The 72,089-nt window shown below is 43.9% G+C and overlaps 1 protein-coding gene across 3 annotated transcripts; it reads right to left on the reverse strand.

Moving 5' to 3' along the window:
• Positions 1–5,522: 5,522 nt before the first annotated feature.
• LOC141082767 (glycophorin-C-like) lies at positions 5,523–51,962 on the reverse strand. 3 transcript variants are annotated; one of them, XM_073566686.1, is made up of 4 exons: positions 51,865–51,962; positions 48,546–48,675; positions 7,672–7,716; positions 5,523–6,242 (listed from the first exon to the last, which is right to left on the reverse strand). In XM_073566686.1, exons 2-4 carry the CDS (start codon positions 48,580–48,582, stop codon positions 6,043–6,045), a joined length of 282 nt encoding a protein of 93 aa, XP_073422787.1. In that variant the 5' UTR covers positions 48,583–48,675; positions 51,865–51,962; the 3' UTR covers positions 5,523–6,042. The 3 variants fall into 3 exon arrangements, with proteins under 3 accessions (XP_073422787.1, XP_073422786.1, XP_073422784.1); XM_073566685.1 differs by lacking the exon at positions 51,865–51,962 and adding an exon at positions 51,101–51,251; XM_073566683.1 differs by lacking the exon at positions 51,865–51,962 and adding an exon at positions 49,661–49,931.
• Between the last annotated feature and the right edge of the window lie 20,127 nt (positions 51,963–72,089).

The following is a 72,089-nucleotide window of genomic DNA, read 5'->3' on the forward strand; positions in this document are numbered from 1 at the left end:
TCTTTCACTTCTCCTCTCTTGTCTCTTTACTCAGACTCTGTCTCTCTCAGTTCCAGACACTGACTGACTGACCCCTCCTCCAGGCCAGAACTGATAGAGAAGCTCCCCTGAAACCGGGTTTAGAGCTCCCCCTTCTGGTCTCGATTCAGGAAAAGTGTTGGATGTACAGTAAGTGTTATCTGGTCAGGGAACCCCTCCTTGCTTCCAGGCATGTCATCACCCCCCTGTGAGGGAGGCAATCTCACTGTGGCAACCGCACTCCTGGGGTGCCATATTTGCATAGAAATACATGCAGCCGCATATCTCCAGTCCCGAGTGCCAGCGGCAGTGCCTGGTATTGATGTGAAAGACTCGCGCAAGATTCTGGCTTCACACTCGCAAGTTTGACTCCAGAATTATTGCAACATTACAGCCATGTGTTTACTTGCTGACAGGTTCTCTGTTAAGCCGGGGTCAGATTTGGAGAAACTTGCATGAGTCTCGTGTCTCAATACCCGGCACTGCCACCAGCACTCGGCACTGGAGCGCACACCTGCGTGTATTTCTATGCAGCCGCAAGCTCTGGTGCCGAGTGCCGGCGGCAGTACCGGGTCTTGAAACGCGAGACTCGTACGAGTTTCTCACAAGTGTGACCGTGACCTTAGGTGCATTCACCCTGGATGACCACAGCCATTAAAGGGGGTTTTCACCCCAAAGGAGACTTTAGATAACTAGTAAAGATGCCAGCCCATAATCTGCAATGTTTACTGGTAATGACACAGCGCTGGTGTGTGCACACAATAAGTATTTGTTATAGACATTTCTGCACCAAAATGTGTCTCTTGGCAGGAAAATCTCTGTGATTTTTTATGAGATTTTTTTCACGTTTTTTTAGAATGAATGAAAAATGCTGCTAAAATGACAAAAGAATAGCGTTACGAACATGAAACTGCAAGGAAAAATACGCTGCTTTTCCATGAGATTTAACCCCTTTCTGCCATCTGACGTACTAGCCCGTCCATGTGTCCTGGGACTTAATACGCATGGATGGGACAGTACATCATAGCGATATGCTGACACCCAGCATTATGTGACAGGGGCGGTCACGGACCGCCCCCGGCACATTAACCCCCGACACACAGCGATCAAACATGATCTCAGTGTACCGGGGGCAAAGGGAAGAATCACGCAGGAAGGGGGGCTTCCTGCGTGTTTCCCTGGACTCTCGGAACAGCGCGATGTGATTGCGCTTTTCCGAGGGCCTCCTTCTCTGCAGGCCACCGGATCCAATATGGCCACGGAGGCTTTCGGGGTCTTGCAGGAAGGCGGCTTCCTCAGTGCCTGAGAAATCCTCCAGCAGTGCCTGCAGATCGCTGATCTGACACACAGCTGTGCAAGGTGTCAGATCAGCAATCTGACACTTCATTATATTGTCCCACACTGATACAGTAAAAAAAAAAAAAATCATATGTAAAAATAATTTTAAAAAAAATCCTAAATAAATTAAAAAAAAAATAAATCTTTTTTTTGGTACCAAAAAAACAATAAAAATACACATATTTACTATCGCCGCGTCCGTAACGACCCGCCCTATAAAACTGTCCCACTAGTTAACCCCTTTAGTGAACCACTAAAAAAAAAAAAAGGGCAATAACACGCGATCAAAAAGACGCATATAAATAAGCATGGTACCACTGAAAACGTCATCTTGTCCCGCAAAAACCGAGCTGCCATACAGCGTCATCAGCAAAAAAATAAAAAAGTTGTAGCTCACAGAATAAAGCGATGCAAAAATAGTATTTTATTGTATAAAAGCTCCAAAACATAAAAAAATTATATACAGTGGGGCAAAAAAGTATTTAGTCAGTCAGCAATAGTGCACGTTCCACCACTTAAAAAGATGAGAGGCGTCTGTAATTTACATCATAGGTAGACCTCAACTATGGGAGACAAACTGAGAAAAAAAATCCAGAAAATCACATTGTCTGTTTTTTTTTCATTTTATTTGCATATTATGGTGGAAAATAAGTATTTGGTCAGAAACAAAATTTCATCTCAATACGTTGTGATATATACTTTGTTGGCAATGACAGAGGTCAAACGTTTTCTGTAAGTCTTCACAAGGTTGCCACACACTGTTGTTGGTATGTTGGCCCATTCCTCCATGCAGATCTCCTCTAGAGCAGTGATGTTTTTGGCTTTTCGCTTGGCAACACGGACTTTCAACTCCCTCCAAAGGTTTTCTATAGGGTTGAGATCTGGAGACTGGCTAGGCCACTCCAGGACCTTGAAATGCTTCTTACGAAGCCACTCCTTCGTTGCCCTGGCGGTGTGCTTTGGATCATTGTCATGTTGAAAGACCTAGCCACATTTCATATTCAATGCCCTTGCTGATGGAAGGAGGTTTGCACTCAAAATCTCACGATACATGGCCCCATTCATTCTTTCATGTACCCGGATCAGTCGTCCTGGCCCCTTTGCAGAGAAACAGCCCCAAAGCATGATGTTTCCACCACCATGCTTTACAGTAGGTATGGTGTTTGATGGAGGCAACTCAGTATTCTTTTTCCTCCAAACACGACAAGTTGTGTTTCTACCAAACAGTTCCAGTTTGGTTTCATCAGACCATAGGACATTCTCCCAAAACTCCTCTGGATCATCCAAATGCTCTCTAGCAAACTTCAGACAGGCCCGGACATGTACAGGCTTAAGCAGTGGGACACGTCTGGCACTGCAGGATCTGAGTCCATGGTGGCGTAGTGTGTTACTTATGGTAGGCCTTGTTACATTGATCCCAGCTCTCTGCAGTTCATTCACTAGGTCCCCCCGCGTGGTTCTGGGATTTTTGCTCACCGTTCTTGTGATCATTCTGACCCCACGGGGTGGGATTTTGCATGGAGCACCAGATCGAGGGAGATTATCAGTGGTTTTGTATGTCTTCCATTTTCTAATTATTGCTCCCACAGTTGATTTCTTCACTCCAAGCTGGTTGGCTATTGCAGATTCAGTCTTCCCAGCCTGGTGCAGGGCTACAATTTTGTTTCTGGTGTCCTTTGACAGCTCTTTGGTCTTCACCATAGTGGAGTTTGGAGTCAGACTGTTTGAGGGTGTGCACAGGTGTCTTTTTATACTGATAACAAGTTTAAACAGGTGCCATTACTACAGGTAATGAGTGGAGGAAAGAGGAGACTCTTAAAGAAGAAGTTACAGGTCTGTGAGAGCCAGAAATCTTGATTGCTTGTTTCTGACCAAATACTTATTTTCCACCATAATATGCAAATAAAATGAAAAAAAACAGACAATGTGATTTTCTGGATTTTTTTTTCTCAGTTTGTCTCCCATAGTTGAGGTCTACCTATGATGTAAATTACAGACGCCTCTCATCTTTTTAAGTGGTGGAACTTGCACTATTGCTGACTGACTAAATACTTTTTTGCCCCACTGTAAATGAGGTATCGGTGTAATCATACTGACCCAAAGAATAAAACCGCTTTATCAATTTTACCACAAGCGCAATGGTGTAAACGCACCCCCTCCAAAAGATATTCATGAAATGCTGTTTTTTGTTCATTATGCATCCCAAAAATCAGAATAAAAAGTGATGAAAAATGTCACGTGCCCGAAAATGGTATCAATAATAACATCAACTCGTCCAACAAGAAATAAAACCTCACATGACTCTGTGGGTCAAAATATAGAAAAATTATAGCTCTCAAAATGTGGTGATGCAAAATCTATTTTTACAATAAAAAGCGTTTTTTAGCATGTGACAGCTGCCAAACATAAAAACCAGCCATAAATAGTAAATGAAACCCCCCATTATCACCGCCTTAGTTAGGGAAAAATAATAAAATTTAAAAAAAAAAGTATTTCTTTCCATTTCCCCGCTAGGGTTAGGGCTAGGGTTGGAGTTAGAATTGGGGGTTTCCACTGTTTAGGCAAATCAGGTGCTCTCCAAATGCAACATGGCATCTGATCTCAATTCCAGCCAATTCTGCATTTAAACAGCGCTTCTTCCCTTCCAAGCTCTGCCATCCACCCAAACAGTGGTTTACCCCCACATATGGGGTATCAGCTTACTCAGAACAAATTGCACAACAACTTTTGCGGTCCAATTTCTCCCGTTACACTTGGGAAAATAAAATATTGGGGGCAAAAATATAATTTTTGTGGAAAAAAATATTTTTTTTTATTTAGGCAGATTAGGCACATCAGGGGCTCTACAAATGCAACATGACACCTGCAGACCATTCCATCAAAGTCTGCATTCCAAAACATCACTACTTCCCTTCCGAGCCCCTAAGTGTGCCAATAAAGTAGTTTTCTCCCACATATGGGATATCAGGGTACTCAGGAAAAATTGGACAATCACATTTGGGGTCCAATTTCTCATGTTATCCTTGGGAAAATAAAAAAATTGGGGACTAAAAGATCATGTTTGTGAAAAAAATAAAAAAAAATATTTTTTTTATTTTCACGCCCGGGCGTTATAAACTTCTGTGAAGCAAAATGGGGTCATTTGTGGGGGGTCTCCACTGTTTAAGCAAATCAGGGGCTCTCCAAATGTGACATGGCGTCCGATCTCATTTCCAGACAATTTTGAAATTGAAAAGTCAAACGGCGCTCCTTCCCTTCTGAGCTCTGCCATGCACCGAAACAGTGGTTGCTCCCCACATATCAGGTATCAGCGTACTCAGGACAAATTGCACAATAACTTTTGTAGTCCAATTTCTCCTGTTACCCTTGGTAAAATAAAAAAAATTGAACCTGAAGTAATTTTTTTTGTGGAAAAAAGTTAAATGTTCATTTTTTTTTAAACATTCAAAAAAATCACGTGAAGCATCTGAAGGGTTAATGAACTTCTTGAATGTGGTTTTGAGCACCTTGAGGGGTGCAATTTTTAGAATGGTGTCACTTTTGGGTATTTTCTATCATATAAACCCCTCAAAGTGACTTCAAATATGATGTGGTCCCTAAAAATAAAACGGTGTTTTTAATATGAGAAATCGCTGGTCAACTTTTAACCCTTATAACGTCCTAACAAAAAAAAAAGTTTGGTTCCAAAATTGTGCTGATGTAAAGTAAACATGTGGGAAAAGTTACTTATTAAGTTTTTTGTGTGCCATTGCTCTGTGATTTAAGGGCATAAAAATTCAAAGTTGGAAAATTGCAAACTTTTCAACGTTTTTGCCAAATTTCCATTTTTCCATATGAATGAAATTTTACCACTAGCATGAAGTACAATATGTCAGGAGAAAACAGTGTCAGAATCACTGGGATCCATGGAAGCGTTCCAGAGTTATTACCTCATAAAGGGACAGTGGTCAGAATTGTACAAATTGGCCCGGGAGTTAACGTGCAAACCACCCTTGGGGGTAAAGGGGTTAAGACACCTCATTTACTTTTCTGGTACTGTCAAACAAAGCGTTTTTTGGGGGTCTTGGAGCTCTTTATTGCAAATATGTCTGTCAATCCATTTGAAAGAAATGAACATTTTCCTGTAGGGAAATTTGTATTCTACATTATGTCTGTTAATGATAAAGTGAAGTTTACAGAAATTTTTATTTAAAAAATGTGACACATCCCCGAATCAGCTATAACCCACAAATGCATGAAAATGTCCCATTTACCACGCACTGGGTGGGCCGGTGGACCCTCACATGCCAGGGCTGAGGTTCAGTTCCAGTCCGGCCCTGCAGCCAATCTCATGAAGATGGTGTGTTAGTGCAAGTTTTAGGTACAATGATGATTTTCTCATGTTTATTTTTTCCATTAAGTGGAATTGCTTCAGCTCTGAATGCAGCCAGACGAGGTCATTACTTCTTCATCTCCGGAGGCTCCATGATGAACCTCACGCCTCAGCAGCCACTTTACCTTGTAGGCGAAGATTCTTGGTGTCATATTTTTCAGGCCATAATCCAGACTGTTAGTGATGATTTCCCTGACTTATCCTATAAGTACTTGCCCACACATATACAATTCAGACATTTTGACCTTGCACGTAGGGTAAACCCCCTTCGGGGACCACTGTGGGTGTACGGTCACAATGGTGCTGCAGGGCGCTCAGATGAAATACTCCTTTTTCGATTCGGATACTGCCTCCTGCAATGATGGGTCGTTTTTTAACGCCGTGTCAGGGTTTTCTGCGAATTCCGAGCCTTTATCCTCGTTGGTGATATACGTCCCCTTATGTCGATACAGGTAACGAAGAAGGACTATAACAACTAGAACTAAAACCACGACGACCACAGCTGCCACAATGCCTGAGAAGAAAATAAAGTTACATCACGTTACAAGGGCATCTGGTTTTTTCTATACAATATAGGGACAGGTCCCTGATTCCAGTGATGTGTCATTTACTGAGCTGCTTGCTGCAGTTTTGATTAAAATCTGTTTTCTCTGCTGCAGATCCATCAGTTCTCTAACTGCTGAGCTCCGCATAACTCCACCCACACGACTGATTGGCAGCTTTCTGTGTACACTGCGCATGCACAAAAATGGGCCAATCAGTGGTGGGGGCGGGGTTGGATTACATGTTAGCAGGTTTACTAGTCCTCTAGTGATCATCTCCTGCTGACCAAACAGATTTTATGAAAACGACAGCAATCAGTCCAGAAAGCACTGGAATCAGGGTATCTGCCCCTACATCATGCTGCTCTCAGGTTAGATAACAAAAACCTGGCGACATGTCCTATATTTTTCTCTGTCTCTCTCCCATCTAATCTTGCTCTTTCTTCCTCTGCGTCCTATTCCTGCCTTCCTCTGATCCTGGTTATGTTCCTCATTCAGCTTTCCCTTTTCTCCTTTTCCTGCCTCCTTTCCTATAAGCCACAGAATACAACGTAACGATGTAACAGCGGCATACAAGGATTTTAGGCCACGAGAACAGTGTTGCGCCTAAAATCATCAGGTAGCCCCTTCCTACAAAAAAAGTGGTCAAATTAAGATGTCCTCTTTAGGGAAGGCTCAGACGGCAATATTACTCAAGAGCGCAATGCATGGACTGACCCATGTCTCCAGACCCGACCCTACAGCGTCATAGGAGGCAGTCATCTGGGGTCAGTATACAGGCCGTGAAATGCATCTGTCTGAACCTGCTCTAATAGATGGTTATGTTTAGCAGCATGGTGGTCACATACGATTTCTAACAAACTAATGTCGGTGTAACACGCCAGATTAACCCCCCCGCCCAGAATATACCCGGGGTTAAAGTGGCCCAGGCCAGATTAACCCCCCCGCCCAGAACATACCCGGGTTAAAGTGGCCCAGGCCAGATTATACCCCTCTGGGCCAGAACATACCCGGGGTTAAAGTGGCCCAGGCCAGATTATACCCCTCTGGGCCAGAACATACCCAGGGTTAAAGTGGCCCAGGCCAGATTATACCCCTCTGGGCCAGAACATACCCGGGGTTAAAGTGGCCCAGGCCAGATTATACCCCTCTGGGCCAGAACATACCCAGGGTTAAAGTGGCCCAGGCCAGATTATACCCCTCTGGGCCAGAATATACCCCGGGTATGTACAGGCCTAGGCCACTTTAACCCCGGGTATATTCTGGCCCAGAGGGGTATAATCTGGCCTGGGCCACTTTAACCCCGGGTATGTTCTGGGCGGGGGGGGTTAATCTGGCGTGTTACACCGGACTCCCACTCTGGATCCTTTGCTCATTTTCTACTAGAATCAGATTTCTTACCCCCAATAATGGCAGCATCTGTTCCACTGCTGGATATTTCAGGAGCTGTAAACACATCAGAAAAAAAAAAAAAAAAAAAGTTTATATTTTCGCTGCCTACATTCCTGAATTATTCAAGAAAAACAAATAAAAGAACGTTCTTCATTGAATGGTACAATAAAATGACATCAGGAAACTGCAGCAAATCCTGTCCCTGTCATGTATACACAGTATGGACATCATCAGGCTTCCTGCCGTCACAGATTGGAATCGAAGGATGTAGCGTGTAATTAAGTCTGAGGAAATGGCGGCTGCTCCTGGGAAGTTTGTCCTCCAGGTCACTGGCGGATATCATTACTGCTCTCATCACCCTGAATTTGTGCCGTCCGTCCCTTTTGATCATTGCTTTCCCTTATTTCCGTACACTGCTGCTTGCTTTGTGTATATTCATAACATTCGCAGAGATTGCCATCCCGCTGTCTTACCATAGGGGTGTCCTTTTAACCCTTTCCCAATTTAGCAATTTTGGAATACCTCCCTTTAACGGGTTAAAAGTGAACCTGGCTTCTATTACCCCATCTGATAGAAGCCTAATGTAGGAGTAGAGACTCTGATTCCAGCAACTACTTGTTATAATTTGGGTGCAATCCCTGTTTTCTCTTTTGCAGATCTAGCAGCTCTCTGACTGCTGAGCTGTGCATAACCCCGCCCAACCTACTGATTGGCTGCTTCCTGTGTGCTCTGTGCAGAGCACTGCCAATCAGTGGCGAGGGCGGGGTTATGCAGACTATGGAAGACTACGTGGCAGCAGGTTTACTAGTCCTCAACTGATAATTTCCTGCTGATAAAATTGTGATTTTATCAAAACTTCAGCAAGCAGCCCAGTAAGTGATACATCCCTGAAATCAAGGTCTCTGTCTCTACATTATGCTGGTGACAGATTCCTTGGCTAAAAGCATAGGAGCTGCCATTAACGTGTGTGGCTTTCCATGATTAGTAAGAGTAGATTTGCTCTTTTTCCAGAGTCTCTGTGCCAAAAATAATGATAAAATGCTATTTCTGACTGCACCAAAAATAGCTGCAAAATAAATCATGTGTTCTGACTGCACATGGGTGAATTCTGGCAGCAGGTGGGGGCTGCGGGATCCTGTGTACTACATATGGTCTCAGCAAAATAGTGTCAGCATGGACGAAAAGTGATCACAATATGTCTAGGATTTCACAACACACCGAGGATTTTTACTTCTTTCCATGTTTAAAGCTTTCATTACAAAGAGAAAAATCATTTCAAGTAAAAAAGATTGGAAGGAAAATCAACAAATGGTATTTCTAGTGAATGGGATCTGCATGTGTAAAGTCCACCTCACCCCAGAACATTACAGCAGCTAAGAAGAAGTGCATTCTACAATGATGGTCCATACACACGGATGTCCATCCAACATGAATTTTTCCTATATCGCTGTGTTTTGCAAACTGTGATACCGGCGTCACCAGTGAGGCGCCCCCTAGTTGTTGATAAGGTTCATTAGTGATCTAATACTGTGCCGATTTTTCAATGGCTGCAGTAATAGAAAAGTCGGTAACATAATTGACTCATATTAATTATTCTGGGTTCAAGAAGCAAAAAAATGGAGCAATATTATTAATTTGATCATGAACTTACACAAGTGCTTGTGAGGCCCAGATATCATCTACATCAGTCTAGTGAAAACCCCAGATAAAAACATTTGAGAAGGCCTGGTGTAGTGCACTCATTTGCATCAGTATCACAGAGTTCAACATTTACAGTGGGTACGGAAAGTATTCAGACCGCTTTAATTTTTTCACTCTTTGTTTCATTGCAGCCATTTGGTAAAGTCAAAAAAGTTCATTTTTTTTCTCGTTAATGTACACTCTGCACCCCATCTTGACTCAAAAATAAACAGAAATGTAGACATTTTTGCAAATTAATTCAGACCCTTTGCTCAGACATTCATATTTAAGTCACATGCTGTCCATTTCCTTGTGATGGTTCTTCTCCTTCATTGGAGTCCAGCTGTGTTTAATTAAACTGATAGGACTTGATTTGTAAAGGCTCACACCTGTCTATATAAGACCTCACAGCTCACAGTACATGTCAGACCAAATGAGAATCATGAGGTCCAAGGAAATGGCCAAGGAGCTCAGAGTCAGAATTGTGGCAAGGCACAGATCCGGCCAAGGTTACAAAAGAATTTCTGCAGTACTCAAGGTTCCTAAGAGCACAGTGGCCACCATAATCCTTAAATGGAAGAAGTTTGGGACCACAAGAAGTCTTCCTAGACCTAGCCATCCAGCAAAACTGAGCAATCATGGGAGAAGAGCCTTGGTGAGAGATATAAAGAAGAACCCCAAGATCACTATGGCTGAGCTCCACTCCACAGATGCAGTAGGGAGATGGGATAAAGTTCCACAAAGTCAATTATCAGGCCGGGGGTCACACTTGCAAGTGTGATGTGAGAAACTCATGCATCAATACCTAGCAGTGCCACCAGCACTCGGGACTGGAGTGTGTGGCTGCATGTATTTCTATGCAGCCGCACTCTCCGGTCCCGAGTGCCGGGTATTGATGCGAGAGACTTGCATCACACTCGCAAGTGTGACCTCGGCCTCACTGCAGCCCTCCACCAGTCGTGCCTCTATGGCAGAGTGGTCCAAGCCTGTCCTCAGTGCCAGACATATGAAAGTCCGCATAGAGTTTGCTAAAAAAACACAATAAGGGCTCCCAGACTATGAGGAATAAGATTCTCTGGTCAGGTCTAAGCACACAGCTAAAATAACAAAGGAGTGGCTTCAGAACAACTCTGACCATTCTTGTCTGGCCCAACGGAGCATCTCTGGAGAGACCTGAAAATGACTGTCCCTCAACGTTCACCATCCAACCTGACGGAACTGGAGAGGATCTGCAAGGAAGAATGGCAGAGGATCCCCAAATCCAGGTGTGAAAAACTTGTTACATCATTCACTGTACAAGCTCAAAAGGGTTCTTCTACTGAATACTGAGCAAAGGGTCTGAATACTTATGACCATGTGATATTTCAGATTTTCTTTTTTGTTTAATTTGCAAACATTTCTATATTTTGTGGGGGGTTTTTTAGTCGAGATGGGGTGCAGAATGTACATTAATGAGAAAAAAATGAACTTTTTTGAATTTACCAAATGGCTGCAATGAAGCAAAAGTGAAAAATTTACTTTCCATACCGACTGTATATATAGCTCCTTATACTCATGTCGGTGTTTCAGAAATACTGTATTCTTGCATATAGGGACAGCATTATAGTAGTTATATTATTGTACATATGATCAGTATTATAGTAGTTAAATTCTTGTATGTAGGGGCAGTATTATAGTAGTTATTGTTAGGCGTCGGGTTCCTGCCGCTGCACAGGAGGAATCCCAGGCCTTGCCTTCTGCAGTCTCCCATTTGTCAGAAACACTGCACTGCACTTGCTCACTGAGCCAGTGCGCGTGTCCTGAGTACAAAAACAGTGCTCAAAGATACCTGTGGAGCAGGGCAGCAGAGGTGACGATGCGTGCTTCAGACTATCAGGACCTGAAGCACGTGACTGCTGGGGGCGTGGCCCAAGCTCCACAGAGCTAGGAGCTGCAGGGAAACTCCTAGGAAGGTAACTACGGGACAAGTTACCAAGGGGCATAGACAGGGACGTAAACCAGATCAAGCCGGGGTCAAAGCAAGAGATAGCAGGACAGTGTCAAAGTGATAACCAGAGCGGATAGTCAGGACGTAGCAATAGATCAGAAAACCAGAAAGGGCAATAGACGGTACAAAAGGGGCAAACGGTAACGGAGTAACAATAGCCAAGCCAGGAGGTCAGAACCAGAGAAGACAATAGTACCAAAACGCGAGACAGAGAACAGAGTAAGGGGACAGACCGTTCATACATGGGAATCAAATAAGCAATGCAGTATACACGCACACCAGGGGTCAGTCACACAGCCAGAATAACAGTATAGCTCACAGGGAATCCTAGTCTGGAGTGAGTATAAATACCCCTCCCAGATCCAAAGGGAGGCCAGCAACATTAACCCTGAGAAACCAGGACATTAACCATGTCCTAACCATGACACCATTCCTCTCCGGCTGCAGAGGAGGCTGCTCTGTAGACTCGTTGATCCCAGCGCTCTGCTCAGAGTAGCATTGGTTGCTGCTGCCACCTCAGGTCCAGCTATAGCAATGCATGCCAGTCAGCAGTGAGCAACTCCAGGGACTAAGTCCTTCTTTTGGTCCACTGAGCATGCCTGTGGGACGATCTCTCATTGGAGATCGGAGGTCACATGCTCAGGTCCTGCTCTGATTGGACCATCAGGAAGGTCCCGGAAGGTCATGGCTATAAAAGCCTCACATGGCTGCTCCGCCATGCACTATGATAAAGATTAATTCTCATTGTTATAGTGGTGTGTGTGATGACGGATGTATGAGACTGGTGAGTGACTCATTATGACTCCCCTCCCTCGGTTGTGTATGAGGTAGGGTCGCAGAGTAAGAGTCAGCACTCAGTACTGGTACTGCTTAGCGCCGCAGTGCAGTCAGCTCACTTATCCGTTAGCGCCAGCGGGCGCCAGTCAGCACAGGCATCACAGTACTGCATGTGTGGCAGTATCCGTCTGTACAGAGCCGTGCACAGATTGTGTGCTTTCCAGCACTAAGCTCAGGCTGGTTAGTGGGGACCGCAAGCACAGACGCAGTACATGCTCAGAGCGGTAGATTAATGTTGGCTGCGCCCTGTGATGGTTAACACAGCGTTCCAGGGTGAAATTTCCCTGGCTCCGTAGTAGCAGTTCCGGATGCTAGTGGGTCTAGAGGAGCATTGTTCTCGTGTCTCGGCAGCAGTGTCCTGTGACCACACGCTAGCGCTGCTCTAGCTGTAGCCTGTGAGGTTTAACAGGCTCCGTCATCGGTTCTGCGGACTCTGTGCAGTAACAGAGCCCGCTTCCTATCACACCAGGTCAGTGGTTACCCGCCAGTGTCCAGCGAGCATCTTACTACACGCTGTCCGTTGTTGTATAGCAGCAGTATACCATCTCTGCACAGTGAACCCCGGGTCGCGATCGCACTTACCTATATTTTATATTCAGTGTGATCCGCAACCCTAACAGTTATATTCTTGTACATAGAGGCAGTATTATAGTAGATATATTCTTGTACACAGGAGCAGTATTATAGTAGTCATATTCTTATACATAGGGGCAGTATTATAGTAGATATATTCTTATACACAGGAGCAGTATTATAGTAGTTATATTCTTATACATAGGGGCAGTATTATTGTAGTTATATTCTTGTACATAGGGGCAGTATTATAGTAGTTATATTCTTATACATAGGGGCAGTATTATAGTATTTATATTCTTGTACATAGGAGCAGTATTATAGTAGTTATGTTCTTGTACATAGGGAGCAGTATTATAGCAGTTATATTCTTGTACATAGGAGGCAGTATTATAGTAGTTATATTCTTATACATAGGGGCAGTATTATAGTAGTTATATTCTTGTACATAGGAGGCAGTATTATAGTAGTTATATTCTTATACATAGGGGCAGTATTATAGTAGTTATATTCTTATACATAGTGAGCAGTATTATAGTAGTTATATTCTTGTACATAGTAGCAGTATTATAGTAGTTATATTCTTGTACATAGGAGCAGTATTATAGTAGTTATATTCCTGTACATAGGAGCAGTATTATAGTAGTTATATTCTTGTACATAGAGGCAGTATTATAGTAGTTATATTCTTGTACATAGAGGCAGTATTATAGTAGTTATATTCTTGTACATAGGAGTAGTATTATAGTAGTTATATTCCTGTACATAGGGAGCAGTATTATAGTAGTTATATTCTTGTACATAGGGGCAGTATTATAGTAGTTATATTCTTGTACATAGGGGCAGTATTATAGTAGTTATATTCTTGTACATAGAAGGCAGTATTATAGTAGTTATATTCTTGTACATAGGAGCAGTATTATAGTAGTTATATTCTTGTACATAGGAGGCAGTATTATAGTAGTTATATTCTTGTACATAGTGTGTCACGACACAGCTGTCAGGTGACCCGGGACCAGAGGCTCCTTCCCTGTCCCTGACACTACAGGGCGCCCTAGCTCACCCTACTCCCGGCATACTTCTAAAGATGCTGGGCAGCCACCCTTGCCTTATCTCCTGAGTTAGCCCTCTATCTGTTCTTTTCCCCCACTCAGAAAAGAGGGGCACTACCGAGCACCGCAGTACACCAACCCGACAAAGATGGCAACACAAACAAGGGTTAACAGAAAACACTAGCCATACAAAATATTCACTCACATATAAGAGAGGAATGCACCTGGAGGTGGAGGAAGGGGAATAAACCAAATTAGAGGAGGAAAGGGAATTATCACACTTAAAACCCACACAACAGTCACAAATAACTCCTTCATAACTCCTCATATGAACTCCTCTCTTTCTAAGGCTACTTTCACACTTCAGGTTTTCGGCGTCAGGCGTGATCCGGCGTCGTGCCGGAACGCCGGATCCGGCAAATGTTTCTGAAAACTGGATGTGACGGATCCGGTTTTCTGCCGGATCCGTCTTTTTCTGGACAGACAAAACCGGATCCGTCTCATCCGGTTCATCCGTTTTTCTATCCGTTTTTTCGACGGATTACGCCGGATCCGGTTTTTAAAATTGACCCTTGTGGCCTTCCGAACGGGATTGGCTACTGGAAAACTATATATAGCGTGTTCCTACAGCCCTTCTTTGACAGGTTGTAGAGGAGAAAGTGCAGGTTGGAGAGAAGAGCAAGTTACTGGCGAAGATGGATGTTGTGATTGGAAATATTTTGAAGAATTTGGCGGATTTTACAGCGGAGGCGAATCGTTTGAGGGTGATTGTTCTGGAGAAGGAGAGAGCGAGACAGCAGCGCATCAGGCATCGTAGACGACGTTTGTGGATCCACCCCATCACAGCCAAGAGAATGATGCGTGGGGTCTATTCTACACTATGCATGGACCTTCGACGAAACCCGGATAAATTTTTTGGATATGTTAGGATGAAAATGGAGAATTTTGATTACTTGGTGGAGCGCATTGCACACCTCATAAGAAAAGCGGACACCTATTGCCGCTTCTCTGTTTCACCCGCAGAGCGTCTGATGGTGACTTTAAGGTAAGCCACATTTATTGGATGTGATCGCATCAGAGCACACTTTCACTGCAATCTTGTTGGTGGTAGTTTGTATCTCCAAGTGTTATAGCTCAGTTTTGGTATGTAATGCTGTGATTTAAAACTAATTTATTGTTTTTTAATTCCCCACAGATTTCTTGCAACTGGAGAATCCCTTTCGTCACTGCATTTCCAGTACAGACTCGGGATTTCCACCATATCTGGAATTGTGAAGTACACATGCCGTGCACTGTGGGACTCCTTAGCTGAAGAGTTTTTACCAGAGCCCACAACAGAGAGGTGGATTGAAATTGCTGACAAGTTTCAACAGATATGTCAGTTTCCAAACTGCTTGGGCGCTGTGGACGGGAAACATATCCGCATTGTAAAGCCAGCTGGATCGGGATCTGAATATTTCAATTACAAGAAATATTTTTCAATTGTCCTCATGGCCATCGCTGACGCGGAATACAAATTTATTGCGGTTGATATTGGGGCTTATGGCCGCTCCAATGACTCTCAAGTTTTCAAACTGTCTGCCATGGGGCGTAAACTGTATGGAAACACCTTCCAGTTCCCACCACCTAGACCGCTGCCGCAAACATCTGGTCCACCTATGCCATTTGTCTGTGTAGGGGATGAAGCCTTCCAGCTGTCAGAACACCTTTTGAAACCGTACTCTAGCAGAGGATTGACAAGACCAAAACGCATTTTTAATTACCGCCTCACAAGAGCAAGAAGAATGGTTGAATGTACCTTTGGTATTCTGACAGCCAAATGACGGGTCCTATTGACTGCGATCAACCACAAGACAGAAACTGTTCAAAGCTTGCGTGGTACTCCACAATTTTGTTATCTGCAAGGAACCCATTTCCATTGAGGACACCTCTGAAGAAACCACCTTGCAAGATTACCATGACATTACCACTAGAAGTTCTGTGACGGTTTCAGTAATGAGGGACAATTTTGCACTATACTTTATGTCACCTCAAGGCAGAGTACACTGGCAGGATGACAGAGTGTGAAAGATTTGTGCCCTAACCAAACTTGTGTACCTTCTGTACCAACAGTATATACCTTTGCCAACCAAAGTTGGCTATCTTGTCATGGTCTCTATTTTTAGCTTTAGGCCACAGGTGTGTACCTGGTTGTGTTTTATGCAAAGTATTTCACCTTTTAACAAAAGTTGTGTACATTGTTAGGAAATCACCAACAATAAACACAACTTTTTAGGTGAAATACTTTGCTTCAAACACAACCAGGAACACAACTGTGGCCTAAAGCTAAAATTTACCCACAGTTATATACCTAGTTTTGAATACCATTTCACCTTTTAAATACCCTGTATTTAACCTTTTTCGCCGCAGAAAGAAATGACAGACAACCAGTGTAAAATAATTTAACTTTTATTGAAAAATGTTTTTTTTAGTAAACTTTTTTAAAATTTTAATAAACTTGTTTAATAAAACTTTGAAACTATAAAACTGAAACCATAAAACTGGTCATTTTTATTTAAATACACACATTATAATTCTGTGTAGTGTGTGGTGGAAATACTGCTGTAGGGGCTGCGGGACACTTCGACACTGGGAGTGTGGAGAGAGGACTGGGATCGTGGTGGGGAAGGAACAGTTAGAGGTGAAGGTGTGGAAAAAACTACAGAATGGGTGGACATGTGGGAAGCAGAAGAGGTGGTGGGTGGTGGAGTGGAGGGTTGGGCAGGGACTGTAGGAGCAGATGATGTTGATGGCAAGTTGTATGGGGAAGGAGTTTGGTACGGGGCAGGTTGCTGGAAGTGGGGAGATGTCTGGTACGGGGCAGGTTGCTGGAAGTGGGGAGATGTCTGGTACGGGGCAGGTTGCTGGAAGTGGGGAGATGTCTGGTACGGGGCAGGTTGCTGGAAGTGGGGAGATGTCTGGTACTGGGGAGGTTGCTGGTACTGGGGAGTTTGCAGGTACTGTGGAAGTTGCTGGTACTGGTGAGGTTGCTGGTGCTGGGGAGGTTGCTGGTGCTGGGGAGGTGGATGGTGCTGGGGAGGTGGATGGTGCTGGGGAGGTGGATGGTGCTGGGGAGGTGGATGGTATGTAATAGGAGGGGGAGGATGGAAAGTGGCTGGAGGTGAATGGTATGTAATAGGAGGGGGAGGATGGAAAGTGGCTGGAGGGGGTGTAGATGTAATAGGAGGGGGAGGATGGAAAGTGGCTGGAGGGGGTGTAGATGTAATAGGAGGGGGAGGATGGAAAGTGGCTGGAGGGGGTGCAGGTGGAGGAACTACTGTGGTGGGAGGAGGAGGAGGTTGGGAGGTAACTTGCTGGAGAGCAGCGTGGCATGAATGCATTACATGCATCTGCTGGGCAGGAGAGAGCGTTTCCATGCGCTCCACAACAGACCTGAAAAAGGTGTGGTTTGGCGAAGATCTTGCTTCTGAATGCATGGTTTGCAGAAGTGTCTTCACCTCCAGAATGCTGGAGTTGATCTGCTGATAGCCTGCGGATATTTGCTCTGACAAGACTTTGAGACAGTTCTGGAAAGATGCATTCAGATGCAAGAACTCTGGCGCATAAGTCTTTTCCTGACCCCTCTGCCGCTGCCGCCCAGTACCCGCAGGTGTACTAGAGGTGGCAGGGGCAGAAGGGTGGGGTAAAGGGAAAGCGATCTCCTCACCAGCAGCTTCATGTAATGTAGGCGGCCACGATGCTCCTGTGCTGGTGGATGGGACAGATGGGTCGAATGTGTGGGAAGGCTGGGAAGGTGCAGATGTACCGGGGCGGTCGAAGTGTCCCTCGGTGCCTGTCTCCTCAGGGATCGCCTCAGAAGGGTCCAATCGTGCCGGCTCCCGAGTGCTGCTCACCGTGCTGTGGAATAAAGAGAAAAAAAAACAATTAAAATACTGACATGGTATGGCCCTGGCTGAAAAAATTTTTTACATATAACATTTTTTTTCACATGTGGTGTGTAATATTTACCTTCTGGTGAACATTGTTTCCCAGAGGAACGACAGGGCTTCTGCGTACTTGTACTTGCTCCTGCGTCCTCCAGATCCACTCGGGGCCCGCATCTCTTTATTGAACTCCTTCTTGAAACGATCCCTCACAGACCGCCACCGATTCACAATTCTGTTCCCTGAAACAAGAAAGGAGTGGTTAGTATACAACATCAGTGTTTCCCAAACTCCAGTCCTCATGGTCCCCAGGGGTCATGTTTTCATGATTTCTATAGTAAATAGAAATCCTGAACACATGATCCGTGGGGACCATGAGGACTGGAGTTCGGGAAACACTGGTTTACATCAAGCAACCGGTACTGTATATACTTACGCTCTTTAATCTGGGCCCGAGCTTCGAGGTCCTCCCAGCGGCCCACAAGGAGAGAACAGATTTCCTCCCAGAGTCGTCGGGTAACAATCAGGTCAGCGTGGCGGCGGTCAGCCATATTCCAGAGCGGCTCCCTTTCTCTGACGAGATCGATGAGGCGGTCCACATCAATCCCTCCATCCTCACCGTCAGAGTCGGGAGCACGCTGTGAAGGCTGTTAAATAAAAAGACAAAAATAACATAATTAGCCTCCACAAAAGAAATGAAATAAAAAGTGCAAAAAAACAAAGCAAAAATATTTATACTTACACGCTGGTGACCGCCGCGTTGCTGTCGCCGACGACCCTGGGAGGCACTGCGAGGACCTCTTGGCCGAGCACCAGATTGGGAAGACTAGAGAAGAAAACAAAAAAAGTTATGTCTTTGGATGTAGGCATTTGTTTGCTGTGTGTGGTCTGCAGAACATTGTTTTCTATGTGTTGTGTGTAGTGTGATGTTGTGTTTCTGCGTTTGATGCAAAAAACTTACGAATTGTGAGCCCACTCCAAGTGTCTGTCCACCCCTTCCTTCTTCTTCTGGGAGCTCCTCTTCATCTTGTGATTCCTGTTTTGAAATAAAAGGCAATGAATAGACATATATTACAGAGAAGATGGATTTTGGAAATAAAAACTTACCGTCAAACGCTGACGATGCGAGGGAGGGCTCCCAGAAGATGTGCTGTCCTCTTGCTGGCCAGACTCCATGGCTGTGGGTGGTGTTACAGCTGCTGCCAGTGAAGCCAGTGCTGCTGCTGCTGCTGCTGCATCTCTTGGGCGGCTGTTGAATAAAGAGAAACAAAGGGCCAATGAATATCTTGATATTCAATAGCCCTAGTTTGGAGGAATGGGGGATTTGATAATTACCGTCTCTCATCTGCTGCTGGCCTCCCCTCCTCAGCATGTTCTATTTGCTGCTCCATTTGGGGTGGTGGTGGTGCGGATGGTGCTGCAGTGGTCTCCTGCCTTCTCCTGCGCCTGGTTGCTGTCTTGGGTGGCATGTTGGGTGTGGCTGTGGGTCCCACTGTCTTGCTTTTATATATGTCTTGTGGGCAGAGCTACTGAGCATGCTCAGACCAAAAAACTGGATCCGGCCGACGGATCCGGCTTTCGCCGGATCCGGCGCATTGCGGCGCTCATAGGCTTTCATTGTGTGAAAAAGCCGGACGCGCCGGATCCGGCGTGTCCGGCTTTTTCGACGGAGACAAAAAACGTTACAGTCACCGTTTTTTCCAGACGCCGGATCGCGACACATTGCCGGATCCGGCGAAAACCGGATGAAACGCATGGCCATCCGGCGCGATCCGTCGCAAATGCAAGTCAATGGGGGGGAAAACGGATCCGGCATTGCATTTCGCCGGATCCGGTTTCTGTCAAAAGCGCCGGATCGCGCCTGACGGCGAAAACCTGATGTGTGAAAGAGGCCTAAGCCATGCAACAAATGCTAGCTCTGTCATGGATTTGAATCAGGAGCCAGATTATAAAGTTAACTAGAGTAGCTAACTGAGCTCACCTGCGAGCTCAGGGTTTTCCAACATGGTCGATTAACCCCTGTTCTGCCAAAAGGAATAAACACTATTAAAATGAAGGAGAAGAGCTTATTCTCAGCGCAGGAGTAGGAGCAATCAGACGCTGCAGTCTTCTGTCTCCTCTCTGTTGCAGAAACCCCATGACAGTGGTGTAGTATTATAGTAGTTACCGTATATTTTTGTACATAGGGGCAGTATTATAGTAGTTATATTCTTGTACATGGGGACAGTATTATCGTAGTTATATTCTTGTACATAAGGAGCAGTATTATAGTAGTTATATTCTTGTACATAGGGGCAGTATTATAGTAGTTATATTCTTATACATAGGGGCAGTATTATAGCAGTTATAATCTTGTACATGGGGACAGTATTATCGTAGTTATATTCTTGTACATAGGGAGCAGTATTATAGTAGTTATATTCTTGTACATAGGAGCAGTATTATAGTAGTTATATTCTTGTACATAGGGGCAGTATTATAGTAGTTATATTCTTGTACATAGGGGCAGTATTATAGTAGTTATATTCTTGTACATAGGGGCAGTATTATGGTAGTTATATTCTTGTACATAGGGGCAGTATTATGGTAGTTATATTCCTGTACATAGGAGCAGTATTATAGAAGTTATATTCTTGTACATAGGAGCAGTATTATAGTAGTTATATTCTTTTACATAGGAGCAGTATTATAGTAGTTATATTCTTGTACATAGGGGCAGTATTATAGTAGTTATATTCTTGTACATAGGGGCAGTATTATGGTAGTTATATTCCTGTACATAGGAGCAGTATTATAGTAGTTATATTCTTGTACATAGGGGCAGTATTATGGTAGTTATATTCTTGTACATAGGGGCAGTATTATAGTAGTTATATTCTTGAACATAGGGGCAGTATTATGGTAGTTATATTCTTGTACATAGGAGCAGTATTATAGTAGTTATATTCTTGTACATAGGGAGCAGTATTATAGTAGTTATATTCTTGCACATAGGGAGCAGTATTATAGTAGTTATATTCTTGTACATAGGGAGCAGTATTATAGTAGTTATATTCTTGTACATAGGGGCAATATTATAGTAGTTATATTCTTGTACATAGGGGCAGTATTTTAATTCTTGTACATAGGGACAGTATTATAGTAGTTATATTCTTGTATATAGGGGCAGTATTATAGTAGTTATATTCTTGTACATGGGGACAGTATTATCGTAGTTATATTCTTGTACAAAGGGGCAGTATTATAGTAGTTATATTCTTGTACATGGGGACAGTATTATCGTATTTATATTCCTGTACATAGGGGCAGTATTATAGTAGTTATATTCTTGTACATGGGGACAGTATTATCGTAGTTATGTTCATAGGGAGCTGTATTATAGTAGTTATATTCTTGTAGAGGACAGTACAGTAGTAACTTAGCATAGTTGCACTGTTCGTGTAAGCCTGGCAGGTAATCATGGTCCCACAGGGTATAACTGTGGCAAGGCCAGTGCATGAGGAGGCCCACTAATACTAGAGCCTATTTCAGCTGAAATGTTAGTGTCACAGAGACCCACCTTATCCCTACACTGCAATACACACTGCTGAACAAAGGCCAGCAGTTGATTTCGGTAGGCGATGCATTGCAGTAACGTCATACATTGCCCATAGCACGCACACCGATGTCAGCGGCTGGCCTTTGCGCCAGTTATCGAAGATAACGCCGTGTATCATGTGAGAAGTAGGAGAGGAGTAGAAGTTTTTTTATGCGATACAAAAAAGAGTCAGGAAACTGGACATACATACCAGAATGGGGGGGGGGCATATCTGTCAGTAAGGAACCCTGGATGCCAGGATGGGGGCATATAAATAAGGGAGGGGGTATATACAGCAGCATGGTTGGACATATATACCAGGAAAAAGGCCAAAATGGGGAACGTACAGTATATACCAGGAAGGGGGTCATATATACCAAGAAGGGGCCTATGATGGGGGGACAGTAGTACAGGATAGGGGACTTTACTACATAATGGGGGGGGGAACGTATGTCCTTATAGAAATTAGAAGGCTACAAGGGTCCATGCATCTGACTCTGTTTGCCAGATCCCACACCTTTACACTTTAACCCTTGTTCAGGAATTTGAACTTACACAAGGACAGCTGGACAGGGGTCACGAAGTCAGCAGCTGACCTAAGGAGCAAGCTGGCAACCAGAAAAGTCATCACGCAGCGTCAATAATAAGAGGTTACACAGGGAAGAAAACCAAAAAAGCAAGTAGGTGGTCAAAATAAAAGCCATTCCTTGGCTCCTTTTTCCTCTCTTTCTTCCTTTCCCATCTCTCCTGTCTCCCCTCTGCTCCTGTACAGAGCTGATAAGCAGCTCAGCTCCTCAGCATTTATAAGAAGCTGCTGGAAATAAAGTCAAGCCAGAAAGATAAGAGACCTGTTTCTGAGCCATTAAAAGCTCTGCTGCATTGTACACTCTGGAAGGGGGCTATGTCATTAGGAAAGAAAGCTCATTAAGTGAGGAAGGAAGCTAAAACTTCAAACTTAACCCCCTCTGTGCAAGAACAGATGCCTTCCACATCTCTATCTGCATAGAAATAAGGGAAAATAACTCATTGTGGTTGCTACAGCTAATGCACTAAGGGCAGCTCTGGAGCACAAACTTCTGCTCCAAGAATTTTAAATATTGTGCAATGTAGGATAACAGGATGGCTGATGAGGGCAGGGAAGTTTAAGGATTCTGCAGAAGTGTCTCTTTATAATCCAGTTATACAATTTACCATTCCAGTCTCTTGAACTGTTCGGTCGAGTATTCCGTCACTTTCTTTCCAGTCTCTCATTTTCTTTATATTACGATTTCAGTTAATAAGCGGAAGCTTTAGAAGACCAGACCCAGAAAGTCAGTGGGGAAAACGTCTTTTACAGAGGCCGAGGGTGAGATGTTATATTGTCTTGTCTGTTCGTTGCCTTCCTCCTCTGGGCACGGTGCCCTCCAGGTCTCAGCCAGCTTTAATTGAATTTAGACTATTAATTTTATGAACTAATAGAAAAAAGACCCCTGGGATGTTTTATGCATTCAGCACAAAATGTTCATAAGAATAGAAAATTAGCCTTTTCTAAGTCAGTTGCAGTTATCAGGAATGGGTGATGGCATCTGGCAAATTAATAGACAATTGCAAGAGATGTGACATTACCAGGCAGCTGTGCGGTCAAGATTATATCTGGATCCCTGTAATCCAATCTTGTCATGCGGATTTCTGATTATATTTTGCTACATATTCAACAACTTATCATAATAAAAAAAGAAACACATAATACAATATGAACATTACAATGATAACAAACAAAGGGGCAGAGCAATAGCAGACCAGACTTTGTGTACTAATGTGATTCTGCTTAAAATAATCCTGCCTTATGATCAGGAATATAACTGCTATAATACTGCCCCCTATGTACAAGAATATAACTGCTGTACTGCTGCCCCCTATGTACAAGAATATAACTACCATAATACTGCTCACTATGTACAAGAATATAACTATTATAATACTGCCTCCTATGTACAAGAATATAACTACTATAATATTGCCTCCTATGTACAAGAATATAACTACCATAATACTGCTCACTATGTACAAGAATATAACTATTATAATACTGCCTCCTATGTACAAGAATATAACTACTATAATATTGCCTCCTATGTACAAGAATATAACTACTATAATACTGCCCCTATGTACAAGAATATACCTGCTATAATACTGCTCCCTATGTACAAGAATATAACTACTATAATACTGCCCCCTATGTACAGCAATATAACTACTATAATACTGCCCCTATGTACAAGAATATAACTACTATAATACTGCCTCTATGTACAAGAATATAACTACTATAATACTGCTCCCTATGTACAAGAATATAACTACTATAATACTGCCCCTATGTACAAGTATATAACTACTATAATACTGCTCCTATGTACAAGATATAACTACTATAATACTGCCCCTATGTACAAGAATATAACTACTATAATACTGCTCCTATGTACAAGATATAACTACTATAATACTGCCCCTATGTACAAGAATATAACTACTATAATACTGCCCCTATGTACAAGATATAACTACTACAATACGGCCCCTATGTACAAGAATATAACTACTATAATACTGCTCCTATGTACAAGATATAACTACTACAATACGGCCCCTATGTACAAGACTATAACTACTATAATACTGCCCCCATGTACAATAATACAACTGCTGTAATACTGCCCCTATGTACAAGAATATAACTACTATAATACTTCTCCTATGTACAAGAATATAACTACTATAATACTGCTCCACTCCTATGTACAAGAATATAAATACTACAGTTGTGGCCAAAAGTATTGACACCCCTGCAATTCTATCAGATAATACTCAGATTCTTCCTGAAAATGATTGCAAACACAAATTCTTTGGTATTATTATCTTCATTTAATTTGTCTTAAATGAAAAAACACAAAAAGAATTGTCCTAAAGCCAAATTGGATATAATTCCACACCAAACATAAAAAAGAGGGTGGACAAAAGTATTGGCACTGTTCGAAAAATCATGTGATGCTTCTCTAATTTGTGTAATTAACACCACCTGTAACTTACCTGTGGCACCTAACAGGTGTTGGCAATAACTAAATGACACTTACAGCCAGTTGACATGGATTAAAGTTGACTCAACCTCTGTCCTGTGTCCTTGTGTGTACCACATTGAGCATGGAGAAAATAAAGAAGACCAGAGAACTGTCTGAGGACTTGAGAAACCAAATTGTGCGGAAGCATGAGCAATCTCAAAGCTACAAGTCCATCTCCAAAGACCTGAATGTTCCTGTGTATACCGTGCGCAGTGTCATCAAGAAGTTTAAAGCCCATGGCACTGTGGCTAACCTCCCTAGATGTGAACGGAAAAGAAAAATTGACAAGAGATTTCAACGCAAGATTGTGCGGATGTTGGATAAAGAACCTCGACTAACATCCAAACAAGTTCAAGCTGCCCTGCAGTCCGAGGGTACAACAGTGTCAACTATCCGTTGGCATCTGAATGAAAAGGGACTGTATGGTAGGAGACCCAGAAAGACCCCACTTCTTACCCTGAGACATAAAAAAGCCAGGCTGGAGTTTGCCAAAACTTACCTGAAAAAGCCTAAAACGTTTTGGAAGAATGTTCTCTGGTCAGATGAGACAAAAGTAGAGCTTTTTGGGCAAAGGCATCAACATAGAGTTTACAGGAGAAAAAAAGAGGCATTCAAAGAAAAGAACACGGACCCTACAGTCAGACATGGTGGAGGTTCCCTGATGTTTTGGGGTTGCTTTGCTGCCTCTGGCACTGGAATGCTTGACCGTGTGCATGGCATTATGAAGTCAGAAGACTACCAACAAATTTTGCAGCATAATGTAGGGCCCAGTGTGAGAAAGCTGGGTCTCCCTCAGAGGTCATGGGTCTTCCAGCAGGACAATGACCCAAAACACACTTCAAAAAGCACTAGAAAATGGTTTGAGAGTAAGCACTGGAGTCTTCTAAGGTGGCCAGCAATGAGTCCAGACCTGAATCCCATAGAACACCTGTGGAGAGATCTAAAAATGGCAGTTTGGAGAAGGCACCCTTCAAATATCAGGGACCTGGAGCAGTTTGCCAAAGAAGAATGGTCTAAAATTCCAGCAGAGCATTGTAAGAAACTCATTGATGGTTACCGGAAGCGGTTGGTCGCAGTTATTTTGGCTAACGGTTGTGCAACCAAGTATTAGGCTGAGAGTGCTAATACTTTTGTCTGGCCCATTTTTGGAGTTTTGTGTGAAATGATCAATGTTTTGCTTTTTGCTTCAATCTCTTTTGTGTTTTTTCATTTAAGACAAATTAAATGAAGATAATACTGCTAAAGAATTTGTGTTTGCAATCATTTTCAGGAAGAAACTAAGTATTATCTGACAGAATTGCAGGGGTGTCAATACTTTTGGCCACAGCTGTATAATACTGCCCCTATGTACAAGAATATAACTACTATAATACTGCCCACTATGTCCAAGAATATAACTACTATAATACTGTCCATACGTATAATAACATAACTCCTGTAATACTGCCCCCTATGTACAAGAATATAATTATTATAATACTTCCCCCTATGTACAAGAATATAACTGCTATAATACTGCCCCTATGTACAAGAATATAACTGCTATGATACTATCCCTATGTACAAGAATATAACTGCTATAATACTGCCCCTATGTACAAGGATATAACTGCTATAATACTGCCCCTATGTACAAGAATATAGCTGCTATAATACTGCCTCCTATGTACAAGACTATATTATAGTTTTGTCCCCTATGTATAAGAATATAACTACTATAATACTTCCCCCTATATACAGGAATATACCTACTATAATACTGCTCCCTAAGTACAAGAATATATCTACTATAATACTGCCTCCTATGTACAAGGATATATCTACTATAATATTGCCTCAATGTTCAATAACATATCTACTATAATACTGCCCCTATGTACAAGAATGTAACTACTTTAAAGTCAGGGTAACATGTGGGTAGATTCTCTTGTGTGAGCTGACTATCTTCTGTGAGTCAGCAGACATCTAACTGCACTCAAATGTTTAAAAAACACAGAAAAAGGCAGAGATTCTTACCTGCCCAGGCTTCCAAACAAATGCAATAATACCGATGAGACAATCACTCTCAACCTAGAAATCCATGGAGGGGGTTAATTGTTTGGTATGTTAGTGCACAACAGATAATCTGTATGCGGCGTTATTCACATACAGATGATGCAGAGCATCTGGCTTAGGCTAGTTTCACACTAGCGTTACAGGGCGCAGCACACGGCAGCCGCTAAGCTCCGGCCGCGCCCCCTCTGGTCAGCTCGTCCTCTGATCGCATGACGCTGCATGCGATCAGCGTACCCTATATTTAGCGTTGGGTATGCTGGTCGTGCGCTGGCACACTTTTGCCGGGGCATCCGCCCTTTTGGTGCTGCGCCGAGCGCACAAAAATGCAACACAGGGTGTTTGGCGCACGTCGGCGCAGCGCCAAAAGGGCAGATGCGCCGGCAAAAGTGTGCCAGCGCACGACCAGCATACCCAACACTAAATATAGGGTATGCTGATCGCATGCAGCGTCATGCGATCAGAGGAGGAGCTGACAGGTGGGGGTGCGGCTGGGGGCGGAGCTTAGCGGCGGCCGTGCGCTGCGCCCTGTAACGCTACTGTGAAACTAACCTTACAGCTTATTAGTGACACATTCTGTGTGAACAGAGGCCACAGTTTACAGATTATTACCTTTTGTGAACTAATATACCAAACAACCACCCCCTCCATGGATTGGTAGGTTGAGAGTGATTGTCTCATCGGTATTACTGCACCTGTATTTTTGCCATCTTTAAATCGGGTCCACTGCATTTGTTTGGAGGCCTGGGTAGGTAAGCATCTCTGCCTTTTTTTTCTGTGATTTTTAAAAATTTGGGGCGGATTTCAAAGTCCTCTTTTTGGGTCGGTTTGCACTTGTAAGAAGATGAACCAGGACAACGTCAGCGGTTCCCTGTACACTTTGGGGCCGGAACTATCGGGACTGTCACCATTGTTGCCGGGGGATGATTTTTCTGGGTGGGGAGGACCTTTGCACTGGACAGCAGGAGGCATGAGGGCCATAAAAGGAGCTGAGCGCGAGAAAGAGGGCGACTGGAGAACAAGGAGAAGGTTGACTCCCTCTCCACTGCTCCGACTGCTAACATCCTTGAGTTCCTTGCGGATTGACATACCATCAGAGTGCGACCTCACTGAGCTGCCCCTGGATGTTCCCGTACCATTCAGACTAGAGATGAGCGACTTTGCCTTTATTCGGGTCGAGTCGGGTTTCACGAAACCCGACTTTCGCAAAAGTCGGGTAGAATGAAATTGGCCGATTATTGTGAAAAGTCGAAGTCCGACTGAAACATGAAACCCGATGTAAGTCAATGGGGAAGAAAAGTCGGCAGTGAGTGGAGGACAGGAAACACACCTACAGTGCCCATTTTAATGCCAAAAACATCAATTCTTATTCCTTAAGCTTGTCAACCTTAATTTCCTTTATAATAATAGTTAGGCATTGAAAACTGGGGGTTATTTGGCTAAAGTTGTGGGGGGGTAGTGCTGGCTCCAGATTTTTGCGGGCCCAGGGCCAAAGAGTGTCACTGGGCTCCTTTAACACATGACACAATTCATGATCCTTTGATACGGCAGAGAAATAGCTGTACAGTACAATGAAAAATACTTCAATTCTTACATCACATGACTGATATCCATTTTAAATTCTCCAATAGCTCCAAAAATGGACAGTATATTCCTCCATACAGTATTATGGCCACCGCATAGTGCGCCATACAGAGTAATGAGGCCCATATATTTCTCCATACAGAATCATTTGTCCCTTATAATGTTCCATACAGTATATGATGACCTCCACATAATTCTACAGTACATGTTGGTCCCCTTGGATGAAGCTCCAGTGTCTTATGGGCCCAAATAATGCTCTATATATAATAGGCCCCATTTCTAATGCTCCAGTGTATAATGGGCCCTGTAAATGCTGCTCCAGTGACTGATGTCCACCTTTGGAATGCTCCAGTGTATGGTGGGCCCCAGATATCATTCTCCAGAGTATCGTGCTCCCCAAAAATTGCTCCCAACCTTTAAAACAATTAAATAAGTCTCCTCGCTAGGGAATCCCTCTACTCTGGACTCCTTGTCATCCCCATCTTCCATCTCTCTGCACTTGGACTGTTTAGGCAGAGGGCGTACAGACGTGATGTCATCGCGCTCTTTGACCAGAATGTCACTGTCAGGAAAAGTGTTTGGTTTCTGGGGGCAGTATGGTTGCAAAGCTGAACCTTAAAGGAATGTCCAGAAGGGCACCACCAGGAGTGGAGCCTGCAGCTTAATTGGACTCAACACGGGCAACCTCAACCACGCCATCCACAAAAAAGCTGCACAGATTGCAAGCTTAATTCCATTAACGAACGAAACTCAGGCATGCCCCCGTGGTCAGCGTCCAGCTTACTAGAGGGATACGTGGGGCTCTGGCATGCGAGATCGACCAATAACAGGTCTGTCATGCCCTTACATGTTCGGGGCTGCACGCGTGCTACAATGAAAGGACCAGCGTGTATCGCTTACAGGTGCGGATATCACGCTGAACCCCGTTAGTGATGGGGATCTGGGATTACAATTCTTCTCCGCGAACTAGCATTTCCCAGTAAGTGCAGGTCAACGGTAATTCCGGAATTAGGCCTAAACGGCATTCGAGAAAGAATGTGAAAAAATTAAGTGTCCAACCCACAGGTGCTGTAGCTTGCTTAACAGCTGGGCTCCTCTGCAGAGTAGCACACAGTTCTTACATAAATAGGCGGCATAGCTTGGTTCACGGGTGGCCAACTCTGCTGAGTAGCATACACAGTTACTAGGCCCAAAGTATTAAAGTGGTGTAAATGCAGTCAAAAACTGGTTCTTTCATAAACAGGCGGCATAGCTCGGTTCATGGGTGGGCTCCTCTTCTGAGTAGCAGACACAGTTACTAGGCCGAAAAGGATTTTCAGGACAATATGCGGTAAAAAATTATTAGAAACACACAAGGTATAGCTCTTTCACAGTTGTACTACACCGCTGGCTACCAGACACCACTACTATGCCCTAAAACTGTCTATTATCATTGAAAACCATTATCAATGTGAAAAAGAGATACGATTTTGTTTAATGAAACAATCTCGAAAACTCGAACAGCTGAATTTTAATCAAAGTGTTGTAGTTCGACGAACTGATCTAACACCGCCCAAAACAGCTAGAATTTGAACTTGGCCAGCAGTTCCACTCAAACACCACTCATCTGTAATCAGGAGGCAGACTCAGACGGTCTCAGGCACAGTATGGATTCGACAAGATTGCAGAAAGTTGAGAAAGGGTACAGTATCACCGGATAACAGGTATATATAGCATAGTTTAAACATTTAAAATCTCCGTGTTTATTTCCAGAGTACGACAAAGACACTCACAGCCTCAGTATGGATTAGACAACAATCTAAAAAGTAAAAAAAAGGAAATGTTTTTTGAAGCGTACACCAGTATACACTATTGGGGTATTTTTAAATCTTCTTATATATTTCTGTCTCAGTAAGACAGTCCAGACTCTCCGCAAGAGGAAACGAGATATGTTGTGAGTTCATTTTTCCCTTCACCATTGAGGTCTGATGAACTCCCTCCTCTGGTGAAGGAAGGTAGTGAGACTGATTACCTGGGCAGCTAGATGATAACTGGGTGGCTGGAATTGAGGACTGGCTATAAGGCTGCCGACGCCCTTCTTCCTGGCTGGTGATTTTCCTGCTGGATTCTTGGAGACCAGTCTGATTCCTGCGTCTCAAAGCTAAGTTTTTCTGCTCTGCTTTGTACTCTTCAGTTTTGTTTTTTGTTTTGCCTTGGTCTTTGGGAGTTCTGCCATCCCCGGCCGGGGGTGAGCTGAATTCCATTTTTGTCTCTGATCTGTTGATCTTTTGCTCTGTCTTCAGAATATACCCGAGTGCTGATATAGTCTTTTGAAGTTTAGCGACTTCAGGGCCTGTTTTTCCTATCAGTTGTTTGGCTCATTTTGATAGGGTTTTTGCGGATGGCAGACAGCAGCTTTCCTATCCTGTCCTATGTAGTTAGCTTGGGCCCCATCATTTGCTCAACCTATCTTTCTATCTGTGTTAGTGTTTTCATATTGCTTCACCGTCATTATATGTTGGGGGCTGCCTATTGCTTTGGGGTCTGCTCTGGGGCAGTTTAGTTTTTCCCCCTTTCTGTCTTTAGGCTATGTAGCTCTCCGGCTGTGATCGAGGGGTCTAGGGCACCGTAGGAACCCCCCACGGCTACTGCTAGTTGTTGTGGATAGGTTCAGGCGTCTGCAATCCGATAGCTGCCAACCTCTCTGGTTTTTCTGGACTTAGCTGGTATTTTGTTTTTTCCTCCTTCGGTGACTCATCATAACAGAGATGGATAAAAGTACAGACATAAAGTCGAGTGATTGCAGAAATTTAGGAATTACTAATCACGGGAAAATCTCCCGGGAGAATTCTCAGAGGCGATGCTGACCCTCAATTACTTTGTGTGTGGAGACAGCGAAAACAGTTCTTTGTGAAGAAAGGGTTGCTGTATCACAGTACCGTTGATCCCATCACCGTTACTCATCTCCATCAAATTTTGATCACAGGGAGAGATGTAGACATGGTCCTCACTGCCTATCATGATCTGTCAGGTAACTTTGGAGTGCAAAAGACAGAAACCACAGGCTGTAGGCAATTCTATTGGATTGGCATGAGAGGGCACATTTAAAAATGTGGGCAGGAATGTCACACGTCTGTGAGTAGGAAAACTGTGAAAACTGATGATAAACCACCACTGCATCTCATTGTGAGTCGACGTCCTTAAGAAATGGAAGCCATTGATCATCTGAAGCTAGAGCCCGGCCAGCAGGACAGGGCATAGCTACGTCTTAACCATCATCTATCAGTTCACCAAATTTATAGTGGCAGTCCCAGGGAAGGATTTGACAGCCCAGACCTACACAGCGGAGGAGCAGGGAGAGGTAAATATTGGAAATGCTGGGGCCCTGCCCAAGCAAGGGGGGCACACTCGTGAGCGTTGGTACTGGCACTGGGCCCCTCATGTTACGCCGGTGTGTCAGACGGCGGGTGTGCACCCCCACCGTCAGAGATACTTGATTGCACTATGAGGGAACCTTTGCCAGTGCTGGCGCCCAAGAGTCAGCCCACCCACCTGTCCAGGGCAATGGCACTCGCACGGTTGCGTACACTAGGTGGTAACCCCGGCCATGGAGGGGAGGCAGCCCAGTTAGGGAAGTTTAAAAAAATGGCATATGTTGATTTTGGACATTCAGCAGCTGCAAATGGAGGAATTGGAGAAGTCCGAGGAAGAGGAGGACAAAAGCGAGCCATTTTTCTGGCAACCTATGTGTCATCAGGGGAAGGTGGGACAAAATCCTTGGAAACCCATGCATGGTTCATTTTAATGAAAGTTAGATCATCAACATTTTGGGTCGACAGACGGGTCCTTTTTTCTGTCTGGATTGAGCCAGCAGCACTGAAGACTCTTTCCGATAGCACACTAGCAGCAGGGCAAGCGAGCTCTTGTAAGGCATATTGTGCCAATTTAGGCCAGGCGTCCAGTCTAGAGGCCCAATAGTCAATGGGGAATGACCTGTGAGGGAGAACATCGATATGGGACGAGAAGTAGTTTGTAACCATAGTTGACAACTGCTGTCTTCTGTCACTTTCAATCGATGCAGTATTACCAGTCGTGTGAGCGGGACTTGAAAAATCAGTCCACAACATGGTCATGAAACCCCTGTCTCCAACGCCACTTCTGATGTGTGCCCCATGAACTCCTCTTCAATGTTGCCCCCTACGGCTCGTTGGAGAACCATCAGCGCTGCTGTGTGCTGGGAATGCCTCAAACAAACGGTTTACCAGAGTTGCTTGTTTGTTAGCCAATATTTGGTCAAGTTTCTCCTGTGGCATGATGTTTTGCAATTTGCCGTTATAGCGTGGATCCAGGATGCTGGCCAACCAGTAGTCGTCATTGTTCATCATTTTGGCAATGCGCGGGTCCCTTTTTAGGATCTGCAAGGCATAATCTGACATGTGGGCCAATGTTCCAGGTGTCAATGATGCACTGCGAGTGCTGGGTGGAGGAGCACTTTCTGGCAAATCCACATCCCTCCAGTCATGCACAAACCCTGTACCAGACCTTGCCACGCCAACATTTTCTCTTGCCCCACGAGAAGCAACCTTCTCCCCTAAATAATCATTCCCATCCTCCTCCTCCTCCTCTTCCTCCTCCACCTCGTCCAGGAGAGGTCCCGGAGCAGACAATGGCTGACTGTCATCAAGGCTTCCCTCCTCCTCTTTCTCATCCTCCTCGGCTGCAGACGCCTGCTCCATAATGTGCGTCAAAGTTTGCATGAGCAGATGCATAAGTGGGATGCTCATGCTTATGATGGCGTAGTCTGCGCTTACAAGTCGTGTGCATTCCTCAAGACACTGAAGGACTTTATAGAGGTCTTTCAGCTTCGACCACTGCACACCCGACAACTCCATGTCTGCCCTCAAAGTGCCTGGCTGTGTATCCTCCCACAAATGCATTACAGCCTGCCTCTGTTCGCACAGCCTCTCAACCATGTGCAGGGTTGAGTTCCACCTTGTTGCAACGTCGATAATTAGGCGGTGCTGGGGAAGTTGGAGCAATCGCTGCAGCTTCTGCATACGACTGGAGTGTATGGGCGACCGGCGGATGTGCGAGCACAGTCTTCGGACCTTCTGGAGCAGGCCTGTTAACTCCAGATAATTTTTGAGGAAGCACTGCACCACCAGGTTCAAGGTGTAAGCCAGACAAGGTATGTGTCGGAGTTTTGAAAGGGCTATTGCTGCCACAAAATTCCGGCCGTTATCACTAACTACCTTGCCTGCCTCAAGATGTAGACTGCCCAGCCATGACTCAGTTTGTCGCTGCAAGTAGTCGGCCAGTACCTCCGCGGTGTGTCTGTTGTCGCCCAAACACATCATCTTCAACAAAGCCTGCTGACACTTACCACTAGCTGTTTGATAGTGGGACACCTCGTGTGCAACACTGGCAGCTGCGGATGGAGTGCTCGTGCGACTGCGCTCTGTGGACGAGCTTTCGTTTCTGGAGGAGGAGGAGGGTCGAACGCCTACAGCCAACTGTTTCCTATACCGTGGGCTAGGCAGCACTGTCCCACCGCCGCTTTCCCCTGTGGACCCTGCACCCACCACATTAAGCCAGTGCGCAGTGATGGACACATAATGGCCCTGGCCATGCCTACTGGACCATACATCTGTTGTGAGGTGCACCATTCCACTCACTGATTGCTTGAGTGCATGGACAATGCGGTCTTTCACATGAAGGTGGAGGGCTGGGATAGCTTTGCGAGAAAAGAAGTGCCGACTGGGTAGGTCATAGAGTGGTACTGCGTAGGCCATAAGTTTGCAGAAAGCTTCGCTTTCAACCAACCGGTAAGGCATCATCTCTAACGAGATTAGTTTGGCAATGTGGGCGTTCAAAGCCAGTGTACGCGGATGACAGGATGAGTACTTTCTTGTCCTACTCATAGTCTCTGGTAGGGTGAGCTGGACTTGAGAGCTGCATATGGTGGAAGTAGCGGTGGACATGGCGGACTGAGAGAGGGTTGATGATGGTGATGGAGTTGGTGTTCTTTCTGATGGCCTAGATTCAGTCTTTCGTAGCAATAACATTGTGATTCCCTGACTGCTTTGGCCTTGCGACGATACCTCAACATTTGCTGCTGGTGGTGTGCTAACCGGTGGGCTTACAGTGGGGGAAACGATGTAGCATTGCTGACTACCTTCATTGGGAGCAGTTGCACATGTGGTACGTGAGGTTTTGTAGTCCGTCCATGCTTGCAAGTGCATGGTGGTTAAATGTCTAAGCATGCAACTGGTATTCAAATTTCTCAGATTTTTCCCTCGGCTAAAGGACTTTGCGCACTTCTTACAGATAACATTTGCCTGATCATTAGGATTTTTTTCAAAAAAGTGCCACACTGCACTCTTCCTACTATGGAAGACATTTTGAGGCCTTGCACGCTGTGCTAATTTGACCATCTTGCCTAGCTGTCCTGCAACTCTTTCGGTTTTTGTAACCCGTTTTTGGACTGCTCCGGGCCTGCCAGATAACAGCTGTTGCGATGTTGATGCCTGCTGCGGATGCTCCTCCTCCTCTTCTGAGCTGTTGGCAGCGGCACCCTCTTCCCCCAGTGGATGCCAATCTGGGTCAACAACTTGGTCATCCATCACCTCCTCTTCAATGTCATGTGCACCTTCCTCTGTGTCACCATGTAAGGTGGTATAGTATGCGGGAAGGGGCACCTGAGTTTCATCAGGGACTGAATCTGGCTCAGTACACTGCGAGGACAATGTAGTGCTCTGAGTGAATGTACCAGCAGTTAAATCTAGCAGTGGCTGTGCGTCAGTGCACTCCATGTCAGATTCTTCTTGGACTGGGTAATTCACGATTTGACTTGATAACCCAGGCATAGTATGTGAAAAGAGCTCCATGGAGTAATCTGTAGTGTGCCCTGCCACATCCTTTACTTTTGGTAGGGGTGAAGGACACAAGGAAAGGTGTGGTTCCTGACCATGAGCCTCCAGTGACGACTCAGTGCTTTTATTTTTTGAAAGTTTAGAAGAGGAGGCGATAGAGCTGGAGGATGTGTTAGCAATGTAAGCCAAAACTTGTTCCTGAAGCTCTGTCTTTAAAAGTGGATTACCTACTCCCAGAAAAGGGAGCCTTTGAGGCCTTGTGGAGCCAGACGATGACGCAGACTCAACACCTCCTGCATTAGGTGCTATTGTGTTTTTGCCACTACCAGCAGATCCACCACCAACACCATCATTACCAGCTGCCAACCCCCATCCACTTCCACAGCCTCTTCCAACACACTTCCTCATTTTTGGGAAAATGTACCCCAAATACCACCATCATATGGTACTGTAAAACAAGGTACAAGGTGTATATAGTATTAGGGAGAATTTGAATCTCCCTACAGACTTGAGGACACTGAACTATTATCTCAGGCCCAGTGTAGATTACACCTCAATATAACAGGCTGAAATTGGATGGTGTATAAAATGTCTATATAGGCCTGGGGAGAATTTGAATCTCCCTACAGACTTGAAGACACTGAACTATTATCTCAGGCCCAGTGTAGATTACACCTCAATATAACAGGCTGAAATTGGATGGTGTATAAAATGTCTATATAGGACTGGGGAGAATTTGAATCTCCCTAGATATGTTAGCAAGCTGACAATGATGCTCTCAGTCCCAAGTATGGCAGCAGGCAGCCTAATAAGCAGGACTGCTGCACACAAAAGTGTGGAAAAATGAACGCTTGGTAACTGGGCAAAAAAGAGGATGAAAAGTATTTTTGCTTTCAAAAAAGCAGTTTGCACAGCAGTGTGAAAACAGCAATGCAGCTATCAGGGAGCCTTATAAGGCAGCCTAATAACCAACAGAGCTGATGCACCAAAATATAGCCTCCCCTTGCACTGCACACTAACTGGTGTGTTGTACAGGCAAAATCGCTAGCAGCAGAAGCAGTTTTTTGTATCTTCTTCCCTGCCTAACACTCTCCCTACAGAATCATCATCAGCAGCAGCTCTCCCTATTCTGAGATCAGCAGAAGTAAGATGGCGGTCGGCGTGCACGCCCTTTTATAGCCCCTGTGACGCCATACAAAGCAAGCCAATCACTTGCATGCCCTTCTCAAAGATGGTATTGACCGCTGCCTATGTCATCGCGTTGCCCACAGTGTGTGTCCTCCATCATTGGCTGAAAAAGGGCGCTGAAGCATTTGAAATGCGACTTTGGCGCCATGGTCGCCAACCTCGTGGCCGACCTCACGCTATGGTCGGGTTTCGTTTCATGAAACCCAACTTTTGCGAAAGTCGGTGACTTTTGAAATTGACTGACCCGTTTCGCTCAACTCTAGTTCAGACCCTTCCTGCTCCCAGTGAAAGATAATTTTGCTCACTCTGCTCATAGCGAGTACGTCAGAGGCTCGCACACTACTGCAGTGTGTGGGCCTTGCCTGCTGTTCGTGTTCTGCCCCATCCCAGATGAATCAACGAAAGAGACTGTTCCTGCATTCCAGCGCACCCAAGCCAAGGAAGCCTGGATACATCGGCACGGTCACGAGACAGTGCATTTCATTCCTCCGTAACAGAGCCAGAGACATTGTCCATGATTTTCGATGCCATCAGGAGATATTCCAGCCTTTTCCCAAAGAGAACTTCAAGTGATAAGTTACCTCTTTCGTACACGCTTTTCCCCCAAATATTTTGTTTTGTTCAAATTCTGTTGTTGCCTAAGTGTTCCTGTGATACTTCATTTTGGTCTTTCCTCCCTTTGCGGAGTACGTTTTACGTCTAAATAACCTGTATAAGTAAATTCTGTTAACCTCTTCTCTGCCTCCGGCTCTTCACTGCATCCCGTGAACCTCACTCTAGCCCTTTACACACATCTGAGTGTTGCCCGATGTTTTCCACGCACGCATAGATTTGAATGGGTGAGTGCCATCTTTGGAGCTACTCTCAGCATGCCGAATAAGTATGAGACAAAAATGCAGATCTGCAGTTCCCCAGATTATAACATTAGGCAGAGTGCTATCCTCTGCTATAGCACTCCTCCAATGTATATGCTTGTGAGAGCAAGCCCTAATACTGCTACTATGTGAGAGATTCCCTGTATGGCACAAAAACTCAGGCTGATTTATTTGTTATTTATTTTACTCATTTATGTAGCGCCATTAATTCCACAGAGCTTTACAGACATTATTCAAGACTATATGACCCCTGTCGGACTGAACAATGCCCACTTTGCAAGAAGTAGGTGGTGCCAATCGGGACTGGCATAGAAATGCAAAACGTCATAATTGCAAATGTTGCCACATTTCAAGCAGCTGTGAAAAATGGCAAATGTATCAGCTACTTTATACAAAACGCTAACACCCCATTATCCAGTGTGGGGAATATGCGTCCAACTCAGCACTGCTATATCTGACACTCAGCAATTGTTCTCGTGACACACTTATTTCTGCAGCATCTGACACACTTGTCTGCTCTCCTGCATCTGAGTAGCTCGGCTCTCCTGTATCTGAGTAGCTCGGCTCTCCTGTATCTGAGTAGCTCGGCTCTCCTGTATCTGAGTAGCTCGGCTCTCCTGTATTTGAGTAGCTCGGCTCTCCTGTATCTGAGTAGCTCGGCTCTCCTGTATCTGAGTAGCTCGGCTCTCCTGTATCTGAGTAGCTCGGCTCTCCTGTATCTGAGTAGCTCGGCTCTCCTGTATCTGAGTAGCTCGGCTCTCCTGTACCTGAGTAGCTCGGCTCTCCTGTATCTGAATAGCTCGGCTCTCCTGTGTCTAAGTAACTCGGCTCTCCTGTATCTGAGTAGCTCGGCTCTCCTGTGTCTGAGTAGCTCGGCTCTCCTGTGTCTGAGTAGCTCGGCTCTCCTGTATCTGAGTAGCTCGGCTCTCCTGTATCTGAATAGCTCGGCTCTCCTGTGTCTAAGTAACTCGGCTCTCCTGTATCTGAGTAGCTCGGCTCTCCTGTATCTGAGTAGCTCGGCTCTCCTGTGTCTGAGTAGCTCGGCTCTCCTGTATCTGAGTAGCTCGGCTCTCCTGTATCTGAGTAGCTCGGCTCTCCTGTATCTGAGTAACTCGGCTCTCTTCTATCTGAGTAACTCAGCTCTTCTGTGTCCATTCTTGGCTCTCCTTTATCTGAGTAACTCGGCTCTCCTGTACCTGAGTAGCTCGGCTCTCCTGTATCGGAGTAGCTCGGCTCTCCTGTATCTGAGTAGCTCGGCTCTCCTGTATCTGAGTAGCTCGGCTCTCCTGTATCTGAGTAGCTCGGCTCTCCTGTATCTGAGTAGCTCGGCTCTCCTGTATCTGAGTAGCTCGGCTCTCCTGTATCTGAGTAGCTCGGCTCTCCTGTATCTGAGTAGCTCGGCTCTCCTGTATCTGAGTGGCTCGGCTCTCCTGTATCTGAGTAACTCGGCTCTCCTCTATCTGAGTAACTCAGCTCTTCTGTGTCCATTCTTGGCTCTCCTTTATCTGAGTAACTTGGCTCTCCTGTATCTGAGTAGCTCGGCTCTCCTGTATCTGAGTAGCTCGGCTCTCCTGTATCTGAGTAGCTCGGCTCTCCTGTATCTGAGTAGCTCGGCTCTCCTGTATCTGAGTAGCTCGGCTCTCCTGTATCTGAGTAGCTCGGCTCTCCTGTATCTGAGTAACTCGGCTCTCCTGTATCTGAGTAACTCAGCTCTTCTGTGTCCATTCTTGGCTCTCCTTTATCTGAGTAACTCGGCTCTCCTGTATCTGAGTAGCTCGGCTCTCCTGTATCTGAGTAGCTCAGCTCTCCTGTATCTGAGTAGCTCGGCTCTCCTGTATCTGAGTAGCTCGGCTCTCCTGTATCTGAGTAGCTCGGCTCTCCTGTATCTGTGTAGCTCGGCTCTCCTGTATCTGAGTAGCTCGGCTCTCCTGTATCTGAGTAGCTCGGCTCTCCTGTGTCTGAGTAACTCGGCTCTCCTTTATCTGAGTAACTCGGCTCTCCTGTGTCCATTCTCGGCTCTCCTTTATCTGAGTAACTCGGCTTTCCTGTATCTGAGTTGCTCGGCTCTCCTGTATCTGAGTAGCTCGGCTCTCCTGTACCTGAGTAGCTCGGCTCTCCTGTATCTGAGTAGCTCGACTCTCCTGTGTCTCAGTAACTCGGCTCTCCTTTATCTGAGTAACTCGGCTCTCCTGTATCTGAGTAGCTCGGCTCTCCTGTATCTGAGTAGCTCGGCTCTCCTGTATCTGAGTAGCTCGGCTCTCCTGTGTCTGAGTAACTCGGCTCTCCTTTATCTGAGTAACTCGGCTCTCCTGTGTCCATTCTCGGCTCTCCTTTATCTGAGTAACTCGGCTTTCCTGTATCTGAGTTGCTCGGCTCTCCTGTATCTGAGTAGCTCGGCTCTCCTGTACCTGAGTAGCTCGGCTCTCCTGTATCTGAGTAGCTCGACTCTCCTGTGTCTCAGTAACTCGGCTCTCCTTTATCTGAGTAACTCGGCTCTCCTGTATCTGAGTAGCTCGGCTCTCCTGTATCTGAGTAACTCGGCTCTCCTGTACCTGAGTAGCTCGGCTCTCCTGTATCTGAGTAGCTCGACTCTCCTGTGTCTCAGTAACTCGGCTCTCCTTTATCTGAGTAACTCGGCTCTCCTGTATCTGAGTAGCTCGGCTCTCCTGTATCTGAGTAACTCGGCTCTCCTGTATCTGAGTAGCTCGGCTCTCCTGTATCTGAGTAACTCGGCTCTCCTGTATCTGAGTAGCTCGGCTCTTCTGTATCTGGGCAACTCGGCTCTCCTGTATCAGATGATTATCCCAGATGATTCATTCTAACGTGTTTTCATTCACATTCATTCACACTTTGAAGAACTAGGAGTCGTCCTTGTTGTCCTTGTTTCCTTATGGGTGCACCACTTTAGGCAGCAGTACAGAGGTGACCTGTGAGACCGGCGAGCGCAGCTCCAACTTTTCGGACTATTTTTCTGAGCCCAACCCTTTGCATATTTTCCATTTGAGCAACACCCAAAATTCCAATCAAAAGTAATGTCTTGTGTTACATTGTTCTTTTCTGATTTATTTGAATAACAACCAATACTGTCTCTGAAAGACATGAATTTCGAGCTGTCTTAGGCTACGTTCACATTGCGTTGTGGGCAATGCGCTGACGACATCCATTATATAGCGGCACTAACGCTATGTAATAGTAATAATAAATTTTATTTCTATAGCGCCGACATATTCCGCAGCACTTTACATTTCAGAGGGGACTTGTGCAGACAATAGACATTACAGCATAACAATAATTACACAGATTATAACAGATACCAAGAGGAATGAGGGCCCTGCTCGCAAGCTTACAATCTATGAGAAAAAAAGGGAGACACGAAAGGTGGGTGGTAACAGTTGCCCTGATTGTATGGACCAGCCATAATGTTAAGTGTGTAACAGTACAAACACAGAGGGCTAATGGATGCATAAAGCATATGGGAACATGATGCGGGGAACCTGGTTATGGTAAAACTTTTGCCTGTGCCGCACAAGGATAGATTAGGTTAATGTGTTGAGACGATAGGCCAGTCTGAATGAATGCGTTTTCAAGGCACGCTTAAAATTGTGGGAATTGGGGACTAATCGTATTGACCTGGGAAGTGCATTCCAAAGAATTGGCGCAGCACGTGTAAAGTCTTGGAGACGGGAGTGGGAGGTTCTGATTATTGAGGATGCTAACCTCAGATCATCAGCAGAATGGAAGGCGCGGGTAGGGTGGTATACTGAAACAAGGGAGGAGATGTAGGGTGGTGCTGAGCCATGGAGGGCTTTGTGGGTGAGGGTAATAAGTTTATACTGAATTCTGGAGTGGATGGGTAGCCAGTGTAATGACTGGAAGCCAGTAGGTAACAGAAGCATTAACGCCGCCATTGCCCGCAATAATGGTAACGCATGCCAAAATCGGCATGCATTAGCGATGATGCGTTACTTCATGATGTACCCTCGAACGCGGTCTTCAGCGTCCGAGGGTGCGTCGGGTCTAGCGCACAGCGATCGGATGCGTTCACTGGGCATAGACCTGGATGAGCTAGCGCATGGTAGCGCATGGTAATGAAAAGCTACCATGGGTTAGTGCATACGCTAGTGCTAGTTCAAAAAAGATGTAAAAAATTTCATCTGCGTTAGCGCATCCATTTAACGGATCCGTTAAATGGATGGCCCTAACGCAATGTGAACCTAGCTTACAGCTACATTCACACTCTGCGTCGTTTTTGCTGTGTTTTTTTTTTAATGCAAATTAAAAAGTACCAGCAAAGCCTATGAGACTGGAGAAATCTCATGCACACGCTGTTTTTTCGCCTTGACTGAATTAGAAAACTGATGCTTTTTTAAAAACTGCACTGTGCCACTTCTTTCTACATTTTTGCAAAGTTTTTGCAACATTTTTTCACCCATAAAAAGCAATGAATAAGTGCAAAAAAAGCAGCAAAAGACACTGCCATCAGTTTTTGCAGCTTTTTTTTTGTGAAAAAAGCATGTTCAGCAGGATTTTTAACCCATTTTTTTATTTTCTCAAATTTAAGCCAAAATGTCTTCGTGTCCTCCCTTGAGCATGGCACTTAGGATTAGTACAGTTTAAATAAATTAGTGATATGTGTTAAAGTATTGTTTGCAGGGATGTGTCACTTCATCAGCAGTTTACTGTAGATTCAATACAATCAGTGTTTTGCCAGCAGGAGATTATCACAGCCTGACCTAGATCCCATGTGCAAACCAGTCCAGCTAACTTACATAACTCTATCCCTACTACTGATTTGCAGCTTACTGACAATGTACACAGGAGTCTGCCAATCAGAGGTGTGGGTGGGGTTTTACACCACTCAGCAGTCATAGCTCTGCTACATCAACATAGTGATTCTATCAAAACTGCACCAAGCAGCTCAGTAAGTGACACATTGCTGGAATCAGGGTCTCTGGCCATACATCATGTATAGCAAAAACCTGCTGAAGGATTTGCTTTATTCTCTCAAGAAAGGCTTAAAATGTTAATAAACAGTAAACTGCAAAATGTCTTACACGGGTTAGCTGAAGATACCAATTTATAAAGATGACAGTAACCTTTTAACAGAAGAAGGAAACTCGAGATCTCAGGATTTCAGGGAAAATGCTTTTATATAGTGGCCTCCTGGATCGGTGCACAGGACCGGACACAGGAATATCCTGTTTACATTAGGGGAAGACTGACGGCGCGGCCGTTACAGGAGGGAGCGTGATGGTGCAATGTGCCTGTCTGTGTATCCAGGACTGGAGGAAGGACGATAATACTGAATGCACGGCGACAAGAGATGCTCGACATCGACACACACACATTACTGATTACTTAAAAGGACATAGAAGCTGAAATGTTGCGGCTGCTTTACACCAATATTAGGACAATAGTGTGACAGCTGCTCCGTATAACAAGACATATTCTCACATAGATGAGGATTACAGGACAATCAAGTGAACAAAAATGAAGAAAGCAAACACATTTCACTTTCTAGTCTGTAAATATTTGCCCGTCAGCAGGATTGTGCACAGTAACCTACAGACAGTGTCAGGTCAGCACCGTTATACTGATTACAATGATATGTGGTGATAAAATCCGTCTTGTGGCTGTTTTTTAATCTTTATTTGTAGTTTTCAGATAATGAGATTCTCGTAATCTGGGGCGACCTGTGGGTGGCTCTGTGGGTAGCCTGTGGGGCGCCTGTGGAGGGGGTCTTCATGTGGTGTTCTGATTACATATTCATCCTTATGACAGGTCACTGATCCCTCACAGACCTGCCCCTTATTTTAGATACTGCATATACTATTGTGGGTTTAGAAAAAACAAAATTACGTTACACGAAATTGCACCGGCGCCTGCACAGAAGCCAGTAAAGCATTATGCCTATAATATTGCCTGGTAAAAAAAAAAAAATTACATTACCTTCATCAAAATGATGTTGATGGGGGGGTGCATGCGTAGTATCATCTACTGTGCTCCAATAGATGCTACTATGCAAATGCTGCTGCCGGCACCATCTTACTGCAGCCAATTTTTTTTTCTTTAGCAAAATAGCATTGGCAGCACTAGCACAGTAACATTATCAAAATACAATAGATGCTTATGTGCATGTGTGGCACCTCAGAGTCTGGTTGCCATGGTGACAATGCCTCCCTCTAAGAGGTGATGTCATGCCTGGAGACAGGGGGGAGGGTCCCCATGCCAGGTAACACAGTGTACATGTAAATTCCTGCTCCAGGCCAGAATGGGGAGCTTCCTTATAAATTCTGGCCAGCAGGTGGGGTTAGTGAGTCAGAAAGAAGTCAGCTGAGAGAGTAAAACAGGAGAGTTGTCATGGAAACGAGAGCCAACTGGAAAAGTTAGAGAGGAGAGTGGGCAGTTGGTCTGTTGAGAGGGAAGGGACAGGAGCAGAGAAAAGGGCACTGGGGAATTAAAATTGCATATAGCTGACCCCAGAGCAGAGCGCTGATAAAAAGGGACACCAGAGTCCTTGGCTGGGCAGGTGCTGTATGCCCTGACAGCCGAATCTGGAGTGCAAAGGACTGCAAGCTCCCTGGCTACACCGAACACCTGAAGGCACAGCAGCAGATCAAGAGCCCAGAGCTGACAGTGAAAAGGACAGTGCCTGTGATATAGGCTCACGCTGTCTGCCATACAGGTTAGAAATCATCACACAGGAGAGGACAGCAGCTTAGCTACAAGCAGCAGGGACCCGAAAAGAGATCGCAGAAGGAAGGTCCCCAACCCCACCTGGCAGGGTGGATCCCCTGAATGCCTCCAGGCAAACCGGACTCAATCCGTCATCTGTAATTGGTACCCCAGATTGCATCTACTTTCAAGTAAAAGGTAAAGAAAACTGCACCTCCCTGTGTCCTTCACTTATTCTCTGCACCCCAACGTTCACCACCATCTGAACAATCAAATATATTTGTCCTGGGGCCCCGCTCTATGCGTGGGGAGCTCAACCATCTTTGCTGCACCACCATCAGCCCCAGTGGACCAAAACCGCAGCATCTGCCACCCATTGCCGAACACCACAGGTGGCGTCACGATTAAACACCACATAACTATCCTCTATTTTATGACACGGCCAGGGCCACGGAAATGGATCACGGCCCCGTGACCATCCCCATAGAACTGTCCAGTCTGATTATGGGTACCCCTCAGCCTTGGTGGGGGCGTCACATGCGCCCCTGGCGGCGCCATTTTGTTGAAGGTATTATAGACATAATGTTACACATGCTACTGTGCAGATGCTGCCAACAGCGTCATTTTGCTCAATGTAAATTTTTTAATTTAAACTTTAATTTTAACTTTTTTAATTTAAACTTTAAAAAACTTTAATTTTTTAATTTAATTTTAATTTAAACTAATTTAAACTGCATAGTGTATGCAGTATGTAAAATATGGGGCAGGTCACTGAGGGATTAGTGACCTGTCATAAAGGGAACCTGTCAGCAGGATTGTGCTCAGTAACCTACAGACAGTGTCAGGTCAGCGCCGTTATACTGATTAAAATGATACCTTGGGTGATGACATCAGTCTTGTGGTTGTTGTTTAATCTTTATTTTCAGTTTTGAGTTAATCATATACTCGTTCTCTGGGGCGGCCAGTGGGGGGCTTCATTTAGTGCTCTGATAGGTATTCATAATGCGGACTGCTGACAGGTCACTACTCCCTCACTGACCTGCCCCCTAGTTTACATAATGAATACCTGTACATACTGAGGGAGAAAAACCCTTATGCAGGCTGGTTCCGGCCGTGACACCTGCGCTGCAGCATAAACTATCGAATCACCTCTATATACACAGACAGCTGCTACTGCAGAGGCGCAAGCGGCGCTATCTTGGAGGTTTTTTTTTCTTCTCCAGCAAGTTGGCACTGCCGCCGCATGCACAACAGCAGCTATCAGATCACCTCTATACACACCGATAGCTGCAACTGTGCAGAAGCGGCGGGCGCCATTTTCAAATTGATTTTTTTCCTATCTGAATAACATCAACCACATTTATTATTGGCACATTAAACATGCGATTATGCTGCAGCGCAGGTGTCAGGGCTGGCACCTGCCTGCGGAAGGTTTTTTTTCCTTCAGTTTGTTAGGTATTCATTATGTAAACTAGGGGGCAGGTCAGGGAGGGATCAGTGACATGTCAGCAGTCTGCAGGGCACCACATAAAGATCTCCCCAAGGGCCGCCCTGGAGCACGAGCATATCATTAACTCCAAACTAAGATTAAACAACCACAAGACAGATTTCATCACCAGGTAGCATTGTATTCAGTATAATGGTGCCAACCTGACACCGTAGGTTAATGTGCACAATCCTGCTGACAGGTTCCCTTTAAAGACCATTAGATTAATGTTAGGTTAAGTTCCCACACTTAGTTTTTGGTGAAATTTTGTCGCTTCCGATTTTCACAAAAAAGCGCAGCACCTTACAGTTCCAGCAAAGTGAATGAGATTTATATCATTGTTATGCCCACTTTAATTTTTTTTCGTCTTGCAGAGCATCTTTAATGTACGCGACGTGTCAATTTCGCTTGCTGAAAATATGAGTTGTATTTGCTGATTTTCCAAATAAACTGGAGCGAATGTTGATGTTGTAATGAGTGATTCACTACTAAAATTTGAGAAGGGACTGGATGCCTTTCTTGAAAAGTATAATATTACAGGGTATATACACTAGTCTCCTTAATATTGCGTTGATCCAGGGAGCTAGTCTGATTGCCGTATGTGGAGTCGGGAAGGAATTTTTTTCCCCAATGTGAAGCCTACTGTTGCCACATGGGGTTTTTTTGCCTTCCTCTGGATCAACATGTTAGGGCAAGTTAGGATAGGATATGGGTTGAACTAGATGGACTTAAAGTCTCCCTTCAACCTTAATAACTATGTTACTATGAATGGTGGAAAATCTGCGCCATCAAAAATGCATCAACTACTCAACCATGTGAACTGAGGATATGATAACATGTTGAATATTTGCAGATAGATTTTTCTGCACTGAGAACCAGCGTGTTGGCAGGAAAAATGCTGCATAAAGTATGACATTTTGACGCATTATTGCGTATGTTTTTGATGCATATTTACATACTTTTTTTTACCATTCATTTAAATGGATGAAAAATTCCGCAAGAATTGACGTGCTGCGGATTTGAAAAAGAAAACAAAATCGCTTTCATGGTAAGGGTATGTGCACACGGTGTGGATTCTGCTGCGGATCCGCAGTGGATTTGGCCCTGCGGATCCGCAGCAGAACTGCAGGTGATGTACAGTACCATTCTAGCCTATGGGAAATTGAAACCGCTGTGCAGATAGTGCGGATTTTTCCACGCGGTTTTGCCTGCGGTTTCAGATCTGCAGAAAGAATTGACATGTCACTTCTTTTCTGCGGATTCCGCTGCGGTTAGCCATCTCCTCCATTGTAGAGGTGATAAACCGCAGGGCTAAACCGCAGCCTAATCTGCAGGTAAACCACAGGTCTTTTGACCTGCGGATTGTGCAAAATACGCGCAGAAAAATCCATGGGTGAATCCGCACCGTGTGCACATAGCCTAAAGAAAAAAACTTCAGAAATTTCATTCACTTTGCTGGTAACTGTAAATTGCTTTTTACCATTGAAAAACAGTAAAAATACAGCAGAATCGGCATGGAGTAAGGGAATGGTGAATAGGATTTAGGCAACACTATTAGAGGGATAGGTAGGGGTTAATAATAGGGGAAGTGGAACTTGACGAGTTTGAAGATTGGAGGCTAAGGCTATGTGCACACGCTGCGGTTTTGGCCACTGCGGATCTGCAGCAGTTCTGCAGACAGTGTACAGTAGCATGTTATCCTATGAGATTTACTATCTGCTGTGCACATGCTGCGGATTTTTAACTGCGGAAAAGCTGCGGGTTTGAATCCGCAGAAAGAATTGACATGTCACTTCTTTTCTGCTGATTCCGCTGCGGTTTACCATCTCCGCCATTGTAGAGATGATAAACCGCAGGGGAAAACTGCAGGCCAATCCGCAGGTAAAACCGCTGGTCACTTTACCTGCGGTTCCGCAGATACCAATCCGCAGCGTGTGCACATAGCCTAAAAGTCCTCCTTAATTGTTATTTATGGCCCTCCTGAGATGGGTGGTCCTGTTTCTTTCCAGAGCTTGGTTATAGATGGGTTTCCTTGGGCATATGACCCGTTGGTCAGGTTTTATATGAGGCTTTAATTCTTGCATTTTCATCTTTTCCATCTCTTAATTTAATAGCCAAAACTTTTTTTTTTGTCTTCTGTCCATGTAGCTGTATGAGGGCTTGCTGTTTTTTTTTTTTTTGCTGTGTTTTTTTTTTTACAAGACGAGCTGTAGATTTTTCATTTTTTTAAAACTGTAGACACGTGTGTGATATTTGATTTTTTTTTTACTTCTTAAATGGTTTTAAAACCTATGTTGACTACTTTTTTATAGTCCCCATAAGGGACTGTGATTTGGCAGTGCATGAGTACTAGACATGGGTTGTTCGTGAATGATTCGAGACAAAGAACCGGCTCCCTGCTGTGAACGATGGGAGCTGACACGAGAGTGAGAGCCACTGAATTCTCTTAATGGCTCTCACTGGACATAAATTCCCAAGTTTGGCAGATGCAACCTGCCCATTCAGCAATTTAATTGGCTGTCTGTACATGGGTGTGGTTTCGACCACTGGTGGGCAGTTTTAGCCATATTGACGTCACCTTAAATATGTGTTCGCCTATGGTGAGCACATATTTCATAGGGATCCATTTAGGATCCAAAAAAAGCCGACTCTTCTTGGTGAGCAGAGCCGAGAGAGCCAGATCACCAGAAAGAGCCGGACTGCCCATCACTAAGAGTACCAATATGGCAGCACAATGTGGAAGCCCCTCCCTGCCCCCCACTTAATGGTAACCCATCAGCACACTAAGATCAGGGCAGAAAGGAAGTGATGGGTGCTGAGAAAGATTGCTATGCACTTATAGGGTGACTATCTCTAATTTCTGCTAGCTACAATCGCTGCTGTCAGAGACATCTCCTGAGTTCGCTCCACCCATCTTGACCCGTTCCATGTCCATCATGGAGTGTAAAGGGGTTAAACATAGTGCTCTTGTCATGTGCACTAAAGCAGCTGTATCCAGGATCGAAAAGAATGTGGGCAGCTGCTTAGGGGAGGCGAAAGTGCCCAATTTATAGAATAAAAAACTATTAATAGATGACTCACAATACAGACATACATGAACCTTTCATGATCCAAGCATGCATGTTTTTGGGTTCTTCAGAGACTGAACCTGAAGGTGGGGGCATTCTGAAAATTCTACGATGGTCACCACGAGAATTTGTCACATCCCCGGCCACGTTTCTGTAACTGAAATGATTAATGCATAAGGGTCTGTGGTATTTTTTATGCATTATTCCAACTTGGTTGGGTCACTGTAGGCTTGAACACATTACTCAACCTTCTGAGTTGGGTTTTGGATTGCAATATTCAGCTCCCTGTTTTCAACGTACAGCGAGTGGCGCCTGTGGCAGTGAAGAGGTTAACCCATACATGTGAGGTCATGTAGGCAGCTCATACTCACAGCTTGGAGAAGTGATACTCTCATCAGGGGAAGGCATGGTGGTCACAGATTCCTCCTGGACTTCTGGTAGTGATGGTGGCTGCAGCAAGGCTTCGGGAACAGGACTCCTGTACAGGCAGTTTCCTGACCTCTGTAGAGAAATAACATGTGTTAGGGGGTTGTGGAACATACAGGAGGGAGGGGCGCACAACTTTACAGATAACAGGAACTGTTTTTAGGCATAGGCTGCTGCTATCAGGGCTGCACTTCTGCAGAGTAGGATGTACAAAAAAACAAATGACTGCAGGAGGAATTCCAAGAGATTCCAAAAGCAAAAAAAGCAAAAACAAATGTAGAATAAACAAATACAATCAAAACAGAAATGATTAAATTGGTTTAAAAACAAAAATTGTAACACTAAAAAAGATACAAAAATATAACCAAAAGAGAAATAAACTGAAATAAAAACAAAAATATAACGAAAAACAGAGATAACAAAAGATAAAATACAAACCTATAATAAACTGAAATAAGCTGGTATAAATGCAAAAATATGATGAAAACATAACAAAGCTAAAATAAATAAAATACAAAAATATAACCAAAATAGGAACACACTAGAATAAATGCAAAATATGTTGAAAATAGAAATAAAGCTGAAATAAACAAAATACAGAAGTATAAAAAGCAAAGAAATAGAACACAAATTAAATGCAAAAATATAACCAAAAAAGAAATAAAGTGGAAAAAAATACAAAAATGTAACAAAAAATAGCCAAAACAGTAATAAACTTGAATTAAAAAAAATCTAAAATAAAGTAAAAAAAATTACAAAAATGGAACGAAAAATAAATACATACATAATAATAAATAGCATTCAAAACTATCACCAAATAAGAATATATAAATATAAAATAAATTAAATGCAAACCTATACGGTAATCAAAAAAGGAATAAACTTAAATAAAATGCAAAAATATAACAGAAAAAAAATAGAAAATAAATTGGAATGGAATACCGTATAGCAAGAAAAAAAACTAAACTAAAATACAAAAACTAATATAAAAAAAACTTAAATATAATAAAAAAAAATAGCCAATTTGGGTTCAGGGGTGTCTTAACATTTTTTAGCGCACCATGCATAATAACAGAATGTTTATTTCGACTCCATTGTCCAAAATACATCCTGAATGCCACATCTGAAGGCTAATAATGGACCATTGTAGTCATATTATGAACAACAGGAACAGCATAAGGGACTAAGGTGGAATCAGTCAGGTATATTCTGTGCATTTTCCTAAATGACTGCACACATAGCTGAACAGCTGCCCCATTTCTTGACCAGGAACATTATCCCGGATGGCTGTATATAGTCCTTTGGTGGAGTGGAGGGGCAGGGTGACTGCCCACTTGCTGTGGAGTGGGTGAGTTCCACATTTTTGAAAGTCTAAGGCTTGTTTCACACTTCCGTTTTTGTGTCCGCCAAACGGATCCGTTTCCGTTTTTTTGACGGAAACTGATGCCAACGGATCCGTTTTTTTTAAAACGGATCCGTTTTTTTGACGGATCCGCGGTAACCGTAATGGAAGTCTATGGGACAAAAAAAACGGATCCTGCAAAAAATGGCGGATCCGTTTTTTTACGGAAAACAACGGATTTTGACGGATTTGAAAAAACGGAAGTGTGAAACAGGCCTAAGTCTGGTCACAGTTGCTCTTAAAATTTCTCAGCCCTCCTGAATGCTAATAATATTTCAGAGAGTCTTCCAACAGCTGCAGTGAGGAATAAGCCCCTCGCTGCTTGAGGAGTTCCTCACCCAACATGACCTGTGCATGACACCGTCATTGAGGCAAAATGGCTGAGGGGGATCTACTAAGGGAATGTTCACACACAGGTTTTTGGAGTCGTAAAAATCGGATGCTCTTTTTTTTAGCTTTGATTTCCATAGGATCTTTGGCAGCCCTTCGGAGCTAACTTAATCTGCCTTAAACTAGTGAAATGTCATTTCTTTTTTCTACATGCGGACATCTTCAAAATATAATTATAAAAAAGAAAAGAAAAACCTCACAAAAAATAGTCACAAAAACCGCAAAGTGGATTTTGCATCGATAAGGAGAGGAAGAGAATTTCAAGAGATTTTGAAGCAATTTTTTGATGTGGATTTCGGATCAGATCTGCTTTAAAATCCTCTTTTCCAAAAACTCCGTATGAGAGACCTCATTTAGACATCTGTAGGTCATGTATATATTCTGTTCGAGTTTTTCACTGATCGATTCGTCACCATTATAGTCCGTGGTACTGTTCACATGTCTGTGTTTTTCTTGTGAATGGTATTGTGTATTCACAAAAAAAAAACTAGGGCATGTATGATATGAGTCATAGATCAAAATCACACATCATTTTATTGGTTCATCAAAATCATAGCAATAAATTCTGTAAAGGAAAAGCTTTGCATTTTTTTCAGATGAGAAATCACTGGTGATAAAAATGGACACTGACCAAAAATCTGACCCAAATACTGTTTTGTGCCAAGAGGATGAGCGCAAAATTAATATTCTTGCAATTTTCATACTGACCACTGGGGCATTTTAAGTCTTATACTTTGCCATTATAGGAAGAGTTTTCAGCAAGCTCCTTATCAGCAGAGGCAGGTCACACTTCTGTATACAGCTGATAACGCAGGATCCACCAATCACAACAGGGGATGTCACACCTCACCACCTCCCACTCTCTTCACAATGATCTCTGCACATGCTCATTACATACTTAAAGGGGTTGTCCACTAATCGGCCAACCCTTTCTTGAACTAAATATTTGGCCCCCAAAAAATAAAAAAATTAACTATACTCATCTCACGTTCCGGTACCGTTCAAGCAGTGTCAGCATTTGAGGTCCCAGCGCTCTGGTGCAGTGGAATTACAGGTAGTGCCAGACGTCACTGTCCCCGCCTTAGTACAGTTTATACATGAATACGAAGCCAAGGCTGCAGCTAATATATACTTTTATTTTATAAGGGCCAAACATTTAGTTCAAAAAAGGGTTCTCCTAGTAGTGGACCAACCCTTTAAGCTCAAAAGATAGAGTCCGGATCTGGTCATCGTGACTAACGTAAATGTGCTGTTTCCAGAAAGAACAAGTTGGAGTCTAAAAAAGTCAACGTGGTCAGTGTAAAAAATTGCGAAATTTCTTATTTTTAATAGAGATTGTGATACTGAAAAAAATCAACTTTAAACAAAAATGCATGTAACAAAAATCCCATTAAGATCATTTTTTGATAAAACTTTCTGACTATAAAACTGAAGTTTGACCCTGGATTTACGGACATAAAGATGATCCCTACTTTGTATATTCCCAGCCGGGGATCCTCACATGCAACTCACAGATACACAATGCATCCAAGGTAAGTACTGTAGCTAAAAAGCAATCACTGGAATAAAAAGGCTTTCCAGGAAATCCAGGACCCTTATCTCAATTGCCTGCAGATATTCAGTGCATATTGTGATAATGAGTCTGTGGCTAAATCCCCATCACAGCTGAGCTCCGTAGCTTCCATTACCTGCTATTAGTGTCACATCCCCAGTCATTTAGCCGAGATTTATAATTTACAGTGGATTACCATGCGGCTCTAGATGGTGCTCCGTACGCTGCAGAGAACTGTTATTACCAATGATGCATTCAAAACCAAATAATGACAATAATGCGGCGGAGGGGAAGGAAGGAGCATAAGGAGCCTTCGCTATAAATGTTTTACTCAATGCAAAGTCGTCTATCCAGCCATTTTTAACTATTCTAAATATTCTTCACCTTCACACAGGTGATAGAAAGGGAACATTACTACAGAATCAGACCACTAAGCTAAGTAATATGAAATCACCTGCAAAGTTCTTACATTTATTAGATTTTCAGGTTTCCAAGTAGTGCCTTTTTTTTCAAATATATAATACCATTTTCTATTCATATGGACGTCTGTGATTGATCCTTGCAGATCAATATTACAAGAGGAGATGTGGACATTATTATCACATCGACTGATGATTTAGGAGTCGCAATGGAAGATAAATCTGATAATACAGGTGAAGTCACAAAAGGGATCACCTCAAGGAATTGATGGATCCAATAATCCTACTGTTCTACAGAGCAGGCTAATTATTATTGTTATAGCACCATTTATTCAATGGAGCTTTACATGTGAGAAGGGGTACACATAATATAAAACAAGTACAATAATCTTAAAAAATACAAGTCCCCCGACTGGTACAGAAGGAGAGAGAAGCCACTGCCCCTTTCCCAGTGTTATAGCCTTCCCAATCTGCTGACCATGAAGCAGGCGCTGATGCCTCCTGCCCACAACCTGCAGTTACATCAAGTTTGTTGTCCCATCGCAGCGTTCAGTGTTATGATTGGGTCACCGAGGAAAAAAAAACAACACAAGCTAAGTCTCAGAAAACCAGAGAGGTTGGTAACTATGCAGACTGCAGATCCCTGATTCTAACCACGCAACTAGTAGCAGTCATGGAGCGTTCCTACGTTGGTCCTAGACACCTCGTCACAACCAGAGAGCTAAATAAGCCTAAAGCAGGAAAAGAGGAAAACTAACTGCCCCAGTGCAGACCCCAAAGGAAAGACAGCCCCCCACATTTATTGACGGTGAAACAAGATGAAAACACATACAAAGGCAAGAAAATAGGCTGAGCAAACAATGGGGCCAAACTAACTAGAAAGGACAGGAAAGGAAAGGCACTGTCTGCAATCTGCCAAAAACCCTACCAAAAATAATGTTCAACACATCTGATAGCAAAATTAACCCTGAAGTCACTAGACTTCTCCCACTATATCAGCACTCTGAAATATTCTGAGACAGAGCAAAAAGAGGCCAATCTAATAAGGGACAAAAAAAGCAAATTGGCAAATACAGATAAATAAGAGTGGAAATTCAGCACAGCCCAGCCGGGCTGGCTGACCACACAAAAAACTGAATTGACCAACAAGAGCAAGTGTGAACATTAGCAAAAACAAACTTAACTTGAGAAGACTGGAACAGAGCTGAGTCCAAGACCTGAGAAGCTGACTGAATCACCAGGACCAGGATAGGGAGTTGGCTGTCTTATATCCAGTCTGATACTCCAGAGATCCAATCGTTATCCTCCTCACCAGGTGGCAGATCACTACCAAATAAACCAACCTCACTACCTCCTGTCACCACCAGAGGGAGAACGGAAGGAGAACTCTCAACTGGTGGAGCAGAAAATGAGTTCATAACAGTACCCCCCCTTTGAGGAGGGGTCACCGAGCCCTCATCCATGCCACCAGGCCAATCAGGATGGGCCCGGTGAAAAGCACGAACCAATTTATTGGCATGAATATCAGAGGCAGAGACCCAAGAATTATCCTCCTGGCCATAACCCTTCCATTTGACCAAATGCTGGAGTCTCCGTCTAACCAAACGAGAATCCAATATTTTCTCTACCTCATATTCCACATTGCCTTTAACCAATACAGGGTCAGGAGGTGCGGCACAGGAACTACTGGCTCAACAAACCTCTTCAACAGTGATTTGTGAAATACGTTATGGATTTTGAATGTAACTGGAAGAGCCAATCGAAAAGAAACAGGATTAAGAATCTCCAAAATCCTATAAGGTCCAATAAATCTTGGCTTAAATTTTGGAGATGCAACCTTCATAGGAATATTCTTAGACGACAACCAAACCATATCACCCACTTTAAACCGGGGACCAATGGTCCTATGCCGGTTGGAAAAACGCTGAGCCTTTTCCTGAGAGAGTGACAATTTATCCACCACTTGGTCCCAAATCTGCTGCATTCTCACAACCACAGTGTCCACACCTGGGCAGGACGAAGATTCCACTTGCCCTGAAGAGAATCGAGGATGAAACCCAAAATTACAGAAAAAGGGTGACATCAAAGTGGGAGAACTAGTTCTATTGTTCAGCGCAAAATCAGCCAAGGGCAAAAATGAGACCCAATCATCTTGATCAGCAGATATAAAACATCTTAAATAAGACTCCAGGGTCTGGTTTGTTCTCTCAGTCTGCCCATTGGTCTGGGGATGAAACACGGAGGAGAAAGATAACTCAATTCCCAGATTGGAACAAAAGGCTTTCCAAAATCTGGAAACAAACTGGACCCCTCTATCGGACACAATGTTCTCAGGAATCCCGTATAACCGAACCACCTGTTGTAAAAACAAGGGTACCAACTCAGCGGAAGATGGCAACTTTGGGAGTGGTACAAGATGGACCATCTTCGAAAATCTATCACAAATTACCCAGATAACAGTCATTCTCTGAGAGACAGGAAGATCAGAAATAAAATCCATTGAGATATGGGTCCATGGCCTCTTGGGCACCGGCAGGGGCATCAGCAACCCACTAGAACGAGAACAGGGTTTAGATCGAGTACAAGTCCCACAGGACTGTACAAAATTCCTGACATCACGAGATAAGGCAGGCCACCAAAACGACCGACTCACCATATCTCTGGTACCAAAAATACCTGGATGACAAATCCAATGCGGAGCAATGGACTTCAGACATCACTCTCTTTCTCCACTGGTCAGGGACATGCAATCTTCCCATAGGGCAACGCTCAGGTTTATCCTCCTGAAATTCCTCCAGGGCGCGTCTCAAATCGGGTGAAATGGCAGAAAGAACTACCCCCTCACCTAGGATAGTAGTAGGCTCGGTCACATTAAGAGAATCAGCAAAGAAACTCCTAGAAAGGGTATCTGCCTTAACATTCTTAGTGCCCGGAAAAAAAGAGACCACAAAATTAAAACGCGTGAAAAACAAGGCCCATCTAGCCTGTCTAGGATTCAAGCGTTTGGCCGACTACAGATAAGTCAGATTCTTGTGATCGGTGAGGACCACAAATTGATGTCTACCTCCCTCCAACCAATTTCTCCACTCCTCAAATGCCCATTTCATGGCCAGCAATTCCCGATTCCCCACGTCATAGTTGCGTTCAGATGGGGAGAACTTTTGAGAAAAGAAGGCACAGGGATTCATCTTAAAAGTCACAGGGTCTTTTTGGGACAAAACTTCTCCTGCACCAATCTTAGAAGCGTCTACCTCAACTTGAAATGGAAGTGAGACATCAGGTTGCCATAAAACTGGAGCTGAAGTAAATCTCTGCTTAAGCTCCTGAAATGCTGAGACAGCCTCAGGAGACCAATTCAGCACATCAGCTCCCTTCTTGGTCAGATCAGTCAGTGGTTTGACAATACTAGAAAAATTACCTATAAATTTACGATAGAAATTAGCAAAACCCAAAAACTTCTGAAGAGCCTTCAAAGAAGTAGGTTGAGCCCAATCATAAATGGCCTGTACCTTGGCCGGGTCCATTTCCATAGTCGATGGAGATAAGATAAATCCCAAAAATGAAATCCTCTGTACACCAAAGACACATTTCGATCCCTTAACAAACGGAATTCTCCCTCAAAATCCGGAACACAGTCCGGACATGCTCCACATGGGAATCCCAATCACTAGGGAAGATCAAAATATCATCCAGATAGATGATCAAAAACTTATCCACAAAGTCTTGGAAAATATCATTCATAAAGGACTGGAAGACAGAAGGGGCATTAGAGAGCCCAAAAGGCATCACCAGGTACTCAAAATGTCCCTCCGGAGTATTAAACGCCGTCTTCCATTCATCCCCGTGCTTGATGCGAATAAGATTATACGCCCCCTGAGGTCAAGCTTAGTAAACCAGCAGGCACTCTTACCTCTGGAGAATAAATCAGACATCAGAGGTAACGGGTGCTGATATTTAACCGTCATCTTGTTAAGGGAACAATAACACAGGTCAACGAAAAAAAAATTTTTTTCTGGTGTCCAAAATATTTTAATGAATTTGGGGTATTTTTGGGGTGCTGATTCTGAATATGTCATCAGTTTTGCCAGATTGGCTCAAGTTTTTGAGATTTTTGGTATCTTATTTATAGCACTTGTTGGTAAATGCGACGCATCATCTCATTAATTTCTTTGGATTAGTACTTGAACTGAGCAGTTCTCAATATAGTTTTGTGTTAATTAGTGTTCTAAAAGTTTGTTCATAGCTTGATTTTTGCACTAACTTTATGTTGTTGTCTGTTTTCCAGTGAAAAGCATGAACTCATCATGAAGAAGTTGTCTTAACGATCCAGACTCATTCTGTTACATTTGTGGTGAATATACACTGCCAAAACATAGAAGAAACATAACACACTTCGTAAAAAAAGTGTATTTTGCCTATTTTGGGGTTATGCTTGGGGACCAAGACAAGTTTTGGGCACCACACATAGTGTGCAAAGCATGTATCGAATTATTACGAAAATGGAGCAAAGGACAAAGAAAAAGCTTCAAATTTGGTGTTCCAATGGTGTGGAGAGAGCCAAAAAATCATCATGATGACTGTTATTTCTGTGCAGTGCAAGTGCAAGGATTCAATAAGCATAAGAAACGAAAATGGGAGTAACATGGAATCTGCAAGAAGGCCTGTCCCTCATTGTGAAGATGTGCCTGTACCTGTGTTTACCATAAATAACAGTCATCATGATGATTTTTTGGCTCTCTCCACACCATTGGAACACCAAATTTGAAGCTTTTTCTTTGTCCTTTGCTCCATTTTCGTAATAATTCGATACATGCTTTGCACACTATGTGTGGTGCCCAAAACTTGTCTTGGTCCCCAAGCATAACCCCAAAATAGGCAAAATACACTTTTTTTACGAAGTCTGTTATGTTTCTTCTATGTTTTGGCAGTGTGTATTCACCACAAATGTAACAGAATGAGTCTGGATCGTTAAGACAACTTCTTCTTGATGAGTTCATGCTTTTCACTGGAAAACAGACAACAACATAAAGTTAGTGCAAAAATCAAGCTATGAACAAACTTTTAGAACACTAATTAACACAAAACTATATTGAGAACTGCTCAGTTCAAGTACTAATCCAAAGAAATTAATGAGATGATGCGTCGCATTTACCAACAAGTGCTATAAATAAGATACCAAAAATCTCAAAAACTTGAGCCAATCTGGCAAAACTGATGACATATTCAGAATCAGCACCCCAAAAATACCCTAAATTCGATGAAATATCTTTGGCACCAAAAATGCTGTTGACCAGTGTAATCAATATACGGTCTTAATGAACCATCTTTCTTGGTCACAAAAAAAACAGCGCCTAAAGGTGATGAGGATGGTCTAACATGACCCTTCTCCAATGACTCCTTAATATAGGATCGCATAGCATCATGTTCAGGTACAGATAAGTTGAAAAGCCGACCCTTGGGAAATTTACACCCAGGCATCAACTCAATTGCACAGTCATAACTCCTATGAGGAGGCAAAGACGCAGACTTACTCTCACTAAATACATCAGAGAAATCAGCCAGATAATCAGGAATATCATGAGACTGAGGAGAGGTGGAGAACACAGGAGCGTCTCTAAGAACACACTGACAACCCCAACTCACCACAGACACAGATCTCCAATCCAAAACTGGGTTATGAGTTTGCAACCAGGGGAAACCCAGAACAATAGTATCATGCAAATTATGCAGCACCAAAAATTTACAATTTTCTTGGTGGTCTTGGGCAACTCGCATTATCACCTGGGTCCAAAACTGAGGTTTATTCTCCGCCAAAGGAGTGGCATCAATACCCCTCAAAGGAATAGGCGTCTGCAGAGGTGTCATGGATAAACCACAACGTTTATCAAAGTCCAAATCCATCAGATTCAGAGCTGCTCCTGAATCCACAAAAGCCTTAGTGGAAAACGTGGACAAGGAGCAGATCAGAGAAATTGGCAAAAGAAACTTAGGTTTTACACTGCCCACAGCAAATGTGTTTGCAAAATGTTTCTCTCGTTTAGGGCAGACAGAAATAGTATGAGAGGCGTCTCCACAGAAAAAACACAGCTTATTACACCTTCTAAACTCCTGACATTGAGCCCTAGACAAAACCCAATCACATTGCATAGGTTCTGACATTTATTCAAAAGGTGGCAGCGCCTCCTGTGTAGTTTTATGTTCACGTAAACGCCGATCAACTTGAATGGCTAATTACATAGAGCCATCCAGACCAGAGGGAACAGGAAATCCCACCATAACATCTTTTACGGTCTCTGATAAACCTTTCCGAAAGAGGGCTGCCAATGCACTCTCATTCCATGTAGTAAAGACCGCCCACTTTCGGAATTTTTGACAGTATAACTCTGCAGGATTCTGACCCTGGTTTAATGCCAACAGGGTTCTCTCAGCTTGATCAACGGCATTATGTTCATCATACAACAACCCCAAGGCCGGAAAAAATGCATCCACATTAGTCAGAATAGGAATTTCATGTGTCAGAGAAAACGCCCAATCCTGGGGATCGCCGCGCAGCAAGGAGATGACAATTTTAACCTGCTGCACAGAGCTCCCTGATGAGTTAGGCTTCAAGGCAAGAAATAATTTACAATTATTCTTAAAATTCAGAAATTTAGACCGATCCCCAGAAAACACATCAGGAGTAGGGATCTTGGGCTCAGCAGCACGTGACTGAATGAGGTTGGTGGAAATTCCCTGTACTTCAGCAGCAAGTTGCTCCACACGATCAGACAATTGCTTAATCTCCATTAGGAGAAAAAAAAAATCCTCCTACGGCCCCAGAGAAAAAGAGGCAAAAAAAAAATTCCGACACTCTTTTCTCCTTTTTTTTCCTTTTTAAAACAATTTTTTCCTGCTTTTGAGTACCCTAGAATCTGCGGTATGGCTGGTGATTCTGTTATGATTGGGTCGCAGAGGGAAAAAAAACAACACAAGCTAAGTCTCAGAAAACCAGAGAGGTTGGTAACTATGCAGACTGCAGATCCCTGATTCTAACCATGCAACTATTAGCAGTCGTGGAGCATTCCTACGTTAGTCCTAGATGCCTCATCTCAACCGGAGAGCTAAATAAGCGTAAAGCAGGAAAAGAGGAAAACTAACTGCCCCAGAGCAGACCCCAAAGGAAAGACAGCCCCCCACATTTATTGACTGAAACAAGATGAAAACACATACAAAGGCAGGAAAATAGGCTGAGCAAGCGATGGGGCCAAACTAACTAGAAAGGACAGTAAAGGAAAGGCACTGTCTGCAATCTGCCAAAAAACCCTACCAAAAATAATGTCCAACACATCTGATAGCAAAATTAACCCTGAAGTCACTAGACTTCTCCCACTATATCAGCACTCTGAAATATTCTGAGACAGAGCAAAAAGAGGCCAATCTAATAAGGGACAAAAAAAAGCAAATTGGCAAATACAGATAAATAAGAGTGGAAATTCAGCACAGCCCAGCCGGGCTGGCTGACCACACAAAGAACTGAATTGACCAACAAGAGCAAGTGTGAACATTAGCAAAAACAAACTTAACTTGAGAAGACTGGAACAGAGGTGAGTCCAAGACCTGAGAAGCTAACTGAATCACCAACACCAGGATAGGGCGTCAGCTGTCTTATATCCAGTCTGATACTCCAGAGATCCAATCGATATCCTCCTCACCAGGTGGCAGATCACTACCAATTAAACCAACCTCACTACCTCCTGTCACCACCAGAGGGAGAACAGAAGGAGAACTCTCAACTGGTGGAGCAGAAAATGAGCTCATAACAGTTCAGTTGTCCCTAACCTAGATGTTTACCAGAAAGCAGAAACACAGTCACAGGGAAGGTCTACCTAACCACTGACACATGGACATGTTCTTGTGGACAGGGACAATACATTTCCCTGATGGCACGTTGGGTTAACCTGGTGGAGTGTTGCAGTGAGTCGGAGGCTGGGCATCACACATCTTGCCCAAACCAAGAATAGTGGGCCCAATTTCCATCAGGGTTTCAGTCTCCTCATAGTACTTCAGTTCCTGTCTCTCCTCCTTCTCCTCCTCAACCTCAGTGGAACTAGCTGCTCCATTTCTCCCCAGCTGTGAAGTCTGCAGCACTGCCTTGGTGAAGTGGCAGCTCGCTCTGCTGAAGCTCATCTGTTTAGTTGATGAAGCTCACAATGCAACTGAGCTGTTGAAAGGGATAAAAGACATGACCGATTAGTGTCTCTCTCCGCTGAACCGCCAACCAGGTCTGGTTGTGTGTGATAATGGGTGTAACTTGGTGGCAGCTTTAAAGCTCGGCAAGCTGGTACACGTTCCATGCATGGCCCATGTGCTGAATTTGATTGTACAGCGGTTTTTAAAAGCACACCCTGAATTGCTGGACCTACAGCCAAGGTACGCCATGTCAGCGCACATTTCCAAAAGTCATCTCAGGCTTTCGCCAGTCTAGCTTCACTGCAGCAGCACTTTAATTTGCCTCATCAATGACTAATTTGTGACCTTCCCACATGTTGAAATTCGACTTTTCATATATTTGCAAGGCTTAGTGAGCAGCAGAGTGCAGTGTCTGAATTCCAGCTTCTTAATGCCCATCAGAGTAACACTCAGCCCCCACACACATAACAACTAGAGTTGAGCGAAACGGTTCGGCCAAATTCAGAATCCACCGACTTTGGCTGAAGTCAGGTTTCGCCGATCGAAACCCGACCATAGCGTGAGGTCGGCCATGAGGTCGCTGACTTGAGTGCCAAAGTCGCGTTACCCACAATGCTTCCAGCGCCTTTTCTCATCCAATCATCAAGGATGCACACTGTGGGCAATGCGATTACATAGACAGCGGCCCCCACCATGTTAGAGAAAGGCATGCAAGTAATTGGCTGGCTTTGTGTGGCATCACAGTGCCTATAAAAGGCCGTGACTGCTGACCGCCATCTTACTTCTGCCGATCTTAGCATAGGGAGAGGTTGCTGCTGCTCGTTCTCAATAGGGAGAGTGTTTAGGCAGACCAAAAAAAAAAAAAATTGCTTCTGCTGATAGCGAATGTCACTGTACAATACAACAGTATAGTGTGCAGTGACAGGGGAGGATATATTTGTGTGCAGCAGCTCTGTTGGTGATTAGGCTGCCTTATAAGGCTCCCTGATAGCTGCATTGCTGTTTGCACACTGCTGTGTAGAGTGCTTTTTTAAAAGCAAAAATCCTTTTATTCCTTTTTTTCTGCACAGTAGATACTGAGCGTAAATTTTTTCACTCACCGTATAGAGGTTTACGCTCCTCACACACTACCATGTACCGGCTGGTATCACGGACAAATACATGCTATATGTGTGTGACTCTGTAAAAAAATACACGGAGATTAACTTTTTTCCATACATACACTGTATAGAGGTGTCCGATTCTCAAATAGTATCGGATATCTGCTGTTCTTATTACGGTCACATCTACACAGAGTCAGCGTGTGTCTGTGAGACTCTGTAAATACATATACGGACATTTCCATTTCTCCATACACCATATTGAGTAGTCTGATGCTCAAACAGTATCGGATATCTGGTGTTCTTATTACGGTCACATCTACAAAGAGTCAGCGTGTGTGTGTGACATTCCGTAAATACATATACGGAGATTGACAGTTTCACCAACAACGTATGCAACTGTACACCTCTCATACAGTACTGTATTTCTGCTTGTTGGATCACGGTGAAATGCATACTGGGTGAGCGTCTGTGACTCACAAAATATATACGGAGATTTCACTTCTTACATACACCTTACACAACTGTACGCTAATCATACAGTACCATTTCTCTGCTGGTATTTTTGGTACATTTTCCCAAACATGAGGAAGTCTGGTGGAAGAGGCCACGGACGTGGGCAGGGGGACGCAGCTGGAACTGATGGTGATGGTGGTGGTGCATCGGCTGGTTCTGGCAAAGGCACAATAGCAGCTAAGGCAGGAGGTATGGAGCCTGCATCATCGTCTGGCACAAGAAGGCCTTTAAGGTTCCCTTTTCTGGGAGTAGGTAAACCGATTTTAAAGCCGGAGCATCAGGAACAGGTTTTGGCTTACATTGCCGAAACAGCCTCCAGCTCTATTGCCTCCTCTTCTGAAGTTACAAAAACTGCATGCACAGAGTCGTCAGTGCAGGCCTCTGGTCAGGAACAACACCTTTCCTTGTGTCCTTCACCCACACCAAAAGTGAAGGATGCTGCAGGACACACTCTTCAGATTACTCCATGGAGCTCTTTTCACATACCATTCCTGGGTTATCAAGTCAAATCCTGAATTCCCTAGTCCAAGATGAATCTGACATGGAGTGCACTGATGCACAGCCACTGCTAGGTGAATCTGCTGGTACATTCACCCACAGCAGTACATTGATGAGTTCACCAGTACACTGATGAAACTCAGGTTCCCCTTCCCGCACACTATACCACCTTACACGACACAGAAGAAGGTGCAGATGAAAGTGCCGGTTCCCTGAGCAGGTGGGGGGGTCCTACTCGTGGGCGACGGCAGTGGCACAGGGCCCCTCATAGTACGCAAAAGTGTCTCTGCCGGTGGGAGTGCCCACTCGCCGGCAGACATACTGTCGTACTTTGAAGGACCCTGTGCCAGTGCTGTTGCCCATGAGTGGACCCCCCATGCTTGCTCAGGGCCACAGCACTTGCAATACTTACCTCTCCCTGCTCCACCGCCGTGATGTCTTCTGCCTTTCCTGACAGTGACATTCAGGTTACAGAGCGCGATGACATCACATCTGTATGCCCTCTACTGAAAAAGTACAAGTGCAGAGAGCTTGAAGATGGCAATGCTGAGGAGTCCAAAGTAGAGCAGTGCCCAGTGAGGAGAGGTATTTAATTTTTTTAAATGCTGGGAGCATTTTTTGGGGAGCAATATACACTGTAGAATGATATATGGGGCCCATCATACACTGGAGCATCATCCATTTGGCCCATCATATACTGGAGTATTCCAAATGGGGGACATCAGACACTGGAGAAGCATTTATGGGGCCCATTATACACTGGAGCATTAGAAATGGGGTCCATTATATATGGAGCATTATTTGAGCCCATAAGACACTGGAGCATCATCCATTTGGCCCATCATATACTGGAGCATTCCAAATGGGGGAGATCAGACACTGGAGCAGCATTTACGGGGCCCATTATACACTGGAGCATTATAAATGGGGCCCATTATATATGGAGCATTATTTGGGCCCATAAGACACTGGAGCATTATCCATGGGGCCCATCATATACTGGAGCATTCTAAATGGGGCAGGACACTGGAGCATCATCCATGGGGACCATCATATACTGTACCATTATGTGGACCTCATCATATACTGCATGGAACATTATATGGGACCAATTATTCTGTATGGAGAAATATATGGGGCTCATTATTCTTTATGGCGCACTAGTTGGTGGCCATAATACTGTATAAAGTATTATACTGTCCGTTTTTTGAGCTATTGTAGAATTTAAAATAGATATCAGTCATGTCATGTAAGCAGTGAAGTATTTTTGATTGTACTATACCTATATTTCTGTGCCGTATCGGAGCATTATGAATTGTGGTATGTGTTAAAAGGGCGCACTGACACTTTTTGGCCCAGGGCACACGAAAACCTGGCAACAGCCCTTCCCCCCATAACTTTAGCCAAATAACCCCCAGTTTTCAATGCGTAATTATTATTATAAAGTAAATTAAGGTTGACAAGCTTAAATAATAAGAATTGCTGTTTTTGGCATTGAAATGGCACTGTAGGTGTGTTTACTGTCCTCCACTCCCTGCCGACTTTGCTTCCCCATTGACTTGCATTGGGTTTCGTGTTTCAGTGGGACCCTGACTTTTCCCTATAGTCGGCCGATTTCGTTCGACCCGAAAAAAGGCAAAGTCGCTCATCTCTAATAACAACTACAGAGTGCATGTGAATCGCTGACATATGTGAGGTTCTTCAAAACTTTGAGCACTGCACCAAGATGGTGAGCGCCGATGACGCTATTATCAGTGTAACCATCCTGCTGCTCTGTCTATTAAAACGTTCGCTGAAGATTCTCAAAGAGGAAGCTCTGAATGATGAGCAGTTGGCTAAGGAGTTAAGGTTTTACAGTGGCTGATACCACACAGCCCAAACTCACACAATATTCTCAGGCCACATTGGATGATGAGGAACAGGAGGAGGATTAGGAGGAGCAGGAGTTTTTGGTCTTCACCACAGAGGAGGCTCCCAATCTCAGCTTCATGCCTGTCCGGCATGTATGGCCTGAAGAGGAGGAGGAGGCTATGTGTCTGAGGAGGAGAGGAAAGTTAGTGTACTTCCTGGTAAGGACACTGAAAGTTTGACTCTTTGTTGTCTGCCACACATGGCAGAGTTCATGTCAAGATGCCTTTCTCAAGACCCTTGCGCGAAAGACATTTTGTCTAACATGAAATATTGGCTGTGCACCTTTCTTGACCCATGATGGTACAAGGAGAAATTTGCTTCTCTCATGTCGGAGGCAGGTGTGCCTTTTTCAGTGCATGCATGGCAAAAGGCCATTGTGGGAGACTTGCTTAAAAGATTACCCTTAGAGAATGCTGCCTACAGAGGTACCGGCTCTTTTCACCTACGAGGATTACAGGGGAGGGCCACGCACACCAGGTGCAACTCAGGGGGGGAATGTTCACCAACTGGGCCATTTTCATGAGACTGTCAGATAAGCAAGGACTATCTGTGGGTGTAACTATGACGAGGAGGGAGAAGTTGACAAAGATGGTGAAAGAGTACTTAAGTGACCATACCAGTGTCCTTGCTGATTCTTCAGTGCCCTTTAGCTAATGGTTGTTTAAGCTGCACATTTTGTCTGACCTCTCCTTGTATGCCTTGGAAGTGCTTCCATGTCCTGCCGCAAGTGTGTTGTCTGAGGGGTTTTTAGTTCCGCCGGTGCAATTATAACGGATAGGCATACACGCCTTTCAATGGAAAATGCAGACAGGCTAACTCTTCTAAAATTGAACAAGGGCTGGATTTCCTCCGACTTTTTAAGCCCTACGGATTACAGCACCATAATGTAAATGCCGCCCCAATTTTTTTTTGGGGGGGAAGTTGACTTAACGTCCAGAGATTAGTGAAGTCGGAGGGGGCAATGGTGGGTGGAGGAGGGAGTTAAAAGTGTTGAACAACTGTTTGGGGTGGTGGGATAAGGAAGATATGAGAGATGTAGAGTAGGCATGTTTAGCAGAGGTGAGAGTTGATTTGAATGTGAGTGCTGCTTGTTTGAATGTGGTGAAGTCATCTTGCGAATGCATTTTCTTCCAACACCGCTCTGCAATTCTGGATACTTTCTGAAGCTTTTTAGTGATGTTATTGTGCCAGGGTTACCTATTAATTTGACACACTCTGCTATGCATGGCAGGGGCGACAGAGTCAATGGCTGATGCAAGAGTGGCATTGAAGAAACTAGTGGCAGTGTCTGTGTTGTGGAGTGCAGATTTGGAGGACAGTGGTAGAATAGAGTCAGAGAGTGTGCAAATTTCTAGATGTGCGAGGTTTCTGCGAGGGTGCACAAGTTGGTGGACATGGGTGAAAGGTGAGGAAGACAGTGATGAGAACGTGAAAAGATGGTGTTCAGATAGAGGGAGAGGGGAGGTTGTGAAGTTAGATAGGGAGCAGAGATGGGTGAAGACTAGGTCTAATGTATGTCCGTCTGTGTGGGTGGCTGAGGAGTACCACTGAGAAAGTCCAAAAGATGAAGTGAGGGACAGGAGTTTGAAGGCTGCTGACTAGTAGGTGTCAATGGGGATGTTGAAGTCACCCATGATGATGGTGGCAATGTTAGCAGAGAGAAAGTGAAGAAGTCAGGTGGAAAACTGGTCAATAAAGACAGTGGTCGGGCCTGGAGGTCGGTATATGACAGCCATTTGGAGGTTGCAGGGAGAGATAATGCGGATAGAGTCAACTTCAAAAGAGGGGAGGATAAGGGAGGGAAGAGGTGGGATTGGATTAAAGGTACAGTTGAAAGAAAGGAGAAGGCCCACTCCTCCAGTATGTCTGTTGCCAGAGCGAGGAGTGTGGGTGAAGTGGAGGCCACCATAACGTAGCGCAGCAGGGGAGGCTGTGTCAGTGGGTGTCAGCCATGTTTCGGTGAGGCCCAGGAAGGAAAATTTACAAGAGGTAAAGAAGTCGTGAATCACATGGAGCTTATTGCAGATGGAGCGGGCACTTCAGAGTGATCCAGAGAGAGAGTGCAGGGTGGTGGGCGTCAAGGGCACAGATATGAAGTGGGCGAGATTTCGGGTGTTTATATTGGGTTGGGAGTGATAGGAAGGGGTACTAATGGGAGGTATGAGCTGTGGGGTCCAGGTTTGGGAGATATGTCGCCAGCAGTGAGGAGAAGCAGAGAGAGGGAGAGCAGGTGGGAGAAGGAGTGGCAGGCTTGTTTTTTGTTTTAGTAGGAGAGATGTGATGTTGAGGAGGAGGTCTGCGGAGGAGGTTCGGTGGGGAGGCAATAGGGAAGACAGATTATGATTTGGTTTGATGGTGCTGGGATATGTGGATAGGGATGGAGAGTGAGGAGTAATGGAGCCAAAACTGTTAGGGTGTATGTCAGCATGATGAGAGTAAGTGTGGAAGAAAGAGAAAGAAATGTAGTACATTTAATAACAGTGGTTAGTCATACCTTCTGTTCACTTCTGGTTCATTTCTGGCATATTTCTGCTGTATATTTAAAGAGCCATACTTATTGGAGCCAGACCACAGTCAGGCAGACCTGGGACTCTGTCTCTACCTTCTTTTATAGCTGAAAAGTGTATTGTGATGTCCCCATCATGGCCTCTTTCAACTGCTCTGATAGGGACAACTTGGGTAATTTTTGGAAGCCTTTAGACATTGTGCAATGGTGAAACTTGTACTCCCAATCTCAACCTCTTCAAATAACTGCTAAATGTATTGTGAGGTCCTCATTACTGCCTCTTTCAGAATGTATGATACAGACTCCTTGGGGTAATTTTTAGAAACCTTTGTACATTGTGCAATGAGGAAACTTGTATTCCCTATCTGTACCTCTTCTTATAACTTCTAAATGTATTGTGAGGTCCCCATCATGGCCTCTTTCAGAGTGTATGATACAGACCCCTTGGGGTAATTTTTAGAAACCTTTCTAAATTGTGCAAAGTTCAAATTTGTACTCTCAATCTCTATATACAGTTAGGTCCATATACATTTGTACAGAGACATTTTTCTAATTTTGGTTCTAGACATTACCACAATGAATTTTAAACAAAACTATTCAGATGCAGTTGACGTTCAGACTTTCAGCTTTCATTTGAGGGTATCCACATTAAAATGGATGAAGGGTTTAGGAGTTTCAGCTCCTTAACATGTGCCAGCCAGGGACCAAAAGTAATTGGACAATTGACTCCAAGGCTGTTTCATGGACAGGTGTGGCAATCCATTCATTATGTCATTCTCAATTAAGCAGATAAAAGGCCTGGAGGTGCTTCCATTTGGAAGGTTTTGCTGTGAAGGAAACATACGGTCAAAGGCGCTCTCCATGCAGGTGAAACAAGCCATCCTTATGCTGCAAAAAAAAAAAAAAAAACATCCGAGAAATTGCTACAACATTAGGTGTGGCAAAATCTACAGTTTGGTACATCCTGAGAAAGAAAGCAAGCACTGGTGAACTCATCAATGCAAAAAGACCTAGGCGCCCACGGATGACAACAGTGGTGGATGATCGCAGAATAATCTCTATGGTGAAGAGAAACCCCTTCACAACAGCCACCCAAGTGAACAACACTCTCCAGGAGGTAGGCGTATCAATATCCAAATCTACCATAAAGAGAAGACTGCATGAAAGTAAATACAGAGGGTTCACTGCACGGTGCAAGCCACTCATAAGCATCAAGAATAAAAAGGCTAGACTGGACTTTGCTAAAAAAACATCTAAAAAAGCCAGCACAGTTCTGGAAGAACATTCTTTGGACAGATGAAACCAAGATCAACCTCTACCAGAATGATGGAAAGAGAAAAGTATGGCGAAGGCGTGGTACAGCTCATGATCCAAAGCATACCACATCATCTGTAAAACACGGCGGAGGCAGTGTGATGGCTTGAGCATGCATGGCTGCCAGTGGCACTGGGTCACTAGTGTTTATTGATGATGTGACACAGGACAGAAGCGGCTGAATGAATTCTGAGGTATTCAGAGCCATACTGTGTGCTCAGATCCAGCCAAATGCAGCCAAACTGATTGGTCTCATTTCATAAAACAGATGGACAATGACCCAAAACATAAAGCCAAAGCAACCCAGGAGTTTATTAAAGCAAAAAAGTGGAATATTCTTGAATGGCCAAGTCAGTCACCTGATCTCAACCCAATTGAGCATGCATTTCACTTGTTAAAGACTAAACTTCAGACAGACCCACAAACAAAAAGCAACTGAAAACCACCGCAGTGAAGGCGTGGCAGAGCATCAAAAAGGAGGAAACACAGCGTCTGGTGATGTCCATGAGTTCAAGACTTCAGGCAGTCATTGCCAACAAAGGGTTTTCAACCCAGTACTAGAAATGAACATTTGATTTACAATTATTTAATCTGTCCAATTACTTTTGGTCCCTTTAAAAATAGGGTGGCACATGTTATGGAGCTGAAACTCCTTAACCCTTCATCCCATTTTAATGTGGATACCCTCAAATTAAAGCTGAAAGTCTGAACTTCAACTGCATCTGAATTGTTTTGTTTAAAATTCATTATGGTAATATCTAGAGCCAAAATTAGAAAATTGTTGTCTCTGTTCAAATATATATGGACCTAACTGTATTTTATTATTATAATTTTTTTATTGTGTTGCCCTTCTCACGGTCTCTTTGAGCGTGTATCTTTTGTTGATTTTGTGGTCTGCACTTGGACATTTTGGAACATGAATTTATTAATATGCTCTGAACAATTTTTCAGGTTTCAGCCTTACATAGAATAATAATCTGAGTAATGAAGCATTATATATATGTTAATATATATGCTAATATATATTAGCTGAAGAGCCCGGCGCTGCCCGGGCATGGTAACTAACTACGGTTAGTTATAACAAATTATAATGATTATATATATATATATATATATATATATATATATACTGTATATACAGTCATATGTTAAAGTTTGGGCACCCCTATTAATGTTTACCTTTTTTCTTTATAACAATTTTGGTTTTTGCAACAGCTATTTCAGTTTCATATATCTAATGACTGATGGACTCAGTTATATTTCTGGATTCAAATTAGGTTTATTGTACTAACAGAAAATGTGCAATCTGCATTTTAACAAAATTTGACCGATGCAAAAGTATGGGCACCCTTATCATTTTCTTGATTTGAACACTCCTAACTACTTTTTACTGACTTCCTGAAGAACTAAATTGGTTTTGTAACCTCATTGAGCTTTGAACTTCATAGCCAGATGTATCAAATCATGAGAAAAGGTATTTAAGGTGGCCACTTGCAAGTAGTTCTCCTGATTGATTCTCCTATGAAGAGTGGCATCATGGGCTCCTCAAAACAAGTCTCAAATGATCTGAAAACAAAGATTATTCAACATAGCTTTTCAGGGGAAGGATACAAAAAGTTGTCTCAGAGATTTAACCTGTCAGTTTCCACTGTGAGGAACATAGTAAGGAAATGGAAGAACACAGGTACAGTTCTTGTTAAGCCCAGAAGTGGCAGGCCAAGAAAAATATCAGAAAGGCAGAGAAGAAGAATGGTGAGAACAGTCAAGGACGATCCACAGACCACCTCCAAAGACCTGCAGCATCATCTTGCTGCAGATGGTGTCACTGTGCATCGGTCAACAATACAGCGCACCTTGCACAAGGAGAAGCTGTATGGGAGAGTGATGCGAAAGAAGCCGTTTCTGCAAGCACGCCACAAACAGAGTCGCCTGAGGTATGCAAAAGCACATTTGGACAAGCCAGTTACATTTTGGAAGAAGGTCCTGTGGACTGATGAAACAAAGATTGAGTTGTTTGGTCATACAAAAAGGCGTTATGCATGGAGGCTAAAAAACACAGCATTCCAAGAAAAACACTTGCTACCCACAGTAAAATTTGGTGGAGGTTCCATCATGCTTTGGGGCTGTGTGGCCAATGCCGGCACCGGGAATCTTGTTAAAGTTGAGGGTCGCATGGATTCAACTCAGTATCAGCAGATTCTTGACAATAATGTACAAGAATCAGTGACGAAGTTGAAGTTACGCAGGGGATGGATATTTTGGCAAGACAATGATCCAAAACACCGCTCCAAATCTACTCAGGCATTCATGCAGAGGAACAATTACAATGTTCTGGAATGGCCATCCCAGTCCCCAGACCTGAATATTATTGAACATCTGTGGGATGATTTGAAGCGGGCTGTCCATGCTCGGCGACCATCAAACTTAACTGAACTGGAATTGTTTTGTAAACAGGAATGGTCACAAATACCGTCATCCAGGATCCAGGAACTCATTAATAGCTACAGGAAGCGACTAGAGGCTGTTATTTTTGCAAAAGGAGGATCTACGAAATATTAATGTCACTTTTATGTTGAGGTGCCCATACTTTTGCACCGGTCAAATTTTGTTTAAATGCAGATTGCACATTTTCTGTTAGTACAATAAACCTCATTTGAATCCAGAAATATAACTGAGTCCATCAGTTATTAGATATATGAAACTGAAATAGCTGTTGCAAAAACAAAAATTGTTATAAAGAAAAAAGGTTAATATTAATAGGGGTGCCCAAACTTTAACATATGACTGTATATATATATATATATATATATATATATATATAAAGCTGAGTGTAGAGCCCTGCCCACTCCACATAGCCACATTCACTATAATATCCTAAATCATCCCGTCAGCCAGAGCTCCCGGACAACAACCTCTAATATCCCACATTGTCCCATCAGCCAGAGCCACCGGACTACTACCCCTAATATCCAACTTCATCCCATCAGCCTGAGCCACTGGACTACTACCCCTAATATCCCACATCACTCCATCAGCCAGAGGCACCGGACAACTACCATTAATATCCCACATCATCCCGTCAGCCAGAGCCACCGGACTACTACCCCTAATATCCCCCATCATCCCATCAGCCTGGAGTCAGAACCAGAGCGCTGAGTGGAACGGTCCTAACTTCGATACTGGGGATCCCTTTAAGAGAGGCCTGGTGTCAGAACCAGAGAGCTGAGTGGATTTACCCTGACTTCCATACCAATGATCCCGTTAATAGAAGCTTGGGGTGAGAATCAGAGCGCTGAGGGACTTACCATAACTTCCATACCAGAGATCCCTTTAAGAGAGGCCTGGGGTCAGTACCAAAGCGCAGAGTGGATTTGCCCTCAATTCCATACCGAGGATCCGTTTAAGATGGGCCTTGAGTCAGATCATGAGTGCTGAGTGGATTTGCCCTAACTTCCATACCGGGAATCCCTTTAATAGAACCCTGGGGTCAGAATCAGAGCGCTGAGGGATTTGCCCTAAATTCCATACCAATGATCCCTTTAAGAGAAACTGGGGTCAGAACCACAGAGCTGAGTGGAACGGTCCTAACTTCCATACCGGAGATCCCTCTAAGAGAGGCCTGGGGTCAAAACCAAAGCCCTGAATGGATTTGCTCTGACTTCCATACCAATGATCTCTTTAAGAGGGAAGATGTGCCTATATGATGGCGGAT

This window comes from Dendrobates tinctorius, unplaced genomic scaffold, assembly GCF_039654945.1.
Source record: "Dendrobates tinctorius isolate UK_male_01 unplaced genomic scaffold, ASM3965494v1 ptg000019l, whole genome shotgun sequence".
Taxonomy (NCBI): Eukaryota; Metazoa; Chordata; class Amphibia; order Anura; family Dendrobatidae; genus Dendrobates; species Dendrobates tinctorius.

Coding starts and splice junctions, on each gene's coding strand:
- LOC141082767 (XM_073566683.1), bottom strand. CDS start 49,723: ATGTGGCATTCAGGATGTATTTTGGACAATGGAGTCGAAATAAACATT. Junction 48,676..49,660: donor ACATTCTGTTATTATGCATG/GTGCGCTAAAAA, acceptor ATTTCTCTACAG/AGGTCAGGAAACTGCCTGTA. Junction 7,717..48,545: donor GAGTATCACTTCTCCAAGCT/GTGAGTATGAGC, acceptor ATGTGTTTACAG/CTCCTGAAATATCCAGCAGT.